Below are 72,089 nucleotides of genomic sequence, written 5' to 3' on the forward strand. Positions count from 1 at the left end.
TATCCCTCAACTCCTTAAAGTCTACCTCGTAGGGAGAATCACCTTTTAACCACCAGGGTAAAAGCCGAGAGCCTGGTTTCCTCCCTCGCAATAATTCAAAAGGGGATAGACCAGTGACTGAATTGGGAGACAACCGATAGGTTAATAAGGTTGCTTGAAGTGCTTTCTTCCACTTCAAACCACTTTTAATAGCCAGTTGGCAAGATTCTTTGATGACTCTGTTGAACCTCTCAACTTGGCCGTTAGCTTGCGGAAAATAATTAGAGGTCCTTTTGTGAATAATACCACAATTTCTGAGAAAACACTCAAACTCATTGCTAATGAACTGTGGCCCATTGTCTGAGATAAGTTCCTCCGGTAAACCCTCCCTAGCAAATATCTCATCAAGAAAATCGATTACGTGCTCTGAGGAAATTTTCTCAACAATTTTTAGTTCAGGCCACTTAGAGAAGTAGTCAATTAGAACTAATGCAAACATTTCCTTACCGGACTGATAACTGAAAGGTCCAATAATGTCAATTGCTAACCTCCGCCAAGGACCATTAGCGTACTCAATGGGAGTAGTGTCAACAGCCAAACTCTTCACAGATTTGTCACTCAACGAGCAAGGGGAACAATTCCTGACCCAACTATCTACCATGGCATCAATACCAGGCCACCAGTAGTGTTCCCTGATCCTTCTTTTGGTGGTGGACATTCCCATGTGCCCTTCATGAGCCAATTTGCAATTTTTTTCTCTCAGACTTGTGGGAGGTATGATTTTATCTGATCTGAGAATGATGTCTTGACATAACATTAAATCATCCTTAACTTTGTAAAACGACCCCAACTCACCAGAAAGCTTCCTTTCTTCAGGCCAACCTTTAATCAAATACTGCTTAACTAGATTCAAGACAACGTCATTCTCCATAGCTTCTGACCAATTCTTTTCTGAAAGAATCAAACAATTTTCCTGATCTGAAATTATATTGACATCTGCAAACGAGTACGCGACATCACAATCTATGCTGTCACCAACTTCTACACTGGCTGGAAAACGCGACATGCAATCTGCGTGAACATTTAAACGACCTGGAATATATACAACCTCACAACGGTATTCCTGTAATTTAGCCGCTAGTCTCGCTAAGCGAGCAGTAAGAACTCTTCCACCACCAGCAGCTAACATGGTGATCAGGGGCTTATGATCAGTTCTTAAAGAAAATTTTGTCCCCCACAAAAACTGTCTGAAATGCTGAGAAGCCCAAGTACAAGCAAGTAATTCTCTCTCTATAGTTGAGTAATTCTTCTCAGCATCACGTAGAGCTCAAGAGGCATAAGAGACAACAAACTCACCAGATTTATCTTTTTGCATTAGAACAGCCCCTAAACCGACATTGCTTGCATCAACATAAACAATACATTCTTTACCCACTGAGTAAGGTTTCAAAAATGGGGCTTCAACAATTTTGCGTTTTAAAATTCCAAATGAATTCTCTTGTTCTTTCCCCCAGACAAATTTTGCATTTTTTTTAGTAGAATTCTCAAGGGATGCACAATATCAGAATAATTTTTAACAAATTTGCCATAGAATTCAGTCAGTCCTAGAAAAGAAAGTAACTGTTCCTTTGAATTGGGAGAGGGAGCATTGACAATATTTTGGACATGATTAAGTTTAGGTTTAATTCCATGACTTGATATTTCATGTCCAAGGTACTCAACTTTGTCTTGTCTGAATTTGCACTTGTTATATTTCAGAGTGAGACCCTTAGAACGGACTTTCCCCAAAACACAAGATAAATTCTCATCATGTTCAGTATGGTCTTTCCCAAAAATCAAAATATCGTCTTGGAAAGCTATGGCCCCTTTGCGGTCTGTCAATAGTTCTTTCATAAGACGCTGGAAGACGGAGGCTGCACTTGCCAACCCGAAAGGCATGCGTAAATACTGAAACATGCCCTCTGGGGTAACAAACGCAGTCAATTTCCTTGAGTCTTCATCTAATTCTACTTGGTGATAGGCACTAGCCAAATCAATTGAAGAAAATACAGTAGCGCCTGACAATGCGGAAATTAACTCGTGAATATTTGGCAAAGGATGTTTATCAATCCATATTTCTTTATTGAGGCTGCGCAAATCCGCACATAAACGAAGTTCGCCTGAACTCTTAAGAGAAATCACAATAGGCGAAACCCAAGGGGAAGATTCAATTGGTTCTATTATATTCCTGTTTACTAAGTCATCTAGGATTTCTTTTAATTTGGGTCTATAGGCTAAAGGGACATTCCTTACCCTATGCCTGACAGGAACAGCATTATCATTTAAGACAATTTTATGCTTGAAACCAATATATTTTCCCAGTTTGTCATTCAAAATTTCAGGAAAATTCTTCAGTACACTCTTAGTGAAATCAGCGTTGCTAAATGTGTTCAAAGTTAAGTTAACTAACGAGTCAGTAACGTGCTTTTCAAGCCGGGGCTCATCAACATAAACTGGTGGAACAGAATTTGGATCGAGCTTGATCCCTAAGGCACGTTGGTGAGGCCAACCAAGAATAGAAACACCCTTGGTAGCGACATAAACCTTAGCTTTGATATCCCAGTTCTTAAAAAACAATTTAGCCCAAAAGAAACCCTCTAAGGCTATCTTACGTCCTGTGTACCCACCGGGATATATATCTGGACTTAAGAGTTCTCTCTTATTCCACAGTTGTTCAAAAATATCTTTACCAATGATGGTGTACCATGCACAGGAATCAACAAAAATTTCAATGGGTTTGTCATCAATGCAAATTGTACAAGAAGGAAAATTATTTTGAATACATTCATCAACAGAAAGTATACAGTTTAGACTATTTAGGACTTCTTCTTCTTCAGGAGAGATATAATTAATTCTAAGACCAGATCTGCACACGTTGCCAAAATGTCCCTTCTTTTTACATTTGATGCAGATTTTATCCCAGGCAGGACAACCTTTGTAATTGCCAACATGGTTGGTGCTACCACATCTGTAACAAACTATTGTACTCTTCTTAGTAAAACTCTTATTATCACTAGAATTCCTTACATATTCCTTCTTAAAGGTAGGTCTAGCATTGAAAGTGTTCAAAGTGGGGTTACTAGTATGAGTTTTAACAATGGCCACTTCAACTTCAGGAACATTTCCTTTCAGATTTTTACTTCTTATTTCAGATACAAACATTTCAGAATGTTCTATACCCTTAGCTATGTTCACAACTGCAGCAAGAGTAGTCTCAGTACCCAACCAAAGCCTTTCTTGTATCTTTTTGCTTTTTGTTTTCATCATGATTTGGTCCCTGAGAACTTGCTCATATGATATAGTTTCGAAAGAGCAAGTGCAAGCAAGTGAACGTAAAGCTGCAACGTAATCCTCAATGGTTTCATCCGGTTTTTGTTCGCGAGAGTAGAATTTGAACCTTTCCATCACTGTATTTATCCTCCTACCAAAACGAATTTTCATTTGTTTAGAGGCTTTGTTAAATACATCCATGTCACCTGCATCCTCAAGAGGTGGTAGATTGTCAAATTCTTTTATCCCTGCGCCACCAAGACAATGTCTTAAAAGGGCAAGTTTTCTTTTAGGCAAACAATCTTCTTTTTCTAAAACATCGACATATGCAATAAACATGGGGAACCAAAGATCCCATTCAATAGGAGGATCACCTGCAATCTGAAGGAAGTGAGGTGGTGCTGCGATATTAGACATCCTGAAAATAAAATTTTAATGTTAATACACAATTTACGATTTTTAGAACAATATAAGTGAATAAGTTTAAAAGTAAAAATTATTATTATTTTTTTTTGTAGAGAGGTGTGCAAATCACCGTAGAAATTTGCAGCAATATTCCAGAGAGGTGTGCAAATCACCGTTGAAGAGTACAGGAAAGCGTTAAAGTAGATATAGAGTTGAAAGTATTTAAATCCCAATGTTCGCGTTGAATCCACGAAGAAAACAACGTGGTTGCTTGGAAACACGAAGCTATTGCTTCAAACTACATCAAGATGGCCGCCGTGAGGGTGTAGTCATGAGCAATGACGTGCGCGATGACGCCCGTGTCCCAGGATGCACTGCGAATGATCGGCAGTGAAAACGAACACAGAGTGCTCGAGACAGAAGCTCGAGGTGAGTTCTCTGAAATGTTTATTTCCAAAACGAGCGGTTTATTTCCAAAACGAGCGATGGTTCAAAGGAGCAAGCCAAAATATTTTTAATTAATAAATGTGAAAACCGCTCGATGCATGCGGTCGAGTAGAGATTAGATGATGAAGAAGCAGATGCTTGAAATAGAGATGAGAATCCAAAAGAAACTTAAATGGGCTCACTTACGTTTTAGTAGAAATGTCAATGTCCGGAAGTTTCTTTAGAAGGTTCACTGGAGTATAGATGAGATTTCTCACCGCAAATGAAGTTCTTTTGAGTTGGCAAAAGTAAATTTTGCATAAAGTTGAAGACAAGGAGAAATAAGTGAACGCTGTCTTCATAAATCCACTGCTCCCAACGTCGCCAATAATTGTGTAGTAATAGAGACTACACTGGAAGTAGGTTCAAGTAGATTTATTCACAAGAAGAACAGCTTGACAACCACAGGTAGCAGGAAATGTCTTCATACCCTCAGCCAGGCAGTAACTGTTACAATCAAGGGAAAACACTCTAAGCCCCACAGACCATTCTAAATGACATGAAGAGATTCCAGATGACAGAGGGTCATGGAATGACATGGGAAGATTCTAGATAACATAAGGAATACCACAGTAACTTTTTCTGACTTGCAAATTTAGCCTGCAACGTTTCCTCAGGAGGAGGCTGTGGAAAGGGAGTTCAGTGTGACCTACACTGCCTGCATTTGCTTTGACTGAGCTTTCCGCCCTGCTTTCAGAGGGTCTAACCTTGTTCAGCTCTCCTGTGTAAAGTTCGAGTGGTGATTCTGTTTGAGGAAGGAAACGCTTGGAATTTCTTTAGTGTTCTGCTCCGTTTTCACTATGGCAGCAGCGAGCATGAACCAACCCCCGCCTTTCCTAAATGACATTGGGGAACCCGAGATAACCTGGAAAGAATGGGTTAAGCTTTTTGAGTCCTATCTCATAGCGATTGGGGGACAGAGGTTTAACTCTATAAGGAAACAGCATATCCTATTACACAATTTGGGTGTGCAAGGGCGTAAAGTATACGAGAACCTACCTGTACCAGAGTGTGATGAGAATGCAGTGGGGGAGGTGGATGTGTTCGTGCAGACCATGGAAAAATTAGAAAAGCATTTTAGGGACAGAATAAATGTGGTCCTGGAGCGTCATAAGTTCTTTAAAAGATGTCAGGGGAAACAGGAGTCTGTACAAAATTATATTGCAGTATTGTGGGGATTGACACAGCTTTGCGAATTTGGGGATCTCACTGACTCTTTAATAAGAGATCAATTGGTAAGGTGTACTAATAATCCACGTATCCAGGAGAAACTGTTAGCAAAGAATCCAGGCCTAAAGGAAGCTGTTGAGATAGCGAAGTCAGAGGAACATACAGCTAGATGTGTCAAGGAAATGAAACCTGAGGGAGAGATAGTAGCTACCATAAATGATACAGAGGAGAGAGAAGAGGTATACAAGATGAAGTTTAGGGAAAATACCACTACTAAGGTAGAGCACAGAGAGAAAGGTCCGAAGTGTGGCAGTAACAACCATTTTGACACTTTTTTCCAATGCCCAGCCAGATATGTCACCTGCAAGAAATGCAACAGAAGGGGGCATTTTGCCAGGGTGTGCCGCGATGGGGAATTACACCCTAGAGAGAATGAAAGAGGTACTGAAAGAGGTGCTAATAGGGAAGTGAAATGCATTGAACAAAAAATGGAAAAGCTTATTTTGCAGGTGAAAGATGTTGATGACACTGTTAATTCCATATATCCTAAATGTGAAGTATTAATTGACAATGAGCGCATTGATATGTTTGCTGATTCCTGTTCTCCGTTTACCTTGATAAATAGAGATTACTATGTGTCCCTGGGGGAAAATAAGATTAGCGATCTAAAGAACCCTGATATCTCACCATCAGGATACAATAGGGGCAGTATACCCCTACTGGGGATGAAGGAAGTGTGTCTACAATTTAAAGATAGGAAAACACATGGGACTATATACGTGGTCAAGTCTGGTTCGAACCTTTTGGGATGGGTTCATCAAAAGGAGTTGGGGATTATTCTGGACCCCAATAGTGCAGAACAGGTGTTGCTTACTGATAAGTTCCTGGGGAGTAATAAGATCTGCGAGGAATTCAACCAGCTTTTCAAAGAGGAACTAGGGTGCCTGCACAATTTCCAACATAGGATCATGCTAAAACAAAATGCCAAACCAGTAGTGCACGGGTTGCGCACTGTGCCTCTCAAACTGAAGGAGCCTTTAGAAAACGAACTGCGCAAGTTATGCGACTTGGACATTATTCAACCGGTTGAATGCTCTGAGTGGTTGGCCCCAATTGTTCTCGCGGCCAAATCCAGTGGTGATGGCATCCGCCTCTGTGTGGATTTGCGCAGTTTAAATGACTGCATCTGGGTGGAGAGACACCCTTTGCCAGTCATAAACGAGATGCTAAGTACGATGGGCCCTGCAAAATATTTTAGTGTAGTAGATCTATCCATGGCGTACCACCAGATCGAATTGCATCCAGACTCGAGCCCCCTCACAGCGTTTATTACGCCGTTTGGAGCCCTTATGTTCAAAAGAATGCCGTTCGGCCTTGCGTCTGCGGCAGCCATTTTTCAGAGAGTCATGCAGAAGATCCTCGAGGGAGTGGAACACACCATGTGCTTCCAAGACGACATCTTGGTGTACGGTAAAGACTCAGAAGAACACGACAAGGTACTACGGCAAGTTTTCAAAAAACTCATGGATGCAGGCCTAACTGTAAAAAAAGAAAAGTGCAGAATCAAGGTGAAGCAAGTCGAGTACCTGGGTCATTCCATCACGGAACAGGGGTTCAGACCTAAAGGTAGTTTGATCCGCGCAGTGAAGGAAGCGCCTAGTCCACGCACCAAAGAAGAACTCAAATCCTTTTTGGGGCTCATGGAGTACATGTCAAAGTACGTGGATAATTTTGCGACTAAGTGTGAGCCCATGAGAGAACTGTTAAAAAAGGACAAAGAATTTGTGTAGAGTAAGGAGCAGAAAGCTGTTGCCAACACTTTGAAGGAAGATCTAATCAACTCACCTGCACTAGGTACTTTCGATCCAACCAAGAGAATCATCCTGGCAACAGATGCATCGAACTACGGATTGGGGGCCACCCTAGTCCAGAAGGATGGAAGTGAAGAAAGAGTGATTGCCTATGCGTCCAGGAGCCTTTCCCCACCAGAGAAAAACTACTCTGTAATAGAACGAGAAGCCCTGGCGTGTTTTTGGGTGGTCAGGCATTTCAAGTTTTTTCTATGGGGCGTGAGGTTCACGATACGGATGGATCACAAGCCCCTCACGTACGTGTTCTCCGTGAAAGGTTTGGAGAACTGCACCCCACGCATTAGCAGGTGGATCTTGGGATTAGAACATTACAATTTCAAAATCGAGCATGTGCCGGGCAAGGAAAATATCATCGCTGATTTCCTGTCGAGGTCACCGTTACCGGAGGAGGAGGGACCTGAGGAAGCACTGGACAGCCCCATAATGATGATGGATTTTCCTGCCATCACAGAGAAGGAGTGGGAAGAGAGTATGAAAGAAGGCAGTGAACTTAAGGTACTAGTGGAGCAGATAAAGAAAGGATGGCCTAAAAACAAGAGAGATGTTGTAGCAGAACTGGAAGGGTTCTGGGAGGTACGGAATGAATTGAGTGTCATTGAAGGAAAGGTCTACCGTAATAACAGAGTAATTCCACCCAAGGGATTGCGGAAGAGAGTGATAGACCTGGCGCATGAAGGTCACCTTGGGCGAAGCGCCACGAAAGGAAGAATAAGAACGAACTTTTGGTTTCCTAAGATGGACAACATGACGGAGGAGAATGTAAAAGAGTGTGGAGCATGTGCTAAAAGTGATAAGACTAGAGTATTACACAAGTCACCTTTGTCTCCAGTGGAGGTCCCAACCAAGCAATGGAACAAGTTAGCATTAGATATCATCGGACCCATGCAAAACCTTGGGGTGCAAAAGAGATTCATGTTGGTTCTGATAGATTATACCTCCCACTGGGTGAAGAAAAAATTTGTGCATAACATCAACACCAGAGCAGTGATCCATTTCCTAAAAGAAGTGTTTTGTGAGGAGGGCATCCCCTCCACCTTAGTTACCGACAACGGGGTACAATTCACCTCCGAAGAAATGCAGAATTTTCTGGAAATGTCTGGCATCAGACATGAGACCACAGCGCTTTATTGCCCCAAAGCCAATGGCATGGTGGAAAGGGCGAATAGAGTTATCAAAGAAAATATCCAACTGGCCACCTTAAATGGACATGATGTTGAGGATTGTTTGAGGGAATGCTTGTGGGCCTACCACACGTCGCCCAATAGAGTAACTGGGGTCTCTCCTTTTGTGTCCCTGCGCGGGAGGGAGCCTAGTACCAAGTTTAACCCCTGTTGGTTAAATGGGGGAGAAGTCAGAAATGTGGACAGGGAGGAGGCAGGAGAGAAGGTCAAACAACACCAAACTGTATACAAACAATGGTATGACAAGAAACATGGTGTGAAGTTTCAAAGGTGGGAAGTGGAGGACATGGCGCAAGCCAGAAGGAACACTAAATTGGGAACTGACATCAGCAAGTTCTATTCTCCCAGCAAGATTGTCAAAGTGTTAAAAAATGTTGTTCAATTTGAAAATGGTCATTGGTGGAGTTGCGACAACATTGTGAAAGTACTGCCATAACCTTTTACCTACAGGAATTACTGTTATCCCCCTTAGGTAGCCTACCAGTTTTTGTTTATGTGAACCTGTAACCTCTTGGCATGCCAGGAGGGAACTCTTTGTAAGGAAGGGAGATGTGTTAGAACCTGGGTTGGTACATTCCATCCACCCCTTCCCTTTGACCCTTGTTGGATTCTCCCACTGTGAAGCTTACTATGGAATGTTGAGGTGTTCTCCAGTGAGGAGAGTGGATGACCAATAAATGAGTTGTACTTGTTTCAACTGCGTCCTGTGTCTTCAGTACCCATCATACTTCCAACATATGGGTTTTGGGGTACAGGGGTATTTTTAAGGTTCAGGGCTAGGTTTGGGTTTTGGGATATAGGGGTATTTTTAGGGTTCAGGGGTAGGTTTGGGTTTTGGGGTACAGGGGTATATTAAGGGTTCAGGGCTATGTTTGGGTTTTGGGGTACGGGTATTTTTAGTGTTCAGGGCTAGGTTTGGGTTTTGGGGTACAGGGGTATTTTAGGGTTCAGGGGTTGATTTGGGTTTTGGGGTACAGGGTTATTTTTAGGGTTCACGGCTAGGTTTGGGATTTGGGGTACAGGGGTATTTTTAGGGTTATGGGGTAGGTTTGGGTTTTGGGGTACAGGGGTATTTTAAGGGTTCAGGGCTAGGTTTGGGTACAGGGGTACAGGGGTATTTTAGGGTTCAGAGGTAGATTTGGGTTTTAGGGTACAGTGGCATTTTTAGGGTTCAGGGCTAGGTTTGGGTTTTGGGGTACATGGGTATTTTTAGGATTTAGGGATAGGTTTGGCTTTTGGGGTACAGGGTATATTTATAGGGTTAAGATGGGTTAGTGTTTAAGGGTGTTGGGGTATTTTAAGGAGTACGGGTGGGTTATGATTATGGGTGCAGGGATATTTAAAGGGAGCAGGGTGGGATTAGCACACGCTTTGAGACATGGCATGAAGGGCGAAGCGTACCACACGCCCCCAGTGTTTGTCACGCCCCCAGCCCACGCCCACAGCACAATGCAGACACGCCCACAAGAGACTACTTTGCTGGCAGGGTTCTTTTACCTTTTAAATGTATATGGTGGGCGTCTGCATAGCCTATGTCCTTCTGCTGCAACTGCCCTTTCCAGCGCTGTATTGAGTGTTGTGATTGGTGCTGTAGTTCCTGAAATTACCCGCCTCAAATGTTTTGGCTCTCTCTTTATTATATTAGTATGGATTTATTTAATTATTAAAATGTACTCTATTTTTCAAAATTGGTGTAGGGTGTTGCTTGTTTTGTGTTTTCACTTTACTACTGTGTGTGTGCTGCATAAATACACATTGCCTTTAAGATAAGCCTGGCTGCTTTATGCCAAGCTACCAGAGGGTTAAGCACAGCTTAATGTAGGGACTTTTGTGGTTCATCCTGACAAGAAATGTAGTTGTTGCCTAAGTGGGGCTTTTACCCCCTCAACCCATTACCCATTTTCATACAATATGTACAAAATATTGCTAACATTTCTCATGAAGTACAAGCTTTAGAAGAGCATGATTATGTTCAAAACAGTAGGTTACTGGGTTAGGATTTTAGCAAGATTGGTGAATTAATTAATTAATTAATTATGTGCTTATATAGCGCAGGAATCACTCCCGAAGGGGTACCTCCGCGCTTCGACCGCTGCGAAACCCTTCCTGGCTTCCCTGAGAGATGGTCCCTTAATGGGTATCTCCAGGGTGAGACCAGGCATCCCCGGCGGTCTGGGGGGGCCATTAGTGAAGATGAGGCAAGCTAGTGCCCAGAGTTGCCGAGTGTGATCGCTGATCAGAGTGGGCACCAAGGCGAGAGAATTATCTAGTCCGCTGACCCTGGTCCAGAAACCTGCCGCGTCGGGAATAGAACTCTGGTCCCGGGCCGTCCTCTGCTCTCAGGTCTGCCGCCTCTAACCAGTGAGCCACACTACTTCATTACTAATCTTAAATCCTGTATTAATTTTGTAATGATTAGTGCAATTGTCCTCATTCTCTTGTTTACATTTTCTGGGTACCTGCTTCTAAATTGCGAATATAAAGACAAAATAAATTAATTTAAAGCAAAAGAGAGAAGAGCTTGAATCGGAAAATGTCAAGAATCAATTTTCTAATCACCTAAAGCGAATGGAAGAAACAAATAGGAAGAAAGAGAAAGTGATGCAGACTGAGTTATAATTGTTTCTTAGCCTGATTCAATTAATTGAGTTTTTTCAGGGAGTTTTTAGTAATCAGAGGGGAGGATTTTTTAAAGATTTTTATGGGTTCATATTTTTGCACATCATTAACGTGTAGAATACATTTTCACATTTGACTTCATTTAAATATGCTTATATAATATAAAGCTAATACAGGGCAGAGGCTAGGGTACTTGCGGACAATCTTAAACACAGAGGCTACCCCGCCAAACTGGTCAAGGATTCCACCAAGAGAGCAATGAACAACCCCAGGGAAGCACTTTTGCAAAATACACATAAAGAACCCACAGAGTCATTGACTTGTGTCACATCATACACGCCTAATTCCACATACATTAAGGGAATTATCAGAAAACACTGGGGCATTCTAAACACGGGTGAGATTGGTTTCCCCCAGCCTAGATTTGCCTTCAAGAGAATTGCACAATCTGAAAGATGTGATTGTACACACTAGACCCCGTTCTTAACAGAATGACACACAGAGAACCCTCTGGGGCCTCCCCTCCGTTACCGGACACTACCCCTGTGGTGGCTATAGTGTCTGCAACCAGACCAAAGTGGTGAAAACAATAGCCCTATCAGATTCCTTCACATGGACACTGAAGACACACACGAACTGCAATATCCCTAAATGCATTTACCTGATCACCTGCCCTTGTGGTAAAATGTATGTGGGGATGACAATGAGGCCAGTGAGGATCCGCATCACGGAATACAAAAGTAATATTAGATGACCAAGGGTCATAACCAAAATGTATACACACTATCGAGAGCAGGGACACAACCCAGAATCACTACAATGGTTGGTACTAGAATGCCACCCTAAGACCACCCAACAGGCGCTCTCTAGGATAGAACAACGATGGATACACCATTTATCCACATCCACTCAAGGCCTGAATTATGACATTCCATGGGCAACCCTAAACAACAGATGAGCACTGACCGAACGTATGTATTTGCCATTTTCCTTCTTTTTACCAGTAGCTCCATGACATACATGACCCCGAGATACTTGAGGTGCGGATTGACACCTACATGACAGCACCCCAGGACAGCGAGAATTGCAATGCCTTGAGCATCTCTGATCAAACAATATTAATGGTGGGGTGTACTATTAAATCTGATCCACGTGGTGAGTACTTCCCGTTAGTGAGGGACACACCTCATCAAGCATGCACATTCACTGATATTGCCTTGACCCCCCACTTAGGTATTCTCCACACTACGGGGCCTATTACGATGGAGGATGCGGAAAATCCTCCATCATAATCGGCCCCTTCATGTGGACTGCTTTACAATTAGAGATTGACGATTCAGTCACCCCACAGCAATTACCATGCTTATCCCAGTTTACCGACATGGTCCCTGTGTGCTATATGCCAGCTAAACACTACTACAGACCCACACCTCCACCGTGTGTCACACTGTGGGTGCTTCTTCACACCCCAAGATGGCCGCTGTACCTACTTAGATTCTCTCCACACTACATGTGGACGGTTGTACCACTACAGATTAACAAACCGGTCACCCCATTACCTTACAATGCATTTCCCAGTCCACCGGCATGGTCCCCATGGGCTAGACTCACACTCAATACTACAGAACCAACAATCCTATAGGGTTTTACACTGTGGACGCTCCGTTGAATACACTCCAAGATGGCTGCCATAACGAGCCGCGTACGTGTAACCCCCAGCAAGAGCAGCAGTCCACAACGCGGCCTGGATGAGGCCCACCTCCTGATGCGCACTCTACCCGGAAACAATACTTGTACTCCAACGGGAGACATGAACATTGATCCTGGTACTGGCAAGGACGGTAGGTGATCCACTGCGGTCCACCCCTTGGACACGTGAGTACTCTTTGGGCACATCAGTAACGGCCGGCAACACACCATCTGGTAGCCGCTACCTTTGACCTTCTTAACAGGACAATCGGCGCCACAGCCAAGTTCTGTGCACTGCTCTTTCACGCCAGGCGACCGTCGGCACTCTGGGGTTTGGTCGGGTACTGTGCGGTGTGACCGTTCACATGGTCGGTGCCCGGCCAAGGCCTCCGGTTGCTGGTGGTTCATAGTGGGAAGTGAGGGGTGCGCTACATGGCGAGTGCCTGCCAACAACCAGGAGGGGAGTCCCTTCCAGCCAGGTGGAGGCACCACTAACCTACCCCCTGCCCGCAATCAATTTTTGTCTTACAGGACACCTAGTTTGGAGGAGTCCGTTTGACTTATGGTACCAGCTGAAGCCAATATATCCCACAATAGGGAGGTGAGTTACAGCGCGGCACCACGCCCACTCTGTGTTATCCACACACTTTACTACCTGGCTCTGTCCAGGATGGAGCGCAAGTTCATGTGCTGTTATAATTTTTGAATGCCTTAATAATTTTTGAATGCCTCACTAAACAGTCACTTATTATAGTCATGTCTTCTGATGTGTGGTTGGATGCCCTCCAACTACAGGCTTTTTTAATTATATCAGGGTTTATCATCACACCCAGATTTTACCACTTCCGGTTGTACTATGATGGTATATCGTACGCCAGAGGGATTTTAATCACTTTCAATCACTTATTAACACTGTCATTCACCATGAGTAAATAAGGAAGTTGCATGTTACTGGCATTCAATTAGCAATCAATTCATGATATCGTAGAGGACGACTTATATGAACTTACACTCCCTTTGCATACTGTCTCCCCAGGTTTTCAACGAGCCCTACTTGAGCGACCGGAAGTAGTGCATTTCATATGGTAGTTAGCAATTAGCTGCACCATTTAATGTAGATATTTTCACTTTTCACATAATAGGTCCTGAAGAATTGCCACAGTATTTAGCGACCAGCAGGCAAGAAACATGTTGAAACTAAGAGATTAGCATAGTGTCAACTGACCACCCCTCCATAGGGGAATTGCCACGCTACACGTTTTTAACGAGGTGGATTAGCAACAAGAATAAAGCATTTTTTGGAATATCCAACCTCTTTAAACGCACTCACTGCACTTCACCATATCTACACCTTTGCGGACCACACACCCCCACTTCATCATATGGGAAAGGAGCAAAAGATCTCCAATAAAGTGCCCCTTCGCGGGAGCCTGTTAGGTACTGCAGTGCCGACCCAATGTGGAACAGGTCCAGATGATGAAACATGACACCTAGCTTGATAGTTGTGTGAGGACCCTAGATCCGCAAAAGCGGGATCCCCATATCCCTCTTCCTCCCAGTATTACCCCCCACCAACACTTTCATGTTGGCGGTTGGCTCCCGTACGAGGCACCACCAGTAGAGGAACGGTATCCATCTTTTGCTTTAAGGATCTGATAGGGCATGTTTACCGGACTTCTCCAAAAAGCTCCATTGTCCCCATTTTAGATATAGTTGCTATCCATACCTTGTTGCTCTACATAATCCCCCAGTTTCCACTATTGTGGGACCACAGCCTGCTGGCCAGATAATCTTGGCACACTCACTGGAACGTTCTGCCTCATCCTAACAGGCAAGTTGTAGACAGCCATTGGGTATTCTAGCAGTTCAATTTTGTTGCTTGTCCTGGGCAGTTCTGCACTTTTGCTATTTCCACTCAGACTGGTCCAGCCTTTGTCTTTGTCCAGAGCCTGAGCAGGAAGGTAGGGGAGCTGGGAGTTTCCAATCAGGAGAAACCCAAAGCAAGGGCACGAAAGTTATTCAAGCTGTCCTTATCCTCCACATGTTGACCTTTTGAAGAGGCATGACCTGCAGAGGTAATAGCAGTCCGGCAGGACGGGGCAGGGTGGGGTCGATTCGACAGATGACAGGATAGGTCAAATTAAATCAAAAATACATAATACCACTAACCTTGTGTTCACCGCATCGCTGACTCTGCAATACGGCGAGCCGAAGTAAGTGGTTTTAATTATTTTTTAATTTAATTGTGCCTACCCCGTTGTCTGTCAACTTCGCAGCTCACCCCACCCTGCCCACTGCTCCTATCTGTGCCAGCCGCCCCTGCTTTTGAAGGTAGACATTCCAGAGAACAAAGAGTCAGGAAAGGAATATGTAATACACAAAATGGAAGTCAGTTTGGCAATGGAAATATAGCCTGGCCCTAGACTCCCAGATCACTGGTTACCTGCTAGTGTCAATTTTTTATGTAAACAACAACATAGTATATCTGATTGTCTAAGAGAAAAATATAAAATCCTTGAATCCTTAATATTTAATGGAAATTATATAATTTTCACAGACTAATATTCAAATCCACATCATTGTTCATACGAAGTAATAAGTGACAGCCAACAAGTGTTCACGTGAGGAATAGCTTCTTCAGGGCTGTTCAAAAAATTCGGAAAGAAACAAAAAAAAAAGTGACATATGTTTATTATCACCTCATTCCTTCAAAATCTTAAATTTCCACAGTGAGTGAACAAGAATTTAACTGCAAAAATTATTGAATTGTGAGCAACTGTACTGTGTCCATCGTAATGTATTGCAGAGGGACAGGAACAATATGAGAGTGTGAATTTCAACCTGAGGGGTGTTTAAAAAAGCTCCTTCTGAGTTGAAAGTCCTATGCCAGTTGTTTGAGCTAGTGGCATGCACCACTGTTGGTGTTGGAACACCTTAATATGTAAGCATCCTGTTAAGGAACCCTGAGTGGAAGGAACATTCCCCTGTGAAGAACGGTGAAACCATGAAAAACGTGTGCCGGGAGATTCCCAGAATGACTATGCATGTTTTAACTGAAATCTAAGTAAACTGTGCTGCGTTTACCATAAAGTATTACAGGATGAGTGGTGGTGCATGTGAGTGCATGAACCACACATTGGAAGATTAATTTTTCTCTAATGCAGCCTTCTTCATCCATTGCTTTGTTGTGGTGTCATTCATATTTTTCTTCTATCGCATACAGCATGGGGCATTGGATCAGCCCAATTCAGCCAGTGGCTAACATAACTGTGAGTGATGGCATTCTGCTCTTTCACAAAGAGTATATGCGCACACAAAGTAGTCCCTTAGTAGAAGTGTGGCTCAATGGTTAGAGCGGCAGACTCTGATGCAGAGGTCTAGCCCGGGACCAGGGTTCAATTCCCTGCCTCGGCAGGTCTTGGGCTCAAAATTCCACGGACCTGATAATTCTCGCCTCGGTGCCTATTCCAATCATAGAGTCCCACTCTGCAACTCTGGGCAATAGCTTGCTTAATCTCCGCAACGGCCCCCGCAACGCTAAGGATGCCTGGCCTTCACCCTGGGGGTGCCCAGGAGTGGACGCCTCACAGGGAAAGCCAGGATGGTACCACAGCGGTATTCGTACAAGCGCCTTGAGACCCTTGCGGGTGAGTAGTGCGCTATACAAGTATCATTTTAAATTTTTCTTCTGCTAACGACTACTATGGCAAAGTGCACTTTTTGAGCTTAACCACATTTTAATTTTTGCCTTTTTAAAGTATTGTGAGGGCCAGGAAGCTCCCCGACAATAATATTTTACAAAAACCAAGACAAAACAAGCACTGGCAAAGCCAACAGATCTGGAGTTGGGTGCAAGATTTTCAACTTCGTCAATGCATCTTTTATTTAGTCATGATTTTTGTAAAGCTTTATAGATAGGGGATCTGCTGTGCACTCACCAACATTACAAAAAATTATCTACACGTTAAGATATTGTTTTTGGTCTTAAAAGGTCTCATTGTCTTTTATTGTGTTAAGTTATTTAAAACCATACATTATATAAAGACTTAAATTTAACAAAAAAACTAAAATCATGTAATGTCACAGTTCATCAATTCATGCCGGCACCCTGCAAATAACATCAGGAAAAAATCAGAAAACAGCACAATCTCTCCATTTGTGCATAATGCCACTCGATTGCTTCACCCAAGGCATACATTTTAAATCAGTGGCTGGTCTGCATAATAACGTCACTAGAAACCATTGGTCATATAAGGCTTTAAAGCTATCCTGCTTATTATTCACTCATATCAGAAATAAATATTTTTATTTATTTATTTATATAGGATTTATAATGCACATGGCTGCCTCAGCGACGAAGCGTCCCAGAGCAACCAGAGACCCGAGAAGCACAGGGGAATACAACAAGCAACCTTTGTTAGATGGTGGGGAACAACCATGTCTTTACAGACTTCCGCAACGACAGAAGATTGGATATGACTCAGATGTTTGCTGGGAGGGAGTTCCAAAGTTTGGCCGCCAAAAAGCCAAACGAGTGGCCCCCCACCCTAGCTTTCCTCACTCGAGGGACAGCAGCCAGTCCGCAATTGTCGGATCTCAAAAGTGCGCCCAGGCAAAAACAGCTTCAATAGGCCCGATAGCCCGATCGGGGCTTGGTGCGTCAAGATTTTATAGGCGAAGCACATCACCTTAAAGTGAATGCGAGCTTCAATGGGCAGCCAGTGCAACTTAGATAGCACATGAGTCACCTACTGTGATCTAGGAAGCGCTACCAGCATACGTTCTGACGCATTCTGGACCCTCTAGAGACGTTTAATACTTGCTCTGTTGGCGCCCAGATATAACGCATTGCCGTAATCAAACCTTGCAAGAATGGAGGCTTGCAGGATGGTTTGACGCACTCCAGGAGGGAAGAAACCAAGCAAAGGTCTTAGACCTCTCAAAAGCCCAAAACAGAGCGCAGCAAAGTCCCTTGTGTGTTTTCCCGAAGGTTAGGCCAGTATCGAACCAAACTCCTCGGTTCTTTACCATCTTCTTCGGTAACAGAGCGGGTTTTAGATGGTCAGGCCACCACTGCTCCGACCACAGCTCCTGGTCTTTCCCATACAGAAGAATCTCGGATTTACTAGCATTTAATTGAAGAAAGTTAATCTTCATCCAGTCCGAGATAACCCACAGGTCTTCTTTAAAGATTTGAAAAGAGAGAGTTTTCCCAAATAAACCCAGAAAGGACCGGGAAATGTCACAATCAAGCAAGAAAATTCCTTTCTGTGTGTTTCAATTTATGTACTCGCATATGTTTTGCAGAACAACATTTGTTTAGACCAATTTCATACTCATTTTATAGCCCCATGCAATATATTCTAATCACAACATAAAATTGTATGCATCTAAATACTTTTTATTAAAAATAATAATAATAATAATTTTCTTGTAGTGAATGCAAGCGATTCATTAAAAACAAATCATACATATTTTTCAAAACAACATTCTATACAAATTTCTTGACCCACGGATTTTTATATGTACAACTATGGTTTTTAAAATGATGTATTGAGAAACATGTATTGATTTATTGTGAAATTCAAGAAATTTGTATAGAATGTTGTTTTGAAAAATATGTATGATTTGTTTTTAATGAATCGTTTGCATTCACTACAAGAATGTTTTTTTTTTATTAAAAAGTATTTATATACATACAATTTTATGTTGTGATTAGAATATATTGCATGGGGCTATAAAATGAGGATGAAATTGGTCTAAACAAATGATGTTCTGCAAAACATATGCGAGTACATAAATTGAAACACACAGAAAAGAATTTTCTTGCTTGATTGTAGCTTCTTTAAAGCTTTCCACCCGGCAATTTTTGGAGAAGGCGATCACCAACTGGGTATCATCGGCGTACGACACCAAGGATAACCACCTACCTCTGGCCACCTCCGCCAGAGGTCACACATAAAGATTGAATAGAAGCGGGCTCAAGATAGAGCCCTGCGGCTCCCCCTGCCATAAAGCATGTTCCTGAGAGTGAAAAGGAGGTACTGACACTTGGAACGATCGCCTGTCCAGGAAGGAACCAATCCATTCCAGGGCAGCATCCCTGATTCCGATCGTCCAAAGGCGTTCAAGAAGGATTGCATGTGACACCGTATCAAACGCGGCACTAAGATCCAATAGGACCAAGGCTGCCGAGTCTCCTGCATCTAACCGGCTTCGGATAGATTCCGTAACAGCAAGGAGAGCTGATTTGGTGCTATGGCGGGGGCGAAACCCATGTTGGGAAGGGTCAAAGATGTTATGCATGTCAATGTATTTAGACAGGATGGAATTGACATGTGCCTCCACCCCTTTCGCCATAAAATGTAACTGAGATATGGGACGATAGTTGCCAGGATCATCCGGATCCAGTGAAGGCTTTTTTAAGAGTGGGATCACTTTTGCGTGCTTCCACGCCCTGGGGACGGAGGCTGATTTCAGTGACAGGTTGACCAATTTTACCGCCACTGGAGAAATGAGTGGGAGAAGCTGGCGAAACTGGGTCGCCGACATCAGATCTGCCTGCGAACCCGACTTATTTTTGCACTTTTTGCCTCAAACTCCTGCAGGGACAGCAAAGGAAAAACCGACACACAGTTGTCCACCCTAGAGTCAATCCCTATCGGCACAGCATTCTCTGTGAGGGCAGTATTAATCTAAAAACTTCAGTTAGGGGTCAGATCTAAAAAATATTAAAATATTTTTTTAAAGTGGCCACTTACAGGGGCATACGGTGGGTTGTCAGCACGCAGGGCGAAATTTAAAAAATGTATTCTGCCCCCTAACATGTGGACCGTTAGCTCAGGAAGTGCCAACGGTCCACGGGTTAGGGGACTTTATGCTTTCTTTTAAACTTTTACGCCCCTAAGAATTTTTTGTGCCCGGGTCAACCACCCATGTACTCCACCCCACCACCCATGCTACACCACTGGCCTCACAGGAACAAACTCGATGCCACTTTATGGGCTTCTAGCCAGGCCAGTATGTTTCGTGAAATGCAATATACAGTGGCTTCTTATAATAGCAATAATCGCATCTGCGACGAACTCTGTACAACCTTATGGGATTTATGAACAGCTTTATTGGTGGAGTGCAATAAACGGTGGCTTGTGGCCAATCGGTACTAACACATGCAAATCCTAGCTTGCCTAGAGGGAGGGGCACTTAGCCTTGGAGACGGGCCCACATTAATTTGGTAAAAATCTGGGTCTCAAGGCCTGATCATAGAATGCTAAGTTATAATAGAGAGGGCCTACCCCCTCCTCCTAGTAGTCCCGTGCACTGAAAAGAAATATGGGGCATATTATCAAGCCTGTGCGCTAAAATTATCGCCGCTTTATCGGCCGAAAACGGCCGATAAAGCGGCGATAATGGGTTTGATAATATGCTCTGTGGAATTGCAATCGAAGCCCATGTTAGATGTCTTCACATCTAACATGTGCTTCGATTGGAATTCCATAGAGCATGTTATCAAGCCCATTATCGCCGCTTTATTGGCCGTTTTCGGCCGATAAAGCGGCGATAATTTTAGCGCACAGGCTTGATAATATGCCCCTATGTTCTTTGCGAATGTGCTCTGCTTGTGAAAGAGCAAAATCAGTCATTGTGAAGTTAACCAATGCCTAAAGTGGGATGGCTCATTGTCCAATGCTGTATGCTGCAGAGGGTGGGAATAATGTGAATGACACAATGACAGACCAATGAATGAAGAGAGCTGACTCAATGCCCCTTTAATTAAATGCGGTATATTTATATAACTTCAGTAAAATCAAAAAAGCTTGGCTTAGAGAGAACCAACCACTCAATCTGAACTGGCCAGTTATCACAACTCTACGTGGCCTTTTTATTTTTATTCGGTGCCAAGTTTAAGAGAATTGTGTTTGAAGTGAATTCCACATACTAGGGAATTTAAAAAATGTCCAGCGCTAGGATGCAAGATCATATTTGTTATTTATATCTCGTGACAATGTTACTTTTGAGCCGGTGGCCTTTTCGTGCTGTCGTCGTTATCGCACTATTCAGCTGCTTGGTGCAAAGGTCATTTTATGTCGGTAACTTGGGGGAAATGTCTTTATGGTTGCTTTTGTTTCAATTTTTGTTTTTACACCCGCAAGTGTGTAAAAAATTAAATTACACAGGTGTAAATATAAGTAAAGACGAAAATATACATGCAGAAAAGCTGCCGCTCTTGTGACACAATTCTGTTAGAGAAATGTTGAACATTAACAGTGCTACTCATTGGAGCATATTAATGAAAATTCACTATAACTCATATATAAACTATTACGCTTTTAATTATTTGTGATACGTATTCACTGGGTGTCTTTTAAATTACTGACAGGAAAGGATTAAGACTGTGATTTGTTAGATGAAGGGTGAAATCCATTAAAGTTAGCCTCGGGCAACCAAATGCCCTTCAGTTTGTGGTTAAAAAACACACACAAAACAATGACACATCAAAACAGAAAAAGTTGCGTTGTTTTTCGGTTGAGCATGCAGTGTTGCCTTCCGCATTATTCTAACAAAAAATGGAACACGTGCCCCCCGAAGCAGTCTTTTTAATATCCTCCAGGGAAAGCACAAAGTTTAGTAAACGGTATTTCCCTGTTACCAGCTCGTTGGCAGACAGGTTACGCGCTTAGTGACACGTGAAAGAACTGAGTAGGCGTTCCGTAAAATGATTATAAAAGTCTGCAGCAGGCGCTGAACCCAGGGACCAATACTGCAGGCTGTCCTTTCTATGTGCCTCTTTGTGGCCCGTGGTAGGCCAGGGGGGGCGCCTAGAAGCGGCCAGCGAGGCCCCTGCTCTGGAAACAATGAGGGGGCAGGTGCAGCCCACAGCCTGCGCGCTGCCAGGAAACGCAGAGGAACGCGTGACGAATCTGGTTTCAGAGCAGTGGGATCACATTAATGAAAGATAAAAAAAAGACACACTCACACTGCCCCTTTTTTGTTTAAACGTCTTTAGGGCATAAAGGAACGGAATGTGAAGGCAGGAGGCTCCGATGTAGGCGTCCCTTCTCTCCGGAGTGAGGGGGAAGCCGCAACACGGGGACGTGGTGTCATTTGTGGGCGCTACATCATTTCAAGGGTGGGAAGGGTGTGCGGGGAGGACAGAGCATCGTGTTCGGGCACAGCTTCCCAAATGGCAGAGCAAAGCATGACACGGAGCTTTAGGAAGGAATCAGAGGTGTGGAAACAAATACCTCTGCGAAATGAGAGCTGTCCTGGGAGCCGGTGCCACCCCCCCCCCCCCCCCCCCCCCCCTCACACGGCATAGCCCGTCTCTGAGCCCAGGAGCCCCGCTTCCTGTCGCATACAGACTTCTGCCCCCGTTCGTGATTCAGGATTTTAGTTTTAATGCCCTTGGTATGTCAGAAGTAAAATTCACCTGTGACACCTCGCCTCCCAACCCACTTTCACCACACACCCAGAACACAGACAATTTCATTGTTTTGCTGGAAGTGATTTGCCTTGGGAGACCTCAGAAGTTGACAAAATTTTCTGTGTTACTCGGCTTCATTGTGATGCTGAAATCTCTTTTATAGACGCATCGTCAATGGCATTTCTATTGCGAATATGTAGAAACACATTAACAGAGATCTAATCGTTTTATTTAAAAAAGAAAAATAAATAAATGGACGCAATAGTCTTATTTAAAACATATAAATAAATAATCTCCGCTCGGCGAGATGCAATAGGAAAGAGTTGGGTCGTGGTAGTATGCTGAAACTATCAACCAGTGATGCTTTTTCTTGCAGGGCACGTTGCTCGGATTGTTTCCACCCGTCTCGATATTCGATATTCGATGGACAGTTTTACTTTTTGGGAGAAAGTTATCCTTCTTGTCAATTATGTTTAATTTAAAAAAAAAGAGTGCGCTGCTTGTACGTTTACCTCCAGCAGAAATGGTTATTACATCACCAAAATACTTTTATGTTCTGTCTTTGAAACTCCTTTTCATTTCTTGCTGTCTCAAATGCCCCCAAAAATGACCTTCCAACGGTGCAAGCTCCATTTTGACCTTACTCTATTGACTGGAGGTGGCACCTTCTTTTATTTAGGTTATGACGGCTCAGTTCCGGCTCCGCTCCTTGCCACGGTGTGTGATCCTGGGCGCGCGACCAACCGCACACTCTATGGCAAACACTAGAGAACAGGCTTTAAACAGTCATAGGGAGAACACGCAGATTCGCATGTCGATGTACAAAAACTCTTAAGGCCAAACACACCAATATCGGTTCTCCGATTTTACTATAATTTTATCTTTCTTTTTTTCTGTGAAATCAAAATGCAAATTTAATTAGTCTGCAATTGACAGAACTTTTATGACATTGGACACGCTTATTCTCTAAAATGTACCCCGGACTACAGATATCAACAAAAACTAAGTTTATAATACGACTAATAAAAGCAACAATTACTATTTTGCTATTATATTTTATGTAGCGTTTCTTACCAGTTTCAAAGCGCTGTAGCGAGAGGCTATGCTTGCTTGTTATGATGCCTCGAATTTATTTACTAAAAAAAGCCCCCGGTTTCCTGATTCTCACAATTAGCGAATGCCCAGCCGTAAAAAACTGTTCGCCGCTCTTTTCTTTGTCGGCCCTTGTGGGTGTTTGTATCAAACCCGGGAATCAGAGCTGCTTTTCAGAGGGCACACGTTGCCCACGTTCAGCAAGCCGCATTCTCCCTTTGGCCTCCTCTGGATGACAAATGTTGACAGGGACACTGCAATATAGCCGTGGGTGGCTCAGCCTTTCAACATTCCATTTTGTGTGGAGAGAACAGTAGGGGTGAAACGGGGTTTTGGACGGAGTAAACACCCCACAGATGCACTCTCAGAAAGTACAAAGTCTCTCCCGCGGGGGTCAGACGGTATTCCGGAGCACTTTACGCCTCCTGTCCATTTTGCCACTTTTTAATAATATTTTGTTGACATCAAATTACGGACTTTTTTTCGATTCCACGTGTGTTTATTTAGTAATGATACTTATATGTCTGATAAACTTCCTGTAGTAAGTGTCAACATGTATTATTGCATTTACAATTGTTGATCAACTAAATATTTAAAATAAAAGGAACATCATTTCATATTACAGAGCTTTCTGGCTACAACTGACCACTAAACGTAATAAATGAAGTGGAGCACCCCTAATCTAAACCCTGATACTAAATAGTAATCCTTTTCACTTGTGAGTGCTACATTGGGACTGCTGACTAGTGACACAAAACCCGCTCACGAAATGCGCTTTATTATCACAAATGAAACATGCTTTTTGTCTGTGTACCAAAACAACTTTTACCGATGACCACCAGGGGGAGCAAAATAGACGCAAATGTTGTTTCCCTGCCTTTGCGTCCGCCCAGTGTGCAGTAAACGACGAGTGTGAATAACGCACATACGAAGTCATGCTTTACATTTATTGGCTTTTGATAAAACTACAGCCAGGTCCGTCCGCGTGGCGTGAACACCCAGGTGGTTTAGTGAGCAGCGGCTCAAACACCTCTGTTATTGTTAGCTGCGCTTAACTTCTCATCCGTCTAAATCGATAAACTAGGAAGGAATCTGTGAGCTTGGTAAACTATTTGCTATATTATTTAAAAGCTAAAGAGGCAGTCCGGTGATAGAGACGGTGAAAACAATCGTAAACTGTCTTTTGTTCTGTCCTTACCATATTGACGAAACCCTGCAGCCGAAGGTGTCTTTTTGTACAAGAAAAACATACTTGGGTACGTATACCGATTGTAGAGTCACGATATCAACACAACACCTTGTCTCGCGATAGACGTACTGGAGAATTCATATCACAAGTCTAATGATAGCAAATTATATATAGCGCGTTCTGCTACAGAAGTGGCATCGTAGCGCTGAAGAAAAATACAGCTATTATTCAGCTACTGAGCGACACTCATTTCACCTTCTTGGCGTGAACACGAGACTGCTCCCTGCACACAGGTCACAGCAGCAAGCCGGACTGTTCGACTACGAGTCACATACGCGCTGGGGTCCATCATGGGCCATCTCTAGGTCTGACATCTGCAGAGTTGAGAGAGGCATTTTTATGAATTGATGTCGGATTGTTCGGCGATGCTCCTTTATGTTGTCTGGCTCAACTGCAATCGCCGCTGTGCTGCTGAAAATAAAAGGTTTATGGAACCAAGTGTTGGGCAAATGTCTTCTTTCATGGATTGCAAACCACGCTGAACATTTCCAAAAAAAGCATGTTTTTGTCCTTGCTGCGTTGCAAGTTATGGGCGTTTTTGCCCGAGGCTTATTTGGGAAAATCCCAAATCTTCCCTTTCTTTTGAAACGATAATTCTTTTTTGAAGGATCTAGTCTTTTTTTTAACATGAATCAGTCAGTCCTAAAATATATTGATTCGTTTTTGCAGTAAATTCAGGCATCCTCGCCATTGCCACAGGGCAAATATTTTGTGTGAATTGGATGAGAGCGAGAGGCAACCATTTGTATTTTCCCTATCAGGAGCACATCGCCATACGAGTGATTTTGACATTAATGGTTTTAAGGGGTGTTTTGTAAATTTACAGATTTAGAGTAAATAAAGAAAATGCTTCCCTATTCGGCTTCTGCGCATAACGTGTCCAATTATTCGATATTATCCTGAATTCGGAAATGTGATGAGCAGCCTATCAAATTCCTCATCTATAATTTTCAGAAAAAATATATCAATTGGAGGTGAGAGATAGCTGTGCATCTTACCAGTACAGAACTATATAGGAGGGGAACGTATGTGCAAATGTATATCTCGAGGTTAGTTCTTCACTGTGTCTGGTCAAATCACGCTGAACATTTCCAAATAGCATGTTTTTGTCTTTGCTGCGAGTTATGGGCGTTTTTGCCCGAGGCATATTTGGGGAATCCCAAATCTTTTTTCTTTTGAAACAATAATTCTTTATTGACGGATGTAGTCTTTTTATGACAGAAATCAATCTATCCTAAAAAATATTGATTCGTTTTTGCAGTCAATTCAGGCATCCTTCCTTGTTCCTGGTTTAGAGAGCCGACTAAATCCTCGTAACCTCGTAATGTCGTATTAATGTCACAAAAAAGGGGTGCGCTATGACAATACAGCAGCAGTTTTTTTGTCATACTCGGGTGCAGTTACTGCCAGCTTTTTGCTGGAGGTGAATTGTCTTTGTTTTGCATATTGTAGGGGCCACTGGAATTATGCGATTGTACGGCAATTTCCACATCATTATAGGTTTGCAGCATTTGCTACACAAACCAGCGTCAGTTGCATATTCTACAGATTTTAACCGAAAAATAGTTTCTATCCCAAACGGTTCAAAATTCGCTAAAAATGCAGGGATGCGTTGCAGCGCGGTAGAAGGCCCTTTGCAAAGGCTGGCTAGTTACATTTTTGTTGCTTATTGCAATATTTTGGTGTCATACTGGTACTAATGATGTGCAACCAAAGCCCAGACTGTGTTACCAAGTTTAAAAATGACATAATAAGGAAGTAATACTATTACAAAATGTGCTTTATTATGCGGCATAATTTGCCTTTTCGTGCCACATAATTTACTTAACCCTACCGCATAAATTTGCACTTCCCTGCTGCATAATTCCAGTGGCCCTGGACATTGTTAAACATGAATGCTGTACCACAGCGATCCTCCCAGACAGGAATTTAGACAGAAAGATAGGACAACAAAAAAGTAAGGCGTTGAATGCCAGGATTAATTTGAACCAGTGGTAATTAAGCTGACTGCATTCCTGTACATTATTGCTTAGCTCAATGAAACACAGCAGCCAGAGTCCAAAGACATGCCCAGTCGAGTGACCTTCTCCCCAACAGAGTCCAATATAGCTGGCCTACTATGTCCTCTGTGAATGAGAACAAAAGAAGCAGTAGACATGTTTCTGCCTCAAATGGCCTTATCACCAAGGAGCAGATTGAGTCCTATGGTGCTGTGAAGTCCACTTTTGGGAATTCCTTTCACACTTATGGTTCTCTCTGAGAGAGACAAAAGGGTGATGGGTGGAATGCTTGACTTCATCCCAACCATGTGTACATTCTCCTCCGTCATTTATTGCTCACTTTCACACAGTATATGGAGCTCAATCATATCAAAATTAGTGGCTGAGATAAATCAAAACATGCTATTCATAACATTTCTATTTTGACAGAGGGAGACCAACCAAACATTCAAGGGTGTGTTTTCCATCAAACTAAAAACTTCTTTCTGGAAACTAAACCCCTCTCATAGCGAGTCACATGCTAAGACAACCCCCCAGCAGTGGACGACACAAGGGCCTTTTGATGGTCAGAATGCTGAACAATGCCAAACATTCTCCCCAGTACAGAGATCAGGGCCTAAATCCATCTGTTTTTCTCCCCATGCTATTCCAGTTTGAATCTAGCCATATGCAACAGTAAGGAACTCAGAACCGCTGAATTAAGGAACAAAAGGCCCGTAGGGCAGATACTAAGAAAATGGATAGGGATAAAGCCTGACACTCTACACTACTAGAACTCCCACAGTGATTGACCCATGTAGCAGAATATCCTGTATTCTGATACACCAGACTCTCTACCGGACGACTTAATGAACTGTAAATCATTTCTCACGTTTATCAAGATGTTGAAAACTTGGCTATTCTGAATCTGCTTTGTGGGACAGCAGCTCTGCAACCCCCTTGCGCAGGGAAACCCTTTGAGGCAGCTGGGCACACTACTAGTTGCTAATATTAATAATAATAATTTTTAATAAAGCACCTCCGATATAAAGTGGTGGTACATGAAGCCATTGTCAACGAGTCATTTACGGTACTTCAAGTATGACGTGTTGATCCATAGTTAGTGGTAAGCAATGGTTAAACATAGACATTCCAGACAGAGCATGACCACCCACAGATTTACATTCTGGATAAACTTTACTGACAAACAGCGGGAACCTATGGTCAGTTGGGATCTATAAGAGCATAGTTTTGCTCTAACTGACACAACTTTGCGTAAATCTTGTCTTAGGAAGTAGGCCATGATGCAGGGCTTCATTTGAGGGATTGCAAGTGTAGCCACAGAGCTGACAAGATATATCACTCCGACGAAAGCAATCAGGTAGTTGAAATAGCTGTCTCTGGGGATTTATATATGGTGTTTTAGGGTGCGGGAAGGGACAAGTCAAGAGAGAGTCTTATGGAGTTACATGGACGGTGACCCATGGATTGATTTAAGCACCAGGCTGAGTATCTTGTGTTTGACTCCCAGGTGAACTGTGTGCCTCCCTGCGTAGTATCAGTGGCACGCCTTGAAAGGCTGATTTGATTTGATTGATTTTGATTTGATTGTAAGATTTATGTAGCGCACAAATGCCTGTGGGCATCTAGGCGCTTTTGCCGAGGAGAGTGCCAGAATTCCAGCGGAGGATGATTTAAGTTAATTTGATTTATATATTTGATTGTAAGATTTATATAGCACACAAATGCCTGTGACCTATAAAAAGCCCTACTGGCAAAGTTGTAAAATACTGTTCATCTTGGAAACCACAGTCTTCATAGCTTCAAGTCTAAAGCCTCTGATAGCCAGAGTTACATTGAAGCCAGCTTTGGGATTCCAGCACATGCTGGAATGTAGAATGCTTGTGTGGGATACTGGGATGCAGGGATTCCGGGGGTGGCAGTAGGAGGACAAGGTACTGGCATCACTGCATGTCGGCAGAGCTTCAATGAATGTTCACATTCCTGTTAATCCATCGGCAGGGCATCCTCTATCAAAATGCACCAGGAAACCCTCTCAAGTTATGCTCCCACTCTGTGGAGATCTACCAATCCAAATTGACAAACCTTGCATGAGAAATTGACACCTTGTTTATTTCTACCAAATCTGGCTAACAGGATCCCTAAGCCCACTATAAGCTCTGCCAAGTGTCTACAAATCTAGTTATGTGTGATTTGTAATAAACGCTTGATCTGTTTTTGCTTCTGTTCTAAATGAAGGGCACCCAGGTTACTATCAAAGCACAACTGTTGGCCATAAAATCTATAAAAAGAAAAAAAACTGTTTGATTGAATTTGTCTTCTTCCTAAATAAGTAGCCATCATAGGGGTAGAAATGTGGCAAAGCGGGAGGGAGCGAGTGGCAGGCAAATAAATGTGTCAAAGTGAGGGGAAGAAAGTGGCAGGAAAAGAAATGTGGCAAAGTCAGTGAGAGCGAGTGGCAGACAAAAGCAGTGGCGGCTGCCTTGAAACGGGGGTGGTGAGGCAGGGGGTGAAAAATAAAATGAAATAAAATTACCTAAGAACGTTGCTGCCTCCCCTATGTCCTCTTCTCTCTGCAGTGCATTGGCAGAGTGGAAGCACACAGGCTCCCAGACTCTCCCAGCCAATCACAACACTACTTTACAGCAGCGTTGTGATTGGTCTGAGCTCTGTGGTTCGGTGCTCAGAGAAGGACTGGAAGCTTGTGCATGTTCCTCATCAGTCTGTGCATTACAGCCTGATGGGAAAACATGCAAAGTGCGCATGACAGTTTGTCCAGCCCAAGAGGGCCGGCCAAACAATCATGCGCACTTAGTGAGTGAAAACCATTCCTCCCTCTGCTCTGACCAGCGCCGCCACGCCGTAACCTGGCTGAGAGTTGGCAGTGAAAAATAAAATGATGATAACATCATGTTGTCATTATTTTATTTTACATTTTTTTTTTGCACTGCTCAAAGAGCAGTGGGGTGATGCTCTTCCACCTTAGCTGAGGGGCCGCCACTGGACAAAGTTGGAATTGGCAACTACAGAATGAAAGTCAACAGGCCACTTCATTTTGTATTGTAATGAATAAACTATTCCCAAGTATCATTTACTGTCAGAGGTAGTATACCGGTCACTGAAAACTTGTACATTTCCTCCAAATGCCTACAACAAAAGGTCTATTTCGGCATAATATTGATACAAACTGTGGGACTGATTCACAAAACAATTTACAAGTATGGGCAGCAGTGCTGTACGAGGACCCTTTTACGCACCTTTAGGAATCAGTCCCGAAATGTCCAACTCCCTATTGGTAAAAGTGCAAAGTGGGCACAGACTTTCTATTTGCAATAATTGTATATGAACATTACCTGAACATTCTCATGCCAGAGCACAAAAGCATTTAAGAGTATGTAAAAGAGGAGCACAGGAGATCTGCTTTGTGAATAGGCCCCATTGTCTTGATTTTTCCACTAGTTCAACACAAATTTGAAAATCTGAAGCACATTTTTGGCTTGTTTTCCAGGTACCATTCAAGAGAAAAGCTTTTTGTGGCCATATTAAGGCTTCCTGGAGTTCAAATGTTTCATTCAAGAGAATAGGCAAGGATTTTATTTGATTCACACGCATCAACTTTCCTCAGACAAGAAACACGCCTACCTATCGAAATGACGAAAGACGCATACTTGTGGTCGTTGACTCGGTTATTAGCCACACTCACTTCCTGGGTAGCCATGCAAGTTCTAATTAAATGTTTCCATCCTGCTTGTGTGCACAATGCTGGCGCTTTGTCGTCCTGCAGCCCAGACCGGAAGAACAACATCCAGTTCCGAGTTATCATTAAGATCTCTGTGGTGCAGTCAGGCAGATGGTCAGGCAGGCCTTCCCGGGTCATGTTTACAAACATCTCAGTTACTATTAATGGGCTCAAGCGGGAAGAGCCGGTCTGTGGAGGCAACACCTACCTGCCGCAGTCACTGTCTAATGCTGCAAACAAAACACACACACACCACCCAAGAATGCCCCGAAGGCAAAGGCAAGATGTAAATCACCTCTCTCTCTCCTTTCTGCGCAACATAAAACATTTTTGGAAGGCTCGCTGAATATTATCTTTAATGTTGATGCAGACCGGGGGCGAATGAATTATTTAATTGCCTCATGTAGGCAGCAGGAGGGTTACACACTCATATGTGGGTTACACAGTTACTTTCAAGGTTGCAGGTATGACTGGATATTCAGTGATGCAAAGTAGAGGTGGGGTCATGAGGGCCATTCTGTCACCTCTAGACCGCAGGTGGGGTGGCGGTGGCTGAGAGGAGACAGGGGACTGGAGGTTGGCTGTGTGTGTGAGATGTGGGCCATGAGAGAGAGCTGCACACCCCTCCCCACAGATACACTACGTTACATTGTGTGTGGCACTCTATTAAGCTTTGTGGCTGAATGCCACAAATCCGCCATTTTACCTATCTACTCAGCAAGGGAGCTCCATTGTTTTCTGCAGTGCTTGAAATGGAAAAATAGAAGTGCACGTACTCTGTTTCAGAGTAGCTGCTTGTTTTTGAGAATTGCAGGTACTCTCCAATTAAAAAGTATTGCATTTCTCTTGAGAAGTGGCAGTACTCTCCCCCTTAAAATAACAAAGTGCTGATACTCAGTACAGGACAGTTCCGGCACATTTAAAACACTGTTGTTTTGGGGTTATTTCATCCACCAGCTTTTCCCTCCTCTCTTTGCCTGTGCATCTTGCACATCCTCCCCCTGACATGGACCTCTCATCTCTTGCGTTAATGTTTATCTTTCCTCTGCACCTGGCTCTATGGTCTTTCTCACACTCACTCTTCCTTTCTATCTTCTCTCCTTTGCATCACACGTCATAGTTTCCATCTCATCCAATGTCATGGGTGATATCTTCAACCAGTCCTGTTATTTTTGCAACAGCTTTTGGTATTCTGGAAGTTGTACTTTTATTTTTCAACATCCTGCAAAGTGCTGTTGGCTGCAGCAACCCCTGCTGTTCAACACATGGATTCCTCCCACAACTTCTGAGTGGTCCTCAATACTCATCTGCTGAATGTGCACCATTGCAGTTTATGAAACACGCAGATCTGTCAATGTACTCCAATCGTGGCCGACATCCTCCGCTCAGTCATTAGAGGAACCCACACACAGCTATAATGGTGCACATCAATCTTGACCTGCAACACAGCCCTGTAATTGCACCTCAGCAAGAACCTACAATACCACCTGGCATTAGATACTGGCACCCAACACACATTCCCGACCACGCAACCAAGTACTCACGAAAAGCATCACCTCCGTTCCATTTCTGAGACCCACACAGATCTGCCTGGGCCCTTTCGTCCACCTTAAGCTCCGGGAACACACAGCTCTTTAACTGCACCTTTAGGTTTGCCATATGACTCCATGCCAGTAGGGCATCTTGCTTCCAGGCCTGGGTTTCATCATGACTGTGTGGCACAGAGCCCCCTCTTTCTGGCACAGCAAGAAACCAGTCACAGGGAGTGCTGCGGGTGGCGGGGCAGGGGAGTGGCAGGGTGGGGGTAGTAAACTCTGGCATAAGGCCGAACGAAGTTCAGTTAATAAATAAATAAATACAACAAATGTAATTGGGTGCACTGAAATGCAGTGATGCAATGCAGTGTGCGCAATGACATTCATTTTATTTATTTATTTATTAACTGAACTCCATTCAGCCTTATGCCGAAGTTTACTACCCTGCACCCTGCCTCTCCCCCGCCCTACCGCCCCGCAGCACTCCCACTGAGGAGCTGACTGCAAGAAACAGTGCATTGCTTGAAACATTGACTATGTTTGCAAGATGGCCTAGTCAACCTCCCACCTGTGCCGACTTCAAGAAGGCTTCTGACATGTTAAGAGAGGGCACACCAGGGGGCGTGGCTTGCGCGCCGCTGTGATATGGCGTGTTGCGCTTGAGCTCCGGGGTGAGTTGTTCCCGTTGAGCGTTTTTCTCCGTTTCTTCGTGCCCTTTTCAGCGGAAAAACCACACACCTACGGCGGAATATGCGCTGATCTCCACGACGCTGTTTTTCCGCGATTTCAACTACCGGAATTATGCGTTCTGCTTCCATCCTCGCAGGCGCTCGCATTCCTGAGGAGCGGCCGCCATTTTGCCGTGTATGACGTTCCTGTCATCTGCTCTCTGAGGCGCCGCCGCGGATACATTCTAACAGTATTTCGTGTCTATCTAAGGATTTCTTCACACGATGGCTACATTGGTAACATTTATGCTTTCTTTCTACTGTTACTTTTTGCTGCTTGGCTGGGTTTGAAAGTGCTCGCAGTTTTTTTCTTTCTACATGATTCATTGAGGTGCTCATGTCGATATCCTGAGGTGTTTTCCTGTTTATTTTTGCTCCTTTTTTAACCGCTAGATTAGCATAGCGTGTTTGGAGCGTGAATTGCCTCGTTTCTCACTGTTTCTGGATATTCTGCGCAACTCTGGTGCTATACTTTATCCCTGTGACATTTTTGCTAGTCTCCTGCTACAACACTGTCATTATGAGTCGCTCCTTGAACGGCAAAGACTCTAAAGACCCAGGCACTTCTTTGAAGCGACTTAAGTCAGTCTCTCCGACTCCTGAATCACCTCAGGCGGACAATACTTCCACATTGGACACCATTTTGGCGCGTCTGAATGAGGTTCATGATATTGCGCAGTCAACTAAAACTAACACTGACTTATTACAAGTGGAAGTATCTGCCATCAGGAATGATTTTAAAGCCCTATCTCTACGTGTATCAGCAACAGAAACACGGATAAGTTCCGCAGAGGATGGTATGCAAAAGCAATCCAGGTCGCTTTCTCAGATGGAGCGGTCTATGGCGGCGATGCGCAGAGACCTCACGGAGCAGGAGGACCGTAATAGGAGATCTAATCTGCGTATTTTTGGCCTGCCGGAGGACTCAGAGAAATCTTCCTCCTCCATGATTGAATTCTTATCTCATTGGATTCCTGATACACTTCAACTATCTTTTCACAGAGACTTTGAGATTGAAAGAGCACACCGTGTTCCAACGTTCCGTTCTAAGGCAGCCACCCAGCCAAGAGCAATCATTTTTAAGCCCTTACGACATCAACACACTGAGCTGATTTTGTCACATATGCGCAAGATTAGACAACTCAACTGGGAGGGTCATCGCATATCCATTTCCCAAGATTTTGCCAGAGACACGGTCATAAGACGGAAAGGTTTCTTGAATCTTCGAAAACGTCTCACAGACTTGGGCATCTCTTTTTCCTTTTCTGGCCCATCCAAGTTTCGCATTACTTATAAAGGGCGTTCCAGAATCTTCGATGAACCGGCAGACTTGACAACGTTCTTGGACAACCAGGAGGAGATAGAGATGGAGATTCAACGTGCAACGACGCAGACTCCTGGGGCCTCAGGGACCTGATTTATTGTTCTCTTTACTTCTGGTTATGTCTTTTTCTGCATGGTTACCTTCTCTTTTTTCTCCAGCCAGGTTTTCTTGTTGATCTTCTCCTCTGCTATCGTATGTCCTATCTCTGTTCTTCTTTCTATACTACTCTGATAGTTCTCCTTTCTTTCTAGTATCCGTCTTCTCCTTCTTTTTTCTCTTCATTATTTTTCGAGAAACTTCTTGTAGATCCTTTCAATTTTTTCTTCTTCTTTCTTTCACCCGTCTTCTCTGATTTCGTGTGTACCTCTGTTTCAACTCCTTTTTCTTTTTCTTGCTCCTCTCTATTTTTATTACGGAGTGTTTCACTTATATTGTTGCTGTTTATACTTACTAGTTACCTGCACTTTTTAGAGTTCTTAGTTGCAGATTTATTATCTTTTAATTAAGTACTATTACTCCTTTCGATAGCATTGTTTATTATATTTGCATTATACTATGTAGCATTGTAGTATCGTGGGGTAGACTTCTCCTTTTTCTTTATGCTCGTTTTCATCTTCCCTCTCGGTTTCTTCCTAGTATCTCCATGCTGTTCTCATACACCTTCTATCTTTCCTCTTATGTCACTCCATTTTATAGTATAGTTAGAATTAGGTGTTTTGTTTTGATTCATATGCGATTTCAGCACTTCTTTGTTCCTCTATTCACAAAATGATATATGCTATTTACGATGTTTCATACATAATACAGCTTTTCCTACATTTTATGATATTGTTATTTATGCCATGCTCTTGCGCTTGATGGGGTAATATTAATCTATTCTGAGTGGTATTTTTCTTCTAATAGCAATGTAATATCTCATTATAAAATGTATTTCTATGTGTATGAATTTTCTATTGCTTTTTTAGTTCACTATCAGTCGTTTTTTGCATAATGGGCTATTCTTCTTTACCAACTTTTGCTCCTATAACGGGTCTTCGACTCGCCTTTTCCACGTTCTCCCTTGCATGTTATGGGTCTCTTTTAGACCTCCCCCTCTGCCTCGTTTCTCTATCCTTTCTAATCTTTCTTCTCTCCTTCTGGCTTTTCTTTTTTCATGGTTTTCCCACATGATTGCTCCCGTAACATCTATTTTGTTTTGTGGTTGGTCTACCATATTCCTCTACTTCGTCTTTTCTCTGTTATCATTGTTGTCTTCGAGTGTATCCCCTTCAGGTAGATGCCAGGTTTAAATGTTTTATCCCTTAATGTTAAGGGCTTAAACCATCCGGTCAAACGATCTAAAATCTTAGATTATTGTAAATCTCTCTCAGCGGACTTAGTCCTATTTCAAGAATCTAAGATCACTAGTAGAGAAGCGCTATTTTTGAAGAAAGAATGGGTATCGGATGTGTCTTGTTCGGATGCTTCTGGTAAACGCAATGGTGTGGTTACGTTGGTTTCGAGAAATTCGGGTTTATCGATTATCTCTTCTGAGCATGACTCTGATGGTCGATGGCTCCTTTCTAAATTATCAGATGGACAGCATGATTTGTTTGTTATGAATATATATGCTCCGAATATTGATGACCCTGCTTTTTGGAAATCCATTTCTAAAAAACTGCATGATACCCCACATGCGGGTAATCTTATTGTGGGTGGGGATTTTAACTTACCTATGGACCCTTTATTGGACAGGAATTCCGCTTTTCAGTTTCGTCCGCCTAAAGCACACAAACAGATGCTTAACATGTGCTCCATTGCTAATTTGCATGATATTTGGCGTCTCCATAATCCCACTGGTAGTGACTTTTCTTTCTTTTCCTCCCCTCATTCCTCATTTTCTCGCATTGACTATCTCCTAGTTCACTCTTCTCTTGTCGCAGCCTCTTCCTCCCCGCTTATACATCCCATTGTCATCTCCGACCATGCTGCGGTTACTTTTACGCTTTCGTCCTTTGCTCCGAAACCACGTGGTCGTTCCTGGAGACTTAATACGGAGGTGTTATATGACTCTACCCAAGTGGAAGAATTTTCCAAGGATATCAACACTTTTTTCCGTGAAAATGAGGTGTCTGTATCTTCTCCAATAATTCTTTGGGACTCTTTTAAATGTACTTTCCGTGGCCAAGTTATTGCATGCATGTCCAAACGCAATCTAGCGATTAAAAAAGAACTTACTGATTTATCATCTGAAATCAAGACTTTGGAGGCTTCCTTTAGACATACTAAAGATCCGACTATCCTACAACAAATTAAGCTTCTAAAATACAAATATAATACAATTGTCACTAAAAGAGCTCATATTGGTTTCCAAGCACAAAAGTCCAAAAAATTACTCTTAAAGAATCGGGCTGGCAAACTTTTGGCTGCTACATTAAAATTCCAAGACTCCTCCTCTAGATCCTCTCAGATCTCTTCTATTAAGGACCATAATGGCTCTAAAAAATTCCAAACTGAGGAAATTCTTGAAGTTTTTCGTGATTTTTATAACAAATTGTATACCCCCTCTAACCAAGCCTCTTTTGACAAATGTCAAGATTTTTTAAAATCAATTCCGATTCAATCAGTATCAGAGGAAGATCGATCCACTCTAAATGAACCTATCTCACCTGAGGAAATAGTTTCTGCTATCAAGGCCACCCGTTCGGGGAAAGCTCCAGGCCCTGATGGTTATCCGATCTTATTTTATAAAACCTTTCTCCCGTTGCTTGTTCCTAAGTTGCAGGCTGTCTTTGACGCTTTTGTTCGTAATGGATCTGTCTCTGGTACGGCTGCCGAAGCCACCATAGTTGTGATCCCAAAAGAAGGGAAGGACCATTCGGACCCTAAGAATTTCCGCCCTATTTCGCTTCTCAATATGGAAGCGAAGATTTTTGCTAAAATCCTGGCGAAACGTCTAGAATCCTTTATTCCCCATTTAGTCCATCCCTCCCAAACTGGTTTTGTTAAAGGTAGGTTAGCAAGAGATAATATTCGCACTTTCTGCCATATTATTGGGGCGGCCAAGCGATCCCAATTACCGGCCGCGGCCTTGGCCCTCGATGCGGAGAAGGCCTTCGATAAGGTTTCTTGGCCTTTTCTTCGAGCTGTTTTACATGCACATAACCTCGGGGACTCCTTTATTAACATGGTAATGTCTTTGTATTCCCAACCTAAAGCTAATATTAGAGTTAATGGCTCCACATCCTCTTTTTTTAATCTCTGCCAAGGAACGAGACAAGGTTGTCCTTTATCCCCTCTCTTGTTTTTGTTATCTATCGATCCTCTCCTTCGGCTGATTGATTTACACCCCGATATCAAAGGGTTCTCTTTTGGCCCTCATTGTCTAAAAACTGCAGCCTACGCAGACGATGTTCTTATTTTCTCGGACGATATCGCATTAGCCATTCCTGCTATCTCTGACACCATTTCTTTATTTTCTAAAGTTTCGGGATATACCCTAAATAAAGACAAGACAGAAATGTTCCCTTTAAATGCCTACTGCTTTCCTGCGCATATGGGCTCGGCTGGCTTTAAATGGCAAGCTACCCATCTTAAATATCTAGGCATTTATTTTTGTTCGACACTACATACCACGGTTACGTATAATGAGTCTCAAACTCTGGCTAAAGTTCGTCGTCTTCTGGATACTTGGTCTCCAAAACATATTTCATGGTGGGGGCGCTTACAAACCCTTAAAATGATGATCACGCCGATCATCAATTTTGTTTCTTCCATGATTCCGATTAAATTATCTGACTCTTTCTTTCGGGAAATCGATGGTATCACCTCCAAATTTTTATGGAGCGGAAAACGTGCTCGGTTGGCATACAAATATTTACGTAGATCCTGCGATATGGGTGGTTGTAACTTCCCAGATTGGGAAAAATACCAGACTGCTTTTTTGGCCTCTCAAGGTGCCCTTTGGTTTTCTCCCCCAACCCGTCATATCCCTCTATGGATACTCATAGAGCAGGATTTAGCTGCTCCCTTACCACTTGCCTCTTTGTGTACTACTTCCACTCTACATATTCTATTCTCCCGATCTATCATAATTGATACAATCATCGCAATTAAGAAAGTGGACAAGAAAATGGCATTTCCTCTGCACAAGACTAGATGGTCTTCCATTTGGCGTAATTCCAAAATTAAAATCAATATCACTCCCGCACTCATGGCGTATTGGGCAATGAAGGGTGTCTCTCTTGTACAACATCTGTATAATGAGTCTGGTGAGCCCTTACCTTTCTCTACTTTAGCGCTCAAACACTCTCTAACAAATCTAGACTTCTATACTTTTCTTAAAATCAAGGTTGCAATCTCGAAAACTCGTCTTCACCCCTCCTCGTCCACCATCTCTCTGTTTTCTATCTGGCTCAAAGCGGGTCATGTTGCTTCCCACATTTATAGGTTTCTATCCTCTTCTTCGCTTCCAGATCAGACGGTTGCACAGCAAAAATGGTCGCGTCATTTTGATCACAATATTACGGACCATATCTCCTCCGAAGCTTGGCAATCCATTGGCAAATTAGCGTTACGTAACAAAATTGCTCCTTCCTTAATACAGTCCAAGTTTTTCTCGATCAATCTACTCCACTGGACTCCGGTGCGTCTTCATTCTCTCAACCTTAAAGAGGATGACCTCTGTTGGAGTTGTGGCGTTGAGACAGGTGATTTTCCTCATATGTTCTATAACTGTCCCTTACTTAAATCTTTCTGGGACCTTATTCAGCGACATTTGTCTCTTATCTTTGAAATTGAGCTCCAGCTCTCTTTTCCTTTAGTTATTTTGGGCCCCTGGGCGGCTCCTACGCCTCTTCCCCTTGAGCCATTACAATTACAACTGTTAGACCTTCTTTTATCTGTAGCGATCAAAGTTATTCTTATGGAGTGGAAGTCTTTCTCGTCTGTCTCCTATCACACTTGGTGGGCATGGGTTTCCTTCTTACGCAGTGCTCACACTTCAGTAGATCTAGCACATCTGTCACCTTCCATCTCTAGTGGGGTCTGGGCAACTCTGGATGAATATATGGAACTCTCTGCGAATGGTGTTGTCCCTCAATTCCCTGCTGTTATGTCTACCTAATTTTTTGTTTGGTAAGTTGCATTACATTGGGTTGTTCCTGTGGGATTCCTTCTTTCTTTCTTCCTCTGTCCTGTCCTCTCTTCCCGTTCCTTCTTTCTGCTGCTTTTTTCCTTGCTCTCCTTCCTTCTTCCTGTTGTTCCTCTTACATCCCCCTGCCCCTGTCCTCATCTTACGGACTGATACGTTCTACGTTCTGAACAATGTATTCCTCTTTTGGCTCAATTCATTACCCTCATTTTAGGTGCCTGTTCTCCAATTTTATTTACATTGAGCTTGTTATTGTTCAAATATTGCCCATGTTTTCACATTTCTGCTCATATTGGAATGTATCGCATCTTTGTATTTTGATTTGGATATTATTTGGATCATTATTTCTCTCAATAAAATCCTCTTGAAATGAAAAAAAAAAAAGAGAGGGCACACCAAAATCTCTTGTAATTGCTGTGTCACCTTGAGGAATAAATATAGGAAATGACATCTGGTTGAATGGTGGTTCCTTGTAGAAAACCAACCATTTCCTTTTTTATTCTGAAGTTACCAACCACTGAGATCTACCTCATTGGAGGCCCTTTCACATTTTTTCAGTTAAAAAAAATTAAGGAGGCGTGGAGCCAACATTACATGTAATCCTTGTGATGCCCCTTCTTTAGTTCTGCTATCCAGTTATTGTGTGCGTGTCAAGTTACTGAATGAGCTTGGACTTAGGAGGGAAGTCTGATAGGCGGCCCGGCACAGCGTTATCATTATATACTGAAGAAAGAATGCCATTCTGTACTTATACTGATACTGCAAATCACTGCAGAGTATTGGGACCATATAGAGCAGTGATACTCAAAGTACGGCCCGGGGGACACTTACGGCCCTCTTGGCCTTTACATGCGGCCCCCTGGTGAACAGCAGCAGGAGCTGTTGTTTAGTTGCTGAGCTCCAATGTTCTGAAAAAGATGTTAAATAAACAGGCAAGCATTTATTAACATGAAAACATTTTATGAGACCTCCTTACACAGTCCCTGATCCCCCAGACCCCCTACCGCCACTAGCATCAGTGCTGCCCTCAGGCACACCACAGACTGTACTTTGTGGCCTCTGGGCAAATGTTTGCGAGTACTACTGATGCAGAGGAATGAGGGTAGAGGCTGAGCTCCTTGTAAAGCTGCAGAAGTACGAGATGATTTGCAATATCCTTTCAACATACAGGACAGGTTACTTTGGCCCAGATGCATGAAGCTAAAAACCGCTCGCAAAGGGGAAGATTCTCAGAATCTGCCCCTTTGCGACCGGTATTTTTGCATTTGGGATGCATCTGAGGGCTAATTCCTTATGATACATGGTCACATCATTCACCTTCCCTAACCATCTTTCAAACACTTTCTGTCCTGCTACTGCCTTTGAAAAAAATGTTATGGTTGCAGATACATAGGAAAAATAAAATCTGCATTGTGCAACTAAACGTACCAATAAACAGCGTACAATTGCTCAGGAAATATATTTGAATCAGTTTGAAGTATGTCACTTTTAAACTGGTTCTACTTCGAAATGTGTGGTAGAATGCAGCTGGATTCTTGCTCTCTTCTAATGATGTCCATTGGTGAAATAAATAAAAACATAGTGCCATATGTGACACCTTTTAAGCTAATGACATAGTGTTCTTTGGTCAAAATAAATCAAAGGAAAAATCTACTTGTCTTTGTTTAAACATCAGTTCTGTAGGTGCTCAGTGACCTTTCTTTTACATAGTCAGCTGACACTGACTTCAGCATTGTGACATCACAACGCAATTATAATGGCGCATTATCGTGCTACTGTTGAGGGTTATAACGACTGTTAAACGCCAAGAACCTGATTTATAGGCCCAGGTCACCAGGAAGGGCCTATAACGAAGGAGAGGGCCTTTAACAACTAGTACAGCCTTAGGCAGAAGGGCTATGATGCTATTAGAACATTCCATCCATTGAGGGTAGAATGTTCTTAATTAAAAAAGGGGAAACAGAAAGCAAAACATTGCAGTGTAGAAGCAGAAGGTCTGTACCAGCCATTATTGGTCCGGAGCCATTCCATTGCCTTAAATGGATCTCTCAACACACCAGTGTTCTAATAGAAGTAAACAACTCTACCAGGGTGCTGCATGTATGGCATACATGACGTGTGGCCAACTGTGCTCACTTGTTCATTGGATCTCACTTTTTGCTAGTGGACCTTGTTCCAGCCAATGTGAGGAAGGTAGCCTGTAGGATTACACAGGATTCTTTTCAAAAGGGCTGTGATGGGATGTACTACAAAGCCGATTGATTACCTTCAAAATCATGCAATATATGCATAGAGTGTAAATGTATTCACACTTTCATTTTTCTTTAATTACACAGAGGTCTAACATATTTACAATAAACCATATATGTCACTCAACTTTTCTCTTGGACTCACCATTATTATTTCCATTTTACTGTCTGAAGGCATTGAAAATTAAATTCCGTTTTTTTCTCAACTTTCTTTGGAGAGTGACTGTTTTAAAACATTCGTGTCTTCTCAACAAGAACATTGTTCAGCATTTAGCAAGGTTTCCTTGCTCTGTTGCCATTTTCCAATTTCCCCCTGTAGAAGAACATAGTTTTTCCTTTTAAAAGTCTAAACATTTCAGCCATGATTTTTCTTTCCCACAGTGCATCCATATTGAATTTATTGAGCATCTCCTCTAAGGGCCTGTGGTTTATACCATGCTGCCGTGTTTATAATTTGTCTTCGGGCAGGGTATCATCTGCTGTGAGTCCTCCAAAGCTGGAACTCTAGAACTGGACACTATGGGCCTGATGTATCAAAGGGTTTTACCCATTCAATGTGTATGGGCAAATCGCTGATACATAAGGACCGATATTCCTAAGCAGGTCTTATTAGATGTGTCTACTGTATACTATCGTTGTTGAGGGAAGGATAAAGATCTGTGCAAATGTTTAAAAAACTAAGATTATCCAGCAGTATGGAGTTAGGACTAACTGGTAAATGAAGTTAAATCTATACCAACTAGTATGGGCATCACACGCGGCAATCAGCACTCGCCATATCTTTATCCATAACAGTGAATGGTTGACGGGTCCTGATTACGATGATGACTCCGATGAATGTGCAGACAGATTCCAATTGAGCAGTTCTGGTTGGTCCACCAGATAAAGCAATTTTAGCTGCAATTTGGAAAGCCACAAGGATCCGGCTCCTACCAAGATATGTACAACACACAAAACACAGGGGGTCTACAAGCTAAATATTAGAGCTGCACTGTCAAAACCGAGTCCACAAGATCTCAGAGTGTATGTATCACATAGACAGTGTGTTTGTGAAAACAAGAGGAAAGAAAAGTGAACTCTGCATGCATAAGAGAGACCGATACATCATAGTATATTCGTAAATGGCTAACCAGTCTGAAACAATTAATGTAGGGTTTCCATCAAAAAGACTCAATTAAGCATGGGCGGAAAATCCGTTTCGCTTGCGGATTTTGCGGATTTTCGGTAAATTCGCAATCCGCGAGATTTGCGAATCTCCCGCAAAATCCGCAAATCCGCGAGCAGCGGATTTTGCTCGCACTGTTCGCATGAGTTCGCAGCTTCCCAGTACAACTTCGCGCCCCGCGAATAAGTGCAAAATTGCAGAAATACGAGCAAAACTGAAACTACTTACCAGGTTCAAAAGTTCAGGCTCATCATTAGTAGCCATTTCCTGTAGTGCTTCCTGAGGGGCCCCTCCAGAGTTCAGTTGCCAGTTGCAACTATAATGTGACCCTGCTCTGAACCTCAGAATAGTTACACATATGCCACAAAGGTCCTGAATTACAGCTAAGGGAGACAAGCAGGAGCCAGGCTGGAAGTTCAAATCCATTAATCAGCCCCTAATTCATTATTGTCAGTTGGGGCAGGGCAGATGTTGTAACTAATTTTGCAACAATGAAAGCACTTAGCAAGTGCAAAAGATCACTAATCAGGAAGCACTAAGGAAGCAGGTGCCAGCTAAAAAAATATTCTGTGACACATTAATCAGCCCCAAATTAATTCAGGTCACTTGAGGCAGGGAAGGTGTGCTTGCGTTGCCACAATAATGTACACTGACTGGACAACCAGAGGGTGCTGTGATGAAACAGAGGGTGGCATGGGTGGGCCAGAGGGTGGCATGAGTAGTCAGAGAGTGGCAGTGGTGACAGAGAGTGGCAGTGATGAAGAAGAGTGTCCCAAACAGGCTGGACACGTAGAAACAGCAAGTTCGCGAAACTTGCGACCCAACAGGTAAGTCCGCAATTTGCGACATTGTACAAAACCCTCGCGAACTGGCAGAAACCCGCGCAAACACACAAAAAAAAAATCCGCAAATTCGTGAGAATTCGCGGATTTTGCGGATTGCGAGTTCGCAAATCCGCAAAATTCGCGAACGCGAGATTCAAAAAATTCGCCCATGCTTAGACTCAATGATCAGTCATATCATTTGGCCAAACCCTGGTACATAAAAGGTTGGTCCCCTGATCATTGGGACAAAACTGCACCTTATTGCTGTTTTGGGATTTGGTCCACCAACATAAACAAAACATCCATGATGACTGATCTTTTGATGGTAGATTAGACAAGTGCAACAGAAAAAATAGTGACTTAAAATAGGATGGAATGCACTCCTTCTGACAACTTTATTTTACGGACAAGACACGCCTCCTAATTAAAAACCAGAACAGTGCAAAAAGGACAGTAACAAATATCTGCCTATAAAAGGGCCTACATGTTTCTGCCTGACGGGTGTTGAATCCCTTGGCATTCATCAGGGCCTCTGCTCTTATAATAGTTGCACTCCTAGTAGCGAAATAAAGAAATCACCACCATCACCAAAGAGATAAGGTAAAGTAAAAACTGGTTAGATACGGTACAACCTGTAGTAACCATGGACTTTCACCCTCCGACTCACTGTGGCTACAGTGAATTCTACGAAGGAAAACATTACATTGTTAACATTGTGTTAGATGTGTCAGTCCCCTATGCATAATGTGTCACTCAAAAACCATCAGTGTGTATAAAAGATAACATGATCAATGCTCACCCTTAGTGGTAAGGGAATAGACCTCGCCTCACCTGGACTCTGCTCAGGTATAGGAGGCCCCGCACTACAGAGATATAAGGAAGAGAAGGGTAATATAGCACAATAAAGCCAAAGGTTATAAGCTTATCACCATGCAAAACACTCATTTCTATAAGTAATACCCTATACCTAGATGCTAACATGTGGAGTAGGTCAATCCACAGACTCAGTATACTAAGCCTTCAAGTAGCCCAAACACTGGACTCTGACACCAGACTATTATGGATACAAAAAGTGCTCTTTCAAAGGACAGTTTTGGCAGAATAAGCTCTTATTATCAGTGGCATTATGTGATATCATGTCCACTCACCTTTCCGTCGGTGCCTCAAGCTTCCATCTGAGGCTTGGGGGAGGCACCAACACAAGTGTGGTCTCTCTTTTTGTAGGCTAACGAGGGTGGTGTTTGTATGGTAACCCTCCGCCTACCTGTTGTCTGCTGCCAGCTAGCAGCTCTATTGTACAATCCCCCCAATCTGCGTTAGCGTTTACTATGTGTATAGGACAAAAAATGCCCCAAAATAAACTGTAAAAAGGGCTTGCTTAGCATTTAGTAACTAAAAGCATCAAGCGCACTACTTTGCGCTCGAAAAGCCACGAGAAAACGCGTCTGAAACTACAGAATGGCGTCATCGCGGCCATTTTTGTAGTTCGATCCATCGGCGCTAGTAAACAATACCCAGAGTGTCCCTCGAGTTGAATGTCATTACATTGGAATAGAGCTTGCTTGGCATTTAATAGCTAAAGGTATTTAGCGCAATACTTTGCACCCAGAAGTCTGCGAGAACACGTGCCCGAAACTGCAGACCGGCGTCATCGCGGCCATATTTGTAGTTTGATCCATCGGCACTCGTGACACAGTGTTCCCGAGTATCCCTATAGTGAAATATTGGGGGTCATACGGGATGATATTTGTTCAGAATACTAGCTAATTGGATTGTCTGAGTTATTCATATCGTTAAATGGAAAGGCTGAGGGTGTTATTCGATCGACGCCCTACTTTGCTTTTGAAATAGCACGAGATCATGCGCTCAGGACTACAGATAGAGATTATTTCGGCCATATTTGTAGTTTATCAATGTGGCAATATAGTCAATGGGGGCGAAAGATCTATGGCAGAAGATAAGAATTCTAAATGCTTAGTAGCAAAAGGTCATTCAAATTGTTGTATTATTAGTATATGTGAACTTTATGGAAACCTGGCATGCTCCATAAGTAGATGTAGGCAACAGTAATAATGAAATAGTGTATGTCATGTAAAAGGAAAAGCCATGAGCCCCACTATGCTCCATGTATAATGTGGCAACAATTAGGAAGAGTTATTTATTGACATTGTAATACCTCATAAGTGCTATACATTGTATGACAATATTCGATCTTAGACTCATAGACCGGGTAGCTCAATGTATATCAACTTGTATAGACCTTAAGGGGTAGGGTTAGTTTGTAATAACCCCTACTATACGGGATGGATCATTATAATAAGGTCCAGGGAATATCATCATTTAATCCCCCTTTGTCAGACTGGAGCTTGTAGATCCATTTTTGTTCCTTTCTGAAAAGGTAACCAGACACATCACTTATATAGCTGGGTATATACGGCTTTTCCAAAACAGTCCATTGGAAATCCGTTTCAAGGTGTGCCTGGTCCAAGAAATGTCTAGTAAGTTTAGTGTGGCTTTTCTTACAACGGAAAGAGCTCTTATGTTCGAGCATTCTAGTCCCAACTTTCCGAGTAGTCATTCCTACATAACATATGGAACAAGGGCATGTCAGCATGTAAATTAAGTTGGTACTATTACAAATGCTGAAGTTGTTCTGCAACCAAGGTCTATTCGTGCCTATATCTATCTCCCTTGTTTGTTTAGTCTGTGGACAAACCGTGCAGGTACCGCACGGATGATGCCCAACTACTGGAGGGAGATCCCATAGGGTTTCACCCAGTTTCTTAGGAGTCTCTCTTGGGCGTGTGTGAACCAATCGATCTCGGATGCTGTTCGCCCTTTTAAACGCAAACAAGGGTTGCGCGATTTTTTCTTTTCCATGTTTCAGAAGGCGCCAGTGTCTTTTCACTATCTTCTGGATGGCATTGCTTCTGGTGTTAAAGGTGCTCACAAAAGTGAGTCTTTCCAATGGTGGTTTAGCAATTGGAGCTTCAAGGAGAGCCTCTCTATTGTTGTTAAACGCTCTTTTACGTGATCTTTTTATGAGCGACTTGGGATAATGTCTATCCCTTAATTGTGCACATAGATTGTTAGCATGTACATCAAAGTCCTCTTTGTTGGAGCAGTTTCTACGCACCCGTAGAAACTGGGCATAAGGTCAATTTTGGCGCAGGGACTTCGGATGATAGCTCTCCTGCAGGAGGAGTGAGTTCCGCGCAATGAGTTTCCTGTATAGTTCACTCTGCAGGCCTGCAGGAGTGACATAGATCGACAGATCTAGGAAAGCAATTCTTTCTCTGTGTGCTTCCATCGTAAATCTGAGAAACTGGTTTTTGCTGTTTAGCCACTGGTGGAATTCGTTGACTGAATCTAGCGTGCCTCTCCACACCACAAACACGTCGTCAATATAACGCTTCCATCACCTTATAGAGGTGTGAAAGGGTTTGGTGGGTGTCAGTACGTGTTGTTGTTCGAACTGGTGCACGTATAAATTGACCAGGCTCGGCGCAAAAATGCTGCCCATACTAGTTCCAGAGATCTGGAGAAACAGCTTGTCTTCATACTTGAAAAAGTTTGTTTTCATAGCCAGGGTAGCTAAAGCCAATATAAACGGTACTGGAGTGATAGTCTCCCCTATACTATCCCTCAGGATGGATGTTACAGCTTCCAAAGTTTCATCCTGAGGGATAGAGGTGTTCAAAGATTCTACATCGGAAGAGACCAACAGGTCTCTTTCGCTATCAAAGTCTATTTCTGGTAAGACTCGTAGCACATCTTTAGTATCCTGCAAATATGTAGGCATTTGTTGTACAATGGGCCACAGGAAGTGATCCACAAAGGTTGACAGCGGCTCCAATGCAGACCCTATGCCTGATATAATAGGCCTACCGGGCGGTGGCCTTTGCGGCTTGTGTGCCTTTGGTAGAAGGTAAAAATAGGGTGTTATTGGATGTTTAGAAACCAGGTATGTTGCCTCACTCTGAGTGATCCAACCCTCAGAGAGTGCTTCTTCAACCATATTCCGTATCTGTTTAATGACTTCTTCAGTAGGATCTGTAGACAGGGGAGAGTACGCCTGTCTATTGTTAAGTTGTCTATAGCACTCATTTTGGTAATCCGTGGTATTTAAAATAACTATAGAGCGCCCTTGTCTGCAGGCTTTATAGTTATTGACTGATCCTCCGACAGTGAATTCAGTGTTGTTTGCTCTGATTTAGTCAGATTATTGAATGACCTGAGTCTTGTGTTCCATAATGAAGCGGTGTCATCAGCTAAAGCTTGTTCGAACGCCAGAACCTGTGGCGGAACAGTGTGAATAGGTGGTTGAAATTTAGATTTAATTTTTAGTCCAGTGTTAGTGTCTTTCGTCTGGCCTTCGTCGTTGTTCTTATCTTTGAAAAGATAGTGAAGTCTAAGTTTTCTAAAAAACTGACTTAGTTCACATTGGAAAGTGAATGGGTCCCCATGATTCGTCATGACGAAACCCAAGCCCTTATTCAATACATCTTCTTCGAGTGTGGTCAATGTCTTTGTAGATAAGTTAACTACGAGGGATTGTTCCCCGTCGGGCCTGCTTTCTGGTTCTTGGCAGTTTGGCTCCGTGTCCCTGCATGTGGGCCTGTCTGGTCTTCCCATTGTACACCCGTGTTTTGTGCCGCTCGCCTTTTGCCTCTGGGTCGGCGAGGGCCAAACCCTAAAAAATGTTGTGAGTTATAGGCATTTGGAAACCCTTGGAAATTCGGGGGCGGTGGTGGTGCAGGATAGGGCTGTTGATTAGGTGAAAAACCCCAGGGGCTGGGTGGCCACAACTGCTGGTATTGGTTAGTGTGTTGGTTGCCGTATGAATAAGGTCTATTACCTCTGCCTCTACCACTTTGTGGAAAACTAGGTGTGCCCATATTAGTATTGTCTGGATCGCTACTGTCAGAACCTGAGCTAGAATAATTTGACCCAAATCGTCTGGCGTTGTTCCAGTACACAGGAGGTGTATAAGTGTCACTTGTGTACGGGTACACGCGTTCCTGCCTCCATTTACCCAGATCTTTCTTAAATTTATCCAATTTGGTTTGCAGGATTGTGTCCTGGAACTCACACGAAGTTTTATTCGATTCGTCCTGATGTTTCTTGAACAGAATCGGAGTTACCGTTGTTTTTATAGCTGCTTCCAAAATCTGTATTTCTACCAGGATAGTGTCTGCTATTCTTTTCGCTGTGCTAATAATCAGTATTAGCCTGTCCCTGGTACATCTCCATGCTATTAACGACCAATCCTTCAAAAAGATCTTATCTTGTAAGAATAGTCGAGGAGCATTGGAGACTACCAGACCGGGTGGCGCACAGCTAGCCCTCAAGTATTCCGCCATAGTTATGCCAAGTCCGGGCATGTGATTTCTTTAAAACCAGAACTTTGGCCCAATCATCTCCTGTACTTGAAGTGACTATTGAGGGTGTATCCAATACACTAGGCATACTCTCCAGTATGGATTTGTATGTGGCATCATCGTACGCAATGCCACTAATTTCTGCCATGATTATTTCCGAAAGAAGTAGTTGTAAAAAGTGGTGTCAAAGCAATATCAGAGAAACAAAGACTCAGTCACCACCAATATCCATGGTCAACCGACTCTCAATGTTATTCTAGCTCAGGTTCTGACAGTAGCGATCCAGACAATACTAATATGGGCACACCTAGTTTTCCACAACGTGGTAGAGGCAGAGGTAATAGACCTTATTCATACGGCAACCAACACACTAACCAATACCAGCAGTGGTGGCCACCCAGTCCCTGGAGTTTTTCACCTAATCAACAGCCCTATCCTGCACCACCACCGCCCCCGAATTTCCAAGGGTTTCCAAATGCCTATAACTCACAACATTCTTAAGGGTTTGGCCCTCGCCGACCCAGAGGCAAAAGGCGAGCGGCACAAAACACGGGTGTACAATGGGAAGACCAGACAGGTGCACATGCAGGGACACGGAGCCAAACTGCCAAGAACCAGAAAGCAGGCCCATCGGGGAATAATCCCTCGTAGTTAACTTATCTACAAAGACATTGTCCACACTCGAAGAAGATGTATTGAATAAGGGCTTGGGTTTCGTCATGACGAATCATGGGAACCCATTCACTTTCCAATGTGAACTAAGTCAGTTTTTTAGAAAACTTGGACTTCACTATCTTTTCAAAGATAAGAACAACGACGAAGGCCAGACGAAAGACACTAACACTGGACTAAAAATTAAATCTAAATTTCAACCACCTATTCACACTGTTCCTCCACAGGTTCTGGCGTTCGAACAAGCTGTAGCTGATGACACCGCTTCATTATGGAACACAAGACTCAGGTCATTCAATAATCTGACTAAATCAGAGCAAACAACACTGAAATCACTGTCGGAGGATCAGTCAATAACTATAAAGCCTGCAGACAAGGGCGGCTCTATACTTATTTTAAATTCCACTGATTACCAGAATGAGTGCTATAGACAACTTAAAAATAGACAGGCATACTCTCCCCTGTCTACAGATCCTACTGAAGAAGTCATTAAACAGATACAGGATATGGTTGAAGAAGCACTCTCTGAGGGTTGGATCACTCAGAGTGAGGCAACATACCTGGTTTCTAAACATCCAATAACACCCTATTTTTACCTTCTACCAAAGGTACACAAGCCGCAAAGGCCACCGCCCGGTAGGCCTATTATATCTGGCATAGGGTCTGCATTGGAGCCGCTGTCAACCTTTGTGGATCACTTCCTGCGGCCCATTGTACAACAAAAGCCTACATATTTGCAGGATACTAAAGATGTGCTACGAGTCTTACCAGAAATAGACTTTGATAGCGAAAGAGACCTGTTGGTCTCTTTCGATGTAGAATCTTTGTACACCTCTATCCCTCAGGATGAGACTTTGGAAGTTGTAACATCCATCCTGAGGGATAGTATAGGGGAGACTATCACTCCAGTACCGTTTATAATGGCTCTAGCTACCCTGGCTATGAAAACGAACTTTTTCAAGTATGAAGACAAGCTGTTTCTCCAGATCTCTGGAACTAGTATGGGCAGCGTTTTCACACTGAGCCTGGCAAATTTATACGTGCACCAGTTCGAACAACAACACGTACTGACACCCACCAACCCCTTCCACACCTCTATAAGGTGGTGGAAGCGTTATATTGACGACGTTTTGGTGGAGTGGAGAGGCACGCTAGATTCAGTCAACGAATTCCACCAGTGGCCAAACAGCAAAAACCAGTTTCTCAGATTTACGATGGAAGCACACAGAGAAAGAATTGCTTTCCTAGATCTGTCAATCTATGTCACTCCTGCAGGCCTGCAGAGTGAACTATACAGGAAACCCATGGCGCGGAACTCACTTCTCCTGTATGAGAGCTATCATCCGAAGTCCCTGCGCCAAAATTTACCTTATGGCCAGTTTCTAAGGGTTCGTAGAAACTGCTCCAACAGAGAGGACTTTGATGTACATGCTAACAATCTATGTGCACAATTAAGGGATAGACATTATCCCAAGTCGCTCATAAAAAGATCACGTAAAAGAGCGTTTAACAACAGTAGAGAGGCTCTCCTTGAAGCTCCAATTGCTAAACCACCATTGGAAAGACTCACTTTTGTGAGCACCTTTAACACCAGAAGCAATGCCATCCAGAAGATCGTGAAAAGACACTGGCGCCTTCTGAACCATGGAAAAGAAAAAATCGCGCAACCCTTGTTTGCGTTTAAAAGGGCGAACAGCATCCGAGATCGATTGGTTCACAGACGCCCAAGAGAGACTCCTAAGAAACTGGGTGAAACCCTATGGGATCTCCCTCCAGTAGTTGGGCATCATCCGTGCGGTACCTGCTCGGTTTGTCCACAGACTAAACATACAAGGGAGATAGATATAGGCACGAATAGACCTTGGTTGCAGAACAACTTCCGCAATTGTAATAGTACCAACTTAATTTACATGCTGACATGCCCTTGTTCCATACGTTATGTAGGAATGACTACTCGGAAAGTTCGGACTAGAATGCTCGAACATAAGAGCTCTTTCCGTTGTAAGAAAAGCCACACTAAACTTACTAGACATTTCTTGGACCAGGCACACCTTGAAACGGATTTCCAATGGAATGTTTTGGAAAAGCCGTATATACCCAGCTATTTAAGTGATGTGTCTGGTTACCTTTTTCAGAAAGGAACAAAAATGGATCTACAAGCTCCAGTCTGACAAAGGGGGATTAAATGATGATATTCCCTGGACCTTATTATAATGATCCATCCTGTATAGTAGGGGTTATTACCAACTAGCCCTACCCCTTAAGGTCTAAACAAGTTGATATACATTGAGCTACCCGGTCTATGAGTCTAAGATCGAATATTGTCATACAATGTATAGCACTTACGAGGTATTACTATGTCAATAAATAACTCTTCCTAATTGTTGCCACATTATACATGGAGCATAGTGGGGCTCATGGCTTTTCCTTTTACATGACACACTATTTCATTATTACTTTTGCCTACATCTACTTATGGAGCATGCCAGGTTTCCATAAAGTTCACATATACTAATAATACAACAATTTGAAGACCTTTTGCTATTAAGCATTTAGAATTCTTATCTTCTGCCATAGATCTTTCGCCCCCATTGACTATATTGCCACATTGATAAACGACAAATATGGCCGAAATGATCTCTATCTGTAGTCCTGAGCGCATGATCTAGCGCTATTTCGAAAGCAAAGTAGGGCGTCGATTGAATAACACCCTCAGCCTTTGCCTTTAATGATATGAATAACTCAGACAATCCAATTAGCTAGTATTCTGAACAAATATCATCCTGTATGACCCCCAATATTTCACTATAGGGATACTCGGGAACACTGTGTCACGAGTGCCGATGGATCAAACTACAAATATGGCCGCGATGACGCCGGTCTGCAGTTTCGGGCACGTTTTCTCGCAGACTTCAGGGTGCAAAGTATTGCGCTAAATACCTTTAACTATTAAATGCCAAGCAAGCTCTATTCCAATGTAATGACATTCAACTCGAGGGACACTCTGGGTATTGTTTACTAGCCCCGATGGATCGAACTACAAAAATGGCCGCGATGACGACATTCTGTAGTATCAGACGCGTTTTCTCTTGGTTTTTTTAGCACAAAGTAGTGCGCTTGATGCTTTTAGTTACTAAATGCTAAGCAAGCCCTTTTTACAGTTTATTTTGGGGAATTTTTTGTCCTATACACATAGTAAACGCTAACGCAGATTGGGAGGATTGTACAATAGAGCTGCTAGCAGGCAGCAGAGAACAGGTAGGCGGAGGGTTACCATACTAACACCACCCTCGTTAGCCTACAAAAAGAGAGACCACACTTGTGTCGGTGCCTCCCCCAAGCCTCAGATGGAAGCTTGAGGCACCGACGGAAAGGTGAGTGGACATGATATCACATAATGCCACTGATTCAGATAATAAGAGCTTATTCTGCCAAAACTATCCTTTGAAATGGCACTTTTTGTATCTATAATAGTCTGGTGTCAGAGTCCAGTGTTTGGGCTACTTGAAGGCTTAGTATACTGAGTCTGTGGATTGACCTACTCCACATGTTAGCATCTAGGTATAGGGTATTACTTATAGAAATGAGTGTTTTGCATGGTGATAAGCTTATAACCTATGGCTTTATTGTGCTATATTACCCTTTTCTTCCCTATATCTCTGTAGTGCGGGGCCTCCTATACCTGAGCAGAGTCCAGGTGAGGTGAGGTCTATTCCCCTACCACTAAGGGTGAGCATTGATCATGTTATCTTTTATACACACTGATGGTTTTTGAGTGACACATTATGCATAGGGGACTGACAAATCTAACACAATGTTAACAATGTAATGTTTTCCTTCGCAGAATTCACTGTAGCCACAGTGAGTCGGAGGGTGAAAGTCCATGGTTACTACAGGTTGTACCGTATCTAACCAGTTTTTACTTTACCTTATCTCTTTGGTGATGGTGGTGATTTCTTTATTTCGCTACTAGGAGTGCAACTATTATAAGAGCAGAGGCCCTGATGAATGCCAAGGGATTCAACACCCATCAGGCAGAAACATGTTGGCCCTTTTATAGGCAGATATTTGTTACTGTTCTTTTTGCACTGTTCTGGTTTTTAATTAGGAGGCGTGTCTTGTCCGTAGAATAAAGTTGTCAGAAGGAGGGCATTCCATCCTATTTTAAGTCACTATTTTTTCTGTTGCACTTGTCTATTCTACCATCAAAAGATCAGTCATCATGGACGTTTTGTTTATGTTGGTGGACCAAATCCCAAAACAGCAATAAGGTGCGGTTTTGTCCCAATGATCAGGGGACCAACCTTTTATGCACTAGGGTTTGGCCAAATGATATGACTGATCATTGAGTCTTTTTGATGGAAACCCTACATTAATTGTTTCGGACTGGTTAGCCATTTACGAATATTCTATGATGTATCGGTCTCTCCTATGCATGTAGAGTTCACTTTTCTTTCCTCTTGTTTTCACAAACACACTGTCTATGTGATACATACACTCTGAGATCTTGTGGACTCGGTTTTGACAGTGCAGCTCTAATATTTAGCTTGTAGACCCCCTGTGTTTTGTGTGTTGTACATTGAGTAGGAGCTGGGGATAAAATCAGGTGAGGGTCTTTAAACTACATATCCCTTGGACCCTTTTTCTAACTATTGTGGTTTTTTCTGCTACCAAGATATTCCGTGATGAGAAACCATAGAGGAAGTGACAGAAATGATGGACACAGGGTGCTGGCAATATCTGACAACAGCTAGTGCTGAAGTGATAGACCAGAAGGATACACTCTGAAGGTAAGAGAGGATAACAGAATGCTCAGCCATCTCAAGGGAGATGAGAGCCTTGCTAGTTTGGCACATAATTTGTTGATGACACAAATGAAGCCAAGCCATGCAGGATACACAAACACACAAGTACGTGCAAACAGAATGCCCTTAGAAGGTCTAGCTGGGGTACCTGGAATAACTAATTCTGGTGAAAATGAGGATGCGCTGCAAGGCTTACGCTTCTGGCAGGGGGTGGATGACACAAAGCAGCTTGGAAGAGCATTGAAAGGCAGGACAAAATGTAGGTAGCCCCTGAGAGTGTGACATGTCCAGGAACTGGATTGGAATGTAGCCCACTGTAGGTGGGTGTCTGTTTCCCTTTGCTCTGGAGTAACAAGGATCCCGAGGACTGGTGAAGGCTTGCTCTGATAGTGAAGGGCAGATATGAGTTGCTCAGTGGTCAGATAGGGAGTATGAACTTTATTGATGGTAGCATAAGGTGGGCATAAGTTGGACAAGTCATAATTGTGACAAATGCACAGAAGAGTTTAAAGGGTTGGGTCTTCCTTGATGGGTTTACATGGGGAGGCTTGATAACAATTCTTATCATCGCACGGAGATGATAAGGATGGGCAGATTTGGCATGCTCAGACATCATAATTCAAGTCCATTCTTATTTCTCTGGTCAAACAAAGAAAACTATCAGTACTCTAAAGCCTTTCCAAATTCAATATACTCCTCCTTTGTAGCATTTGCAATTTGGAACATATGTCCAGTATGACCATATGTAATTAACCTCTCTTGCTACATTGAACAACCTAGATCACCACAACAGACCCAGAGAGGCCTTGAACAACTGCAGTCCCATCATTGGTCTCATGTTCCTAGCTTGGTCAATCAAAAAGTATGTGTCCTAAAAAACCCAGCAACTATATTAAAAAATCACCTCTTAAGGTCTCTCCAGCCCTATTTCTGACAGGACACAGCACCAAAATGGCCACTCTGGAAACTGGATACGGTATTTTCTCTGAACAGTGGAGATCCCTGCCTTCTCGGATTCTTAATACTCTTAGCATGTTTTACATATTTTGATACTGTAAATCCATCAACACCAATCAAAACCTAAAAACCCAAATGTGCACTGATATCACAGTGCTCACAGTGTCCTCCTCCTTATTTTTAAAACTGACCACAAAAGAAATGACAGGTTCAGCACTCACCCATGCACTGATGCTGACTGGTCTGCCTCGAGTTTCAATATTGCTTCCTGGGCTATTCATGGCTCATATAGAGGCTCTGAAAAGGTGGGAAGTTGGAAAAGCAAAATGGATATTTCAATTCAGCAATTTGTTAAATATACACAACTGTACCCAAAATCATCAGAAAAACAAAATATTACCAGCTCTCCAAATTCATTGCTACCCAAGCATTGGATGCACATCACCAGATATTTGAACTAATTGTTTTGGGGTTCTCAATGCCCCATCTGTTTTACTAAGAGCTATGTATTTTCCCTTGCCCGTCCTTGATCATGAAAACATGGTTAAATGGTTTGTAACATCAACTACATCTATTGAACGACAATGACTAGACCAAGACCTGAAAGTAGTGGTGCTTTCCCTAGTCAGGTCCAGCTTAAAACTTGACAATGGGCATCTAACTGACCTTCCAACAGCCTAGTTTGCACTATTAGATAAATGTGTGGACCTATAGCTTGTCAATCAGATCAAGCAATTCCAACATCTTGACCATTGTCAATCGGGCTTCTGATCAGGTCATAACACATCAGCTTTTGACACCATCAACCATGTTACCATTCCTAAACATTCTAGAACACAGGGTGGGCCTCACCGGCACCGTGCTGAAATGTTTCTCCTTTTTTCTACACTACAGATGTCAGTACGTCCAAATCAATCACTTTCTCTCTGATAAGTCTCCAGTGTCGCTGGGCATACCCCAAGGCTCTATTCTCTCCCAGACATTGTTTAACATATTTATGGAGCCCCTAACAGAAATCCTTGAACTCTCCCACAACTTCTACCACATGTATGCTAACAACACCCAACTCTACATGAAAATCACCTCCCTTGAGGACATCCATACCCTCAACAAAACCTTGACAAAAACACATTGGCTGACCCATAATCACCTCAAACTTAATGCCCTTAAGATTAATTCTAACTGATTGCATCACCCTTAACATCAAAGTCTGGCTCCCTTCTCACACTGCCTTGAATTGCACCTCGTACATCATTGACTCTGCCAAATCCCTAGGTGTAACCTTGGACAAAGACCTCTCTATGCAAAAACACATCAGCACCAACACTAGAGGAGCTAACCATCAATTGCATATTGTTAGGAAACTAATGCCTTTCCTCCCAGTGGCAGATCTCACAACTGCGGTACATGCACATGTGCTATCGAAATTAGACTGCAGTAGCACCACCCTGGTGTGCCTTCCTAAAACTCCACTTTCACCACTAAAGTCTATAGCGAATGCAAAAGCTAGGCTCATCACTGGATCCAAAAATAGTGATCATACCACGGACCTTCAATCACCTAAATGGTTACCCTAAGACATTCTTGTCATTATTGCCTGCATGACCTACAAAGCATAGTTCCACACTACCCACTCTAATCTAACCCAGAAACTGACCCTATCGGGCAGAAACATATCATCCAGAAGCACAAGCTTCCTATTTCTTAAGCCACAAAAATCAAAGAAAAAAGAAAATCTGAAATCGATTTTTAAACATTTGGAACTCTCTCCTAAGATCAGATGCAACCCATCACATCCATCTTTTACTATTCAACAAATTACCCTCATACTGAAGACTCTTCTTCATCTCACTCTTCTTCATCTCCCCTTGATGAATTCCTCCTGCCTATATGTTTGTTGTCTCTTGTAACGCCGGAATATGCTTATACCTAGACATATGCTATACTATGTGCTCCTATCTTCCGTTTACCATCTGAAAGTGTATACATTTTTATATATTGTATTTTTATTTAGTGTTTCCATATTTCCTCTTGTTCTGTCCCATATTTTTGTGCAAAGTGCTCTGTCACCCCAATTGTCTATATAAAACTCCTGAATTTCTATGTTTTATGTGTGTGGAATCTGAACCTAACTATAACATCCTTGTATCCTTTGGTTTTGTAGCGAATTTCATAGGTTTTAAAAAAATATATTTCCTAACTATAACGTCCTTGTAACCTTTGGTTATTTTCAGTGAATATACACAAAAACATATGTAAATATGTATTTATATGTATGTATGCAATATATCACATTGCCTCATTTGGCTGTAAACAAGTCAAGGAGTACATTATTGACGTGCTATAGTTGTACTGTGCATTCTAAGCGAAAAAGTGTAGTCAATGTTTTCTGTGCACCAGCATGCTGTGCTGTTATTGTGATACAGCCAGAGACAAAGGGGCCCATTTCCAAAGGTACGTTGTAGTACGTAAAGTAGTACTCATACTTTAATCTTTCATTTACAAGCCTTTATAAATTGCCCCCCTTCAGCATATAATCTTAGAAAGGAAATGTACCCTCTTCACAATTTTACTAATAGGGAGTGGGAAGTTAAAGGGCAGACTTACAAAGGTTTGTATGAGTACTTAACAGATGTAACACTACTATCTATAAACATAAACACATTTTTTAATATGGAAAATGCTCTATAATTGACAAAGCGCTTCTTCTGCACATTTTTTGTTTGCTGGTAAATCCTGCTGTAAATATTTGGTGACATTTCAAGTAACGCCCAGGGTCAAACAGCTACATGCAAAAGATAAGTTAACAAAATGATGGAAATGTGCTTCAGTAGACTTACTCAAACCTCTGGATAAAAAAAGTCCCTCTTTTGAAACTCAAAAATAATTGTAGGAGTGCTGCAGGAAAGGTTTAGTGCTGATAGCCTGTCGGTGTTAGTTACATGAATAACATTTATACCTAGACAAAGGTGGATTTTTTGTGTGTGCAGGGTGCCAATATTTTTACTCCTCATAAATCTGCGTAAATGTTTGGAGTTTTACATGCCCTCCTCCTTCTGCGATGAGAGAATTAAAACTCTGGGAAGGAAATCTACTCCAAATGTTTGAGTAGCCCTTCTGGTGTTTTTAATCAAGGTTTTTGTCAATCGGGCAAAAATATTTACTATTATTATATTAAGTATTAGTCTTACTGTTATGACTATTGTTGATTATAACCATAATCATAATAATACCGCTTGATAATATTATTTTACCATTTCTTGTTCCTTTAAAATACAGGCACTGCTTTTACCCACATTTTCGAACATATTAATGTCCAGCCAGAACTAAAGTCTAGTATTATATAATAAACTCTGCGAAGTAGTTACTATCTGTCCGGGCTTCCTATTCTCTGTGCACGTTGTTTTCGAAAGAGATGGGGAGATAGCTCTGAATTGTGGTTAAGTACCTGGCATTAGTAAACGATTATCAGATCTTTAGATGGTTTAAACGTCCTGTCTGCAAGCAATCCCACAATTAGGCGCGCGCATACGGTAAACACTTCACTGGCGTGAGAAAATATTTGTCAAGGAGCCCCAGAGGAGCTCGTGTCGCAGTAATGGCGGAGCGCGAGCCATGTGAGGGTCACACCACATCCCCCCCCCAATTAGAGCCTCTCAATGCATTTCTTCTTTTTCACGAGACTGGCTGCGGTGCCCGGAGGGCGCGAGATGCCACATGTGAGCCCCCGCCCCGCCCTCCCCGCAGCTCGGGGGCTGTTGGAGTTCACAGGCGAACAATGCCGAATGGGCAGCGCGTGGCACGTGTCCTGCAGCTGAAAACAAGTGACAGAAAAATAGGGCATTTGTCCTCCTCCTGCATGCAAAGGCGCAGAGGGGCCAACTCCGGGCAGCTGCTTCCTAAGTGTATGGGAGAGGCTGCCCGCCTTTATTGCCCCCACAGGCGGAGCTGGCTTTTGTTGTCGGGGCGGCCTTAAAATTATTCGGAATGAACTGGAAAAAGCAACACTCTTACGTATGCATTGCTTCTGTTTACTCTTTCTTGATTGATTCCAGAAAGTCATATTTTCGGGGCGTGGCTGTCAGGGACGAATGTGTGTCGTAATGCCACGGTATTTCTCCCCGCAGGGAATCACAACGCGGTTGTTACAACGACCACGTTGTGATTCCGCATACCATTACTCCGCAAGTCGGAAGAACGACTTGCGGAGGGGTGGCGCTGGATGTTGGAATAGTATAATTTACAATTCCAACTCCAGTCAGTGCGGACACCAGGGGAGGTGTTGGATTTAAAATCAAACACTCTCCCCCCCTCCCCCCTTCGCAAGGCATTGTTCCGACTTGCGGAGTTATGGTATGCGGAATCACAACGCAGTGGTTGTAACGACCGCTTTGTGATTCCCTGCTAGGAGAAAAAATTGCTGTAAACGTTGTTTACCGTCAGGGACAGTTGTAAAGGGTAAAAAAAAGTCACATCCGGTGTTAACCCCTTCGATGCTGATGACAAGCTCAGCTCGTCATCAGCCACGGGGGCGTGTGCGGATGACGAGCTGAGCTCGTCATCTAACGCGGCTTTTGAAAAAAAGCCGCGTAGGGGAAAATTCACCGCAGCAGCGATGCAGTTAAATTTAGTGCTGGCAACAAAGGAAACACCACTAACACTATGTTTCATTTAGGATTTTTTTTCCAAACTAATGTTATTCAATTTTTGTTCTATGATGACTGACGAAGTATACAATACCCCCATCTCTCATATGTACGCACACACACTCACATATTTTAGAGAACATCTTAAAGGTAGAGTCATTTTTTGTTTAACACTATGAACCAGATTACCAGTGCTATGGAAGGCCAATGTCTTTCTCACACCTGGTGAATGCCAACACCTTTATATTCAAAGTGTTGCCTATGACCGTGGGACATTACACTTGGAATTTATTTGTTTTTGCATCAATTTCTACTTCTTCACGTATTTACTAGGCATCTTCCCTCTGCCTCTGTAAATGTTAGTTGGTTTGACCTGCTAGCATCCATCACTCGAGGATGGCGGGGTACTGTGATTGCCATGGTGGAATATTCCCAGCATCCTCCTGCATTTTGATATTTGAAACAATAACTGTGCTAACCCAGCTCCAATCTAAGTAAAGCTGAAAACTTAAATTTTAAGGAGCACTGCATGATGCAGTAACAGTCCACAAACCAGCTGCCCCTGTGATCATATGTTGACTTTGCTATTACCTACCTCTTCGCCAAAACCTGGAACGACCTCTCCCTCCACCTCTGGCAAAGCCCTACACTGCTCCAGTTCAGGAAATACCTCAAGACCTTGCTCTTCAGATGACCCCAACGGAGATGCACCCCCCACCTAGCGCCTTGAGACCCTAACGGATGAGTAGTGCGCTTTACAAACCCCTGATTGATTGACTACCTTTGACCCAGTACAGGCCATCTTTGCACTCTACAACTGCCATAATGACCACAGCACTAAATACAATATTAGAGGCTTCGGTTGCAGATCTTGTGCAGTGCAAGGTCTTGTATGCCCTGCTGACATTGTTCCTTGTGTGTTGTGTGAAGCTGATTTAAGGTGTGCAACGTAGGGAACATACACCAAATGTGAGGTGGCAACACATGGACTGCTAAGGATTGGAACAGCAGCAGTAGTAATAGGGATCACAGAGAACTTACCACTCAGATGGCAGCTATTTTATGCAAAGTGCAGGAAATAAAGTGTGATAACCTGATAAAGGGTGCAAGAACCAGGAAGAGGTATGGATGTCTGTTGAACTGGGTCATTGCCCTGCATTGAAAATGGAGGGGGAACAGCGTTCACAACGCAACTTTTACCACGCACTACCTTTACCACGCAACTTTTACAACGCAAGTCGTTACAACCACTTGCGCTGGGTGGTCGCTGTAGGATAGGGAATGGTTTAATTTACTATACAAAATCTTCCCTACTATCCACGGGGACTGGAGTTGGAATAGCAAATTAAACTATTCACTATCCAGCGCCCCCCAACGCAAGTCGTTGTAACGACTTGCGTTGTAAAAGTTGCGTTGTAAAGACATGCGTTGTAAAAGCATGCGTAGTAACGACATACATCCAAATGGAGTGCCGCCCAGGGGACTGTTATGTGCTACAGCAAGAAAAAGCTTGGATGAGCTGCTATCAATGAAATGCTCAATTAGGGGAGGCAGAGCTCAGAAGTAGCCGAGTCTGCAGAGCAGCACAGGCACATTAGACATATCTGTGAATGGATGTGGCTACAGGTTGTGGATATAAACACGAAAAACCATGCATGGTAAATTTCAGTTTTTGGCATGGTAACGTTTTTGCAGGGAATAAAAATGTTTTTTTGCACCAGTTTGCCTTCAGATTCAGAAAACCAATGGGAGTAATTCTGGAGCGGCCAACATAGTAATCTTTAGGATGTTTTTGCATTTAGGTGCATTATGTTTTGAAGTAACTTGATGTTATTTTCACTGTGGGCGTGATGTCTCATCTGCACTTGTCTAACACTTATGACGCTTTTTTGGTAAACTTATTTAACCTTGGCTGGGTCAAGGAAGGTGGATTTGACAGAAAAGCCTATATTACTTACAGGTCACCACTTCATGCCTGCTTCTGCCCTCTCCATCACAGTTATTCTGCCATGACCACTCACCTTCTACAAGGCCGAAGCTTTGTCTCTGGATATATATCACAACCGTAGCAAATACTACGGGTATTACTGCAAATACCTTTGCTGGTGTCACTAGAAGCCCAGCTAGTACTCCAAGACGATTCATGAATGGCAACAGGTTTGGGGGATTGCTATTGCCAGTTCATGGACCAAAAGATTGCTGCTAGGAGGGAATGGCTCCCTGCCCAGAGGGCCCACTTGGGTGATGGCCCACACTTGGCTCCGGTCTGAGCATAGGAGGTGGGCCTGGGCATCAGTGCAGGCGGTCAATTCGGAGGTCTTGTGAGTCTTTCATAAAGTCTAACAAGAGTTCCAAAGGCTGTCAGCCATCTGGGATGTCATGCCTATTTAACCCCTTCCATGCTCCCTTTGGCCAACGGCCGATGGGAGCACTCCCTCCCTGGTGCTGCGGACGACCGTTGGCTGTCGCAGCCCAGCCCACCCTTTAGAACGCACGCACCGCAGCGAAATTGCAGCCAAGGTTAAGGCGGTAAACCACGCCCAATCCTTGCTTGCCTTTCTAAGCAATCAAGGATCGGACGAATAGACAGGTTCTCTGTTCCTGCATGCTACAGGGAAGCATTCGGATATACTTGTAGTACCAGATGTCAGGCGTCATCTTGAGCAGCAAAGGACATCTCCATCAACTCCAACGACTCACCACCATAAGGTTAAACTGAGAGGAAAATCAAATGAGATTAGATCAATCCAATTTATGACTATTACAAAATGGGTCAGGTTCTGAAACTTGATTAATGTATGAATACATACTAATGATAGAGCTCCATGTTATTCTAAAATTTGTAGGGGTGCATCATAATCACTGATAGTCAGCACCCACATATTTAGAGGACTATTTTAACGTGTAACCATTAGAAATGTAGTATTAAAACAGCATATATTAGTGTGATTAGAAATGTAACCATGATGTTTATGTAGAGCAATGTAGAGTTTAATCGAAGATGTGGTTTAGATGATGTAGAATGAATTGGTTCACGTATAAAGCGATGCTTTAGGATTAATCGTGCACCATATTAAGGGGCTCATTAGGATTGCGGATTTTCCGCATCCTCTGGGGCGCCGAAGCCACCGCCGGCCCAGAGGATGCGGAAAATCCGCTGCGGACCCACCGCCACATTAGGATGGCTGGTGGGTCCTGGTTTCAGTCCGCTGCTTTTCTGCCACGGTTGGCTTACAACCGCGGCGGAAAAGCTCTAATAGGTGGCGGTGTCTCTCAGACACCGCCAGCCATATTTGGATGTGTTTAAAAAAATGCTTTTCCGAGGTGGGTCTTCCGCTGTGGAAAAGCATGTGGAACTTCACTGCGGGGGCCCGTTGTGGGCCCCCTGGGTGAAGGGGGGGGTGGGGGATGCACATGGGGGGTACCTATGGTACCCCCCTGTATTTGTATGCATTTTTACCATTGCGGCGGGTGCAGCTTGAAGCCGCACCCGCCGCAATGGTAAAAATAGGCCATGCAGGCCACGCAGGCCATGCGGAGGTTCCCTCCTACTCAGGGGTCGCGGACGGACGCAAGTCCGTCCGCGATCGTAATGAGCCCCTAAGATTGCAGGTGTAGATTTGCTTATTCATGTAATGAATTGTAATGCATTAGATGAATGTGAATGTAATGCTTATAACTTGATTTTAGAAATATATGTTTGAATGTGCAAAGGCCTGATGGCATACACGTTCAAGATAAGGTCTATTTGTGATTTCTTATGTTAGCTGAATACTGCAGGCCCGAAATGTATTTTCCTTGGGAAGGCTCTTTTTCTTATTTGAATGTAGATTGTAGAATTTGTGTGCACACATGGTCGATTTGATCACAGGCTTTCTTTTGCAGGTGCAAGGACACATGTCTCGTTAGGCAGAATAACCCTTTTGTTTTAGGATTTAGGATGGTCGGAGAAATGTGCCATGAGAGTATACTGGAATGCAGATATGATAATTTAAGAGGAGAAGATGCCTGGGACTCAAGGACATAGCAACGGTTTTAGATGAAGTCAGAGTTTTGATGGAAAATCACTGGAAGAAGACCTGCCCAAAGGGGTGTGCCAAGTGTGTGTTCTACTCTTTTGGGATTTTGTATTAGGGACAGTACTCCAGAGGGTGGAGCAGATGAGGACTAGAGGGGAAGCAAAAAGGAGCATCTCAGAATGAGCTCTGTAGCTTCGGCTACTTACCTATGCAAAGTGAGTGTACTTCTGAGGAAGTCTTCACTGCTGACAGCTTTTCTCTCTTGCCTGGGGATGATGCTAAGTAGGGATGCCACTTTAGTGTTAGTGTAGGGATATATTAATAATCTTTCTTTCTTGTAGGTCAATGCAGTCAAAGATTCAAATAGGGACTGTAATTGCCTGATGCTTTTAGTAATAACTCTTATTATTATTCTGAGTCGGATGAGACTCCTGCGTAGGATTATGTTCGTATTAGTGCCCGTTTATTTTCTTAACCTCTTGCTGAGGTGCTTGTATGTTCAGTTATTTTTGGCTTTGTAATAAACCTCTAAAACTTTACTTTAGTAGTCAGCATTTTCCTTGAATCAAATCGATTTGGTCATTCAACCAATCAATCAATCAATCAATGACATTTATAGAGCGCGCTACATACCCGTAGGGTCTCAAGGCGCTGGGGGAGGGGGGGGTGCCGCTACTGCTCGAACAGCCAGGTCTTCAGCTTCTTCCTGAAGGAGAGGTGGTCTTGGGTCAGGCGCAGGTCGGTCGGGAGGGAGTTCCAGGTCTTGGCGGCCAGGTAGGAGAAGGACCTTCCTCCTGTAGTCGCTCTTCGGATGCGGGGGACGGCGGCGAGGGCGTGGTTGGCTGATCGGAGGTGGCGTTTGGGAGCGTAGAAGTTGATTCGGCTGTTGAGGTAGCTCGGGCCTTGGTCGTGTAGGGCTTTGTGTGCGTGGGTGAGGAGGCGGAAGGTGATTCTTTTGTTGACGGGGAGCCAGTGAAGGTCTCCCAGATGTCCGGAGATGTGGCTGGTTCGTGGGATGTCGAGGATGAGTCTGGCTGAGGCGTTCTGGATCCGCTGGAGTCTCTTCTGGAGCTTGGCGGTGGTCCGGCGTAGAGGGCGTTGCCGTAGTCCAGTCGGCTAGTGACGAGGGCCTGGGTGACGGTCTTCCTGGTCTCGGTGGGGATCCACCAGAAGATCTTCCGTAGCATGCGTAGGATGTTGAAGCATGCCGAGGAGACGTTGTTGACTTGCCTGGTCATGGAGAGGGAGGAGTCCAGGATGAAGCCCAGGTTGCGTGCATGGTCTGTCGGTTTGGGTGCGGTGCCCAGGGCGGGAGGCCACCAGGAGTCGTCCCAGGCGGAGGGTGAGGAGCCCAGGATGAGGACCTCCGTCTTGTCCGAGTTCAGTTTCAGGCGGCTGGTCGTCATCCACTCGGCTACCTCTTTCATCCCTTCGTGCAGGTTGGCTCTGGCGGCGGCGGGGTCGTTGGTCAGGGAGAGGATCAGCTGGGTGTCGTCGGCGTAGGAGATTATGTTGAGGTTGTGTTGGCGTGCGATGGCCGCGAGGGGGCTCATGTAGACGTTGAAGAGGGTGGGGCTCAGAGAGGATCCTTGAGGGACGCCGCAGATGACTTCGGTGGCCTCTGACTTGTACGGTGGTAGGCGGACTCTCTGTGTTCTTCAGTCGAGGAAGGAGATGATCCATTCCAGCGCCTTGTCCTGGATTCCGACGTTGCTGAGGCGCTGTACTAGGGTGCGGTGGCAGACAGTGTCGAATGCCGCAGAGAGGTCTAGGAGGATGAGGGCCGCTGTTTCTCCGTTTTCCATCAGGGCTCGGATGTCATCGGTCGCGGCGATGAGGGCGGTCTCGGTGCTGTGATTGGCTCGGAAGCCGGACTGTGAGGGGTCGAGGGATCCATTCGTCTCGAGGAAGGCGGCCATCTGCTTGTTGACGGTCTTCTCGATGACTTTGGCTGGAAACGGGAGGAGCGAGATGGGGCGGTAATTCTTGAGTTTGGTGGGGTCCGCTGTGGGTTTCTTGAGTAGAGCGCTGAGTTCGGCGTGCTTCCAGCTCTCAGGGAAGGTGGCGGTGTCGAAGGATGTGTTGATGATGTCTCGCAGGTGGGGTGCGATGACAGCGTCAGCCTTGTTGAAGACGTGGTGAGGGCAGGGGTCGGTCGGTGATCCGGAGTGGATGGAGTTCATCGTGCGGATGGTGTCTTCGGTGCTGATCGGGGTCCAGGCGTGGAGGGTCGTGGTGGGGGGTGGTTGTTCGGTCTTGGTGTGCGTTGGTTGGTTGTTGAAGCTGTTGTGTATGTCCGCGATCTTGTTGTGGAAGTATGAAGCGAGGGAGTTGCAGAGGTCTTGCGATGGGGTGATGTCGTTGTTTCCTGCGCTGGGGTTGGATAGCTCTTTCACGATGTTGAAGAGTTCCTTGCAGTTGTGTGCGTTGTTGTCCAGCCGGTCCTTGAAAGCAGTTTTCTTGGCGGCGCGGATCAGCTGGTGGTGCTTCCGGGTGGCCAGCTTGAAGGTGGTCCTGTTGTCTGGTGTAGGTTCCCTTCTCCAGACTTTCTCGAGGGCTCGGCAGTTCTTCTTGGAGCTCTTGAGTTCGTCGGTGAACCACGGGGCTTTCTTGCTGCCGGATCTGCTGGGCGGGGTCCTCAGCGGGGCGAGTTCGTCCGCGCAGTTGCTGATCCACTTCGTGAGGTTGTCGGCGGCCTGGCTGGGGTTCGCTGAGCTGGCAGGAGGGTGCTGGCTCAGGGAGGTGGCGAGCTGGTCTGCTGTGATCTTGTTCCAGCTTCTGCGGGCGGCCTGTTGCTGGTGGTGGTGGGTCGTCGTTCTCTTGAAGGTGAAGTGGACGCAGCTGTGGTCCGTCCATTGAAGCTCTGTGGCGTGGCTGAAGTCGATGTCTGTGCTGGAAGAGAAGACTGCGTCGAGTGTGTGTCCGGCGAGGTGGGTGGGGGTGGACACCAGCTGCTTGAGTCCAAGATTGGCGAGGTTGTCGAGCAGGGTGCTGGTGTTGCGGTCGTTGTTGTTCTCCAGGTGGAAGTTGAGGTCCCCCAAGAGGATGTAGTCGGCGGAGGGGAGGGCATGCGGGCTGACGAAGTCGGCGATGTCCTCGCTGAATTGTGTGCGTGGTCCCGGGGGTCGGTAGATCAGGGTGCCTCTGAGGGTGGTGTTCGGGTCGGTGTGGATCTGGAAATGCAGGTGTTCGGCGGTGGTCAGGGTGTTGTCGGTGCTGGTCGTGAGACGGATGGTGTTCCTGTGGATGATGGCGATGCCTCCTCCCATCTGGTTGGCGTTGCGGTCCCTCCGGACGATCTTGTAGCCCTCTGGGATAGCGATGGCGATGTCGGGAGCTGAAGAGGCGTTCATCCAGGTCTCTGTGAGGAAGGCAACGTCAGGGGCTGTGGCGTCTAGGAGGTTCCAGAGTTCGATGGCGTGTCTGTGGACGGAGCGGGTGTTGAGCAGGATGCACTTGAGGTGGGTGCTGCTGGTGTTCGACTTGGCGGGTGTTGGTGCGAGGCAGGTCCGGATGCAGGTGAATTTGCAGGCGTGGCAGCTGAAAGGTCCGTGGGTGTGTCGTGGTGTGGCTTGGTGGCACTCTGGGAGTCGGCCGGTGTTGAGTGCGCTGAGGGTGGCGGCTGAGTACGTCCGGCGGGTCGGTCGGGGTCTTCGAGGTCCAGGGGTCCTGGCACTGGGCGCGGTCCAGGCGCGGACGGGCGTAGACGGGCTTACCTTCGGCGCACAATCGGCGCGCCCGCTGCGCGTGACCGCTGCGCGTTCGCACGGTCGCCATATAAGGCGAAGTGCGCGGGTGGGCGGAGCAGCTGGGAGGCGGGAGCGGGGAGGGAACAGAAGGAAAAAAGGGGCGGGGTCAGCGGTGGTGGCGGGAAGCGGGGAGCGGGGAGGGAAGGCAGAGGGCGGCGAGGTAGGCGGGCAACCAGGAAGGAGAACGCTAATACGGGCACAAACTGACAAAAAATAACAGGCACAAATATATATCAAAAACGCTAACACGGGCAAAAATACTGGTTAAACAAGCACAAATGATAAACAAAACAAAAACAAAACAAACGACAGCGGAGTCAGCCGGCAGCGAGGCAGGCAGCGAGGCAGAGGGCAAGGCAATGGGGCACACGCAGCAGCTGGTGGCCATGCGGCGCGGGGGTGTCCCACATTGATAAAATTGCTAATAAAAAGAGTTCCTCTCCTTTACGTTTCTTAGCAGACTAAAAGGTCAGAAGAAAGAGGATGTTCAAGATTGGTAAAATAGGGTCAAAAATCCAGATAAGAAACCAGCGTCATCACTAACACAAAGTGACTTCAATACAGTTGGGTACAGTATTTCTTTTAGAATTGCAAACAACATTAGCACTGTGATTGTGAAGAAACTATTGAAATTGAGTGGGCAAGTAGATCCTTAATTGAGATTGTGGTTGCACGACTGTGACTAAACAGTAGGGTATTTCTCAGGCAAATGTTTTCCATCAGAATGGACATTCACAAGGTATGGTAGTAACCAATAACAACTACTAAAGAAACCACTATAGGCGAAAATATTGTGAAAGTGCTTTCAACTTTTTAAAAATTGAAGACAAGTAAAGAGATAGGAACACATTTATTAGAATCCAAAGGCCATCTTCACACGTTCCCTTCCTATGTATTGCAATGGTCTAAGTGAATAATAGTAACTGTATTAATTGTGTGCTTGATGCTTTGCATAATCCAAACTACTCATGACTTTAGTTGATCTTTAGGTGACAGCAACCCAGGTGTGCTCAAGTCTGAGAAAGGTCAATGAATCGTGACATGCAGACAACCCCGACAGGTCCTCTCTCTCTTTCTCTTCCCATTCACGCCCTCCAAAGATGGCCCTCAGCAGTGCTGAATTTGTAAAAAACTAAGTGCCAGGACCCTTGTCAGAAAGACACTGCAGCTTGCACCACACATTGCCCCTGACAGAGCTGGCAATGACAGCACCAACACAGCTACTAACCATTAGATTCCTACAAGTGTGACAATTCGGACTATTTTAGGCCCCCACAGCTACAAGGATAGCTTTGGCGGTTGTCATAAGCGCAGGGTTGGCAATCAGGGCCGGTGCCAGCATCCGAAACCACTGTCTCAAACTAAGCACTGTACCTCAGACTATCAGGTTCAGTTCTGTGGATGGTTAGACTTTCAGTGGGGGTTGGGAGACTAAATATCGCTCCCACTGTATCAGCATATTACGAAGATTAGTATTAGACAGTAGACTTGGATATTCTCAGGAGAATCTCTATCACTAAATCGACTCCACAGTATCGACATGGACCATGTGGTGGAGAAGTGTGGCTCAATGATTAGAGCGGCAGACCCTGATGCAGAGGTCTAGCCCGGGACCAGGGATCCATTCCCCGCCTCGGCGGGTCTTGGGCTTAAAAATTCCACGGACCTGATAATTCTCGCCTCGGTGCCTATTCCAATCATGGAGTCCCACTCTACAACTCTGGGCAATAGCTTGCTTAATCTCCACAACAGCCCCCACAACGCTAAGGATACCTGAGGCCTTGCGCCGATTTTGCGCCGCCGGTGCGCCACTTTTTGTGACGCACCAGCGGTGTAAAAAATGCGCCTCGTTGCGCCATATTTAAAAAGTGACGCATCTAGGTAGATGCGTCACTTTTTAAACCCCGGCGCCACATTATACCTGCGTCAGGTATAATGTATGCAGAGGGGGGCGTTCCCCCGCAAAAAGCCTCGTAATAGTGACGCAGTGAAATCTATGAGATTTCACTGCATCACTTTTAGGACGCTGTTGCGTCAAAATCTTGTGCCTGCCTCACAGCAGGCGTAAGACTGACGCAAGCCCTTTCACATGGGGCTTTCCCCATGTGAAAGGACGCATTGCTGGAGTTGCGTCACTTTTGTGACACACTCCAGCAATGCGTCACTTTTGAGCTTACAGATACGTCAGAAATACTGACGTATCTGTAACTCCTTGCGACATGATGCGTCATACATTAAATATGATGCATCAGGAATGTCGTAAGGAGTGCGCAGTGAAGTTACGCATCGCTGTTTTCACGCAGCGATGCGTAACTTTTCATAAATGAGGCCCCTGGCCTCCACCTTGGGGGTGCCCAGGAGTGGACGCCGCACAGGGAAAGCCAGGATTGGTTCCACAGCGGTATTCGTACAAGCGCCTTGAGACCCTTGCGGGTGAGTAGTGCGCTATACAAGTATCAATTTACATTTACATGTCATCATTGGTGAGGTAGCTAGTTTTGGAAGGATTGATCCCACAGACCACAATTGGATCACTACAGTGGTCACAGAGAAACCACCTATAGTGGAAGGGGTCCATGAATTAGATGCCGGGTGTTTGGGGACTGGAGCGAGGCTTGGGTTTTAAAACAAAAAGCTTGTGTCCTAGAAGCAGGACACCATGGAAACCTACATAGACTGCAGCAAGTCCAATTATTCACTTGGGGCAGTTATTTGTGCTCCTTTGACCAACATTTTAGGATGGTCTTGCATAATGGAGCTTTTGTAAAAGTCAATGAGCAGTGGTTTACTGTTAGTGAAAACCTTTGGTTAAAGTCAATAGGCAGTGGCTTAAAGAATATTCTAAAAAGCCATTAATAGAAATAAATTTATTATGATTAGGGGTGGGCCGAACTCACAGAGTTCACTCTGCAGAATTTCGTGGAGGCACATGAAAACTGGGTGAGATTCCAAGGAGTTCGGCAAGTGGGCGGAATTCAGCACATCGTGCTGATATGTAGCACCAGGAGCTTGTTCCCTATGTTAAATCAGGGTGAATTGCACCACACATCTGCCTGCGTTGAAAAATATCACGTTCTAATGCCCAAAACTCACTCTAGGCGATGCAACTTCTCACTTACCAACTCAATATTGGTGAGCCTGAACTACACGATCCAAGTGCAATGTGGAGTGGGCAAAAACTCTGTGAACTCTGCCAGTGGAGTGGAAGTATTCACCCACCCCTAATTGGGATAAATATTGCTTGGTGTTTCTCTGTGTTCATTGATATACTTGTGTGTAGTATTTAGCTGTTCTTAGAAAAAAGACATTTTCATTTAGAAGATTAAGCACTGATTGAAACTGATTTTTTACATTTATTGTACAGTACTGAGTGCTTGGTCTCTAGCCCACATTACTTCTCTCCCTGTGTATGCCATGGACGGTTCTCCCTTTTACCTGGAGGGGCAAGTGTTACGCAGGTACCAGTTAATTTTGGGGTCACAAAAGGACACCAGATGCAATATGCCCTTTCAGAACATTTGGAGCCAATAATTCCTTATATGGCCCCAATCCGTGTCACACTCTCGTGAGAGTTAATTCCTCAGGTCAAAATGGGGACCGACCTGTGTTCAGGCGTCCTGGTGGTGGTGAATGAAAATGGAAAGAAGCAAATTCAGCATAGGAAAGTCACCACCACTGGAATTGCAACACTGAATTCAGATAGAAGCAGTTCAAATATGTAAATTAAACCAAAGCTGTTTTATTTGCCCTGCACTTCTAGTTGATTTCTAGCCGTTTTGTTCTCACCATTTTATTTTTCCATTCATTAAATTTTTCTAAAAGTAGAATGACGTTTGTCCATCTTTATTAAGTGTCGACACGAACATTTAATGAGAATTATACATAATGTTTTAATCATTCTTGAGACATATATTGCCGTGCATAGTTACAGAGCACCTGGCATTTTCTCCAGCCCACAGACCCGACTTGAATCCATCAGGGACACAGAACCTTGCTGAGGCTTGCCAAATTACCCGAGGGACCAGCTTAATACATTCAATATTTCATCACTTCACTCAGGACCTGGTCTTCCACCAATTTTAGCTTTCAGATCCAATTTTTTTTCTGCCGTGCAATAAAAGGTAATATGTATCCTTTTGGCAAATAACCCCGATGCAGCCAACCCAAAAATATGTCAAAACACATTTCAGGAATGCAGTTGCTAATGAAATCTTTCTTTTATGGAAATACCGGCTTTCTTTCAGGAACGGAAACAATTACAGCTATAATTGGTGCTGAGGTATCAAAGCTGTTACCCTCCTCGCAGTCTGTGTGGGCAAACGTCGTCATGAATAGGCTCCTTATTGGTCGACAGAGAAGGGCGAACAAGGGAACTGAAAGCTGAAACTGACAAGGACATGGAGATGCCATCTTGGCAAAGGAAATTGACTATTGTGTTTCTGTTCAATGTTAGAAGCATGGACATCCCAGTGAAATTGCTGAGCTGGCTAGGATTATGCATATTTGCATAATTGTGCATCCTTCCCACATGTGTGCGTGTGTGTGCGTGCGCCTGCATGTGCGTGCCTATGTGTGTGTGTAACCCAAGATGTGAGGACCAGACAGAACTACCATCTTTTTGAGTAGTGGTCCCTGTAGTGTGTTTAACCCCTTGGGCGCGGCCGCGATTCTGCGCCTGTGCGGCACTTCTG

This window comes from Lissotriton vulgaris, chromosome 6, assembly GCF_964263255.1.
Source record: "Lissotriton vulgaris chromosome 6, aLisVul1.2, whole genome shotgun sequence".
Taxonomy (NCBI): domain Eukaryota; kingdom Metazoa; phylum Chordata; class Amphibia; order Caudata; family Salamandridae; genus Lissotriton; species Lissotriton vulgaris.